A 72,089-nucleotide genomic window follows, 5' to 3' on the forward strand; every position below is an offset into this window, starting at 1 on the left:
CATTAGTCTAACTAATTTAACTGACATAGAACAACATTTAACAATATATCTCATTTCCCAGAAATCTCAGGGTTTGTCTACTTAACATTTTTTTGTTTTCAATTGTAAAACAAAAAAATAAATAAATAAGATTAAGGGTTTGGATCAACATTAACTTAGATTAGGATGAGTTTTATGCAAAATCTTTACAAAATGCTTGCTATTTTGTGATCAAAAGCCGACTAAGCCTTTCTTTTTTGAGGTTAAATGCAAGGGTAATCTTGATATTATGCTAGACTTTGTGGTATAAATATTTAGTGAATAAAATGTGCAGTGAATTTGCATATGCAAGGTGTTTTGGTGTTAAAATTTTCAATTTCCCTTACTTGAATTCCTTCAAACTCCCTTCTTCCCAACATCTACTTCACTTTCCTTAGCTTTATCCCCATTCCCTTAACTAACTTAATTGATTGCACCCTTATCTGCACACTTCCTCCTTTTCAAAAATGCCATCACAATTATTTTCCTCAAATTCCTTCTCTTTAACTCCAATTTCCGTTTCACCATGAGGGTTGCAATCTCATGAATTGTATCTTTAGTGTGATCACCAATGAATCCTCCAAGGTTAATATGATAAATTTATAAGTGAAATATTTAAGGATAATATGGTAATTTACTTGGTTTTTACTAGGTCAAGATTCTAATTTGTTAGTAAAATTGAGTTTTGGGTGAGAGTTTGTAGTTTTTTAATTTAAAGGGTTGGTGAGGACGTATTTCCCCAAACTTTCGGTGGGAAATTACCATTGGTTTTCCGAGAAAAAGATATGAAAGAGATGCAAAGCAAAGGCTTAGAGATAATGAAGGGAGACACACAAAACGGTCCCCTTGCTATGACCTACGTACATATATTCCCAATAGAATGTGATACTAACATTTAGGTCCTTATCAAGTGCCAGCTTTCTGTGATTTATTTGAATATCTAAATGGCGTTAATCTGTTAATTTTTTATTTTCTAATTGTTAATGGAGCAGTTCAAATATTAACCAGAATTCTTAATTAGCAGCTGCCTATTCTTTTTTTTTTTTTTAAATAATTCTATCAATTTTTAATTTTTTTACATAAGAAAATATTAATGGTCTTTAAGGCTTTTAGAAAAAATTTAAAACAAGGACCTGGACCAAAGTGTTACTATGAGATTCTATTGGACCTTTTGAAAATCTAAACCTCACCGATCAAAAGGACTTAAAACTTAACAATGGAATAAATATCATGTACTCTGTTATTTATTTGATGTGTTGTTGAGCCCTTTATGTCTGGCTAATGTGAAATAACTCAAATCACTAGTTTTTTAATGGCTTCCTCTTCCTCTGCCTCTTCTTCTTCTTCTTCTTCCACTACTCCTAAAGCAAAATACAAAGTCTTTATTAGTTTCCGAGGTGAGGACACCCGGAGCAGCTTTACCAGTCATCTGTATGAAGAATTGTGCAAGGAAAATATTGCTACTTTTATTGATGATAAACTTATCAAAGGAGATCGAATTCCTTCATCTCTTTCATATGCAATCAAACAATCGAAGATCGCTGTTGTCATTTTCTCTGAGCAGTATGCTTCTTCCAGATGGTGTCTCCAAGAACTCGAAAGGATTCTCGAATGCAATGAAAAGTATGGTCAGATTCTAATCCCGGTGTTCTATAGAATAGATCCAACGGATGTAAGGAATCAAACGGGCTCTTTTGGAGAAGGATTTTCTGAGCTTGAAGAGCGATTTAAGGATGATCATGGGAAGTTGCAGAGATGGAGGACTGCGTTGACGGCTGCAGCCAACACATCTGGCTTTGATTCAAATATCTATAGGTAACTTTTAATGTCTTTTACATAGTAATTTTACTTTCAGCTGTTTGTTAAATTTTTTATTTTTATTTATTCAATTTTACTGCAGATAAATATTTACAACATAATAATTAAATCGAAGTATTTCTTTTTTTATAAACTATTTACTAAATGATTTTGTGAAATTAGTTTACGTTTCTATAATAAGACATGGGCAATATTATATATATAAATAATATATATAATTTTATACATAAATAAAGTATGACATGTCATTATATGATTAGATAATTTTAAATTAGAGATAAAATAATATTCAATTACATAATAATATATCATTGTTTGTACATAAAATTATATATGCTATTTATATACATAGTTTTATGGATAAGATATTAATATTAATTATAAAAATAGAAATAATCTGATTTTTTATTCTGTTTCTCACTGCAACTACTGCCTTCATACTGTTCTCCTTTGGCTAATTGATAAATTCTTCCAAGTCTCAAACATATTTTTTTTTCTCTTCTTTTTACCTTACTCCATATTAACGTCAATTTTTTTGCTTTGTTTTTGTACAACATCTTTGCTTGCGGTTAACTTTAATAATACACTTTTGAAAAAGTGCAGATTGAAATAATAATAATCATGTAGCTCTCTTGAAAAATAATTTCTCAAGTTAAACAACTGAATAACTTAGGTTGGCAAAAACGCTTATTATTTTTAGTCCCTGTAACTCAAATAAGTGGTGGGAGGGACTGAAAATCAGGAGAAGGGGGTGGGCAAATTAAAAAATATATATATATATATATATATATATATATATATATATATATATATATATATATATATATATATATATATATATATATATATTATTAAATTTTGTATAATGATAATAAATATTAAAACTTTAATGTTAATCTATATTATTTCTTATCGGTACAATTATGACTTCCCGAACAAAATTATAAAACAAATAAAAGGTAACATACTAACATGAGAATATTGAAATAGTTGGCTGCCGCTTCGTTTACAAGGCACAATATTAATAGCATCCCATTCTTTGGTGAGCAAGTGGGGCTGTGATAATATTTTGAGCCCGTAAGTAATCTGAGTTTAACCCATAAAGTGTTATTTTAGAATTTATCTTAAAAATAAAAATTTTAGTAAAATTTTGCCTTAAAAGTATAAAGAGCAATGCTATGTGTACCTAGTTTTGGTACACAATTTATATACATAATGATATATCATCATGTAATTAGATGATTTTAAAATATGTGTCATTATGTGATAAAGAAATATCCAATCACATAAGAATATCTCATATATGTACATAAATTATGTACCAAAAATAAGTACACATAATTTTATTGAAAATAGAAATCCTAATTAGATTTTTTTTGAAAAATAAAAGTTTTAATATATAAATATATTATTTTATTATGTCATTGGTATAACAAGTTTTTAATAAATATACTCATTATAATGAAAGATCAAAGGATATTGACGTAATATTGATTTGGTTAAATGTAACTTTATTATAATTAAACTGGGATAAATCTTGTGTCCTTTCACCTTGCAATTTATGATAATTTAAGTGTATTTATTTACTTGATTGATTTCACACACTCTAATTCCTAAAGAGAATACCTATAAATGTGAGAATATGGTTTATTAAATAATAAAAAATTTGTCATACATTCAATTTTTTTTTTTTTTAGTTTGTATAAAATGTGTTTTATTTATTTGGAATCTAAATTTTTTTTTTCCGCTTTATTATTTGATTGGATTATTAAAATTTTGCATATAATGTGCCATATTTATGATCTAAAATATCATTTTTTCAGGCTTGAGTATTAAGTTGGGTGAATCAATCCATTTAGCATTGTTTTTTCATATAACAATTTGAGGGGGTAATTAAATCGTATATACAGGGCTATGAGGCCCAACATAGAGAACTCCAATGGTGGTTTTTTTTTTTTTTTGGGCCAAAGTACTTTGTCCTCTCAAGGTTTAGTGAAATATTAAGGCCGAACAAGTATTTTCCATCCAAACTATACTGGATTTTCAAAGTTCCCCCATTAACTATGAAAATACCATTTACCAACCTATGACCGGTTAAATTTAACGAAACCCTAACTTCTGAAAATTTAATCTCATTTCCTCTCCTAAAAGTTTAAAAACTAACTTTTCTCCCTTAAGTCAAGTTTGAAAAGATCACATTTTTCCCCCTAGGGTTTAGTTTCCAAACCCCTTCACTTTCTCCGATGCCATCGCCAGCCGTCTCTCCCTCCTGATAGTTTCTCTTCCATCGATGACCCTCCTCAACTCCACCCCAACCTATCCGACGCCATCTCGTCTTCGTATGGGAAGAGAAATCATCTTCCCAGATGACGAAGACGAAATCGATTGATCTCGTATTCGTCATCTAGGAAGACGATTGTCTTCCCAGATGAAGACGACTCATCTTCCCAAAGGACAATGAGTCATCTTGTCTTCATCTGGGAAGACAATTTCTCTTTCCAGATGAAGATGAGACGATGTTGGATGAGTTAGAGTGGAGTTATGGAAGGTTGTTGGTGAAAGAGAAATCCTCGGAGGGAGAGACGTCCGGCGATGGCGCCGAAGAAAGTGAAGGGGTTTCGAAACTAAACCTAGGGGAAAGATGTGATCTTTTCAAACTTGGCTTAGGGGGAAAAGTTACTTTTTTAAATTTGGGGAGGGGGGGAATGAAATCATATTTAAGTTTATTTTTAATATTAAATATAAAATGATAATTTTACCCTTACTACCGTTAATTTTAACTACTTATGGGTGGTAAACGGTATTTCCATAGTTAATGGAGGAAACTTTGAGAATTCAACATAGTTTAAGTGGGAAATAATCATTTGGCCAAACATTAATTTTCACCTTTTAAGTTTTAAAAACTCAAATATCTATGATAAACTTTTAAAGTTAATAAGATCTGTTAGTTCTAAGAGTAAAATTATCATTTAACTATTGATATTAAGAAAATTAAATTTTATCTTATTTTTTCTCCTAAACCTTAAAAATTAACAATTTCTTTCAAAATTAAACTTTAAAAAGTCTTCGTTATAGACAAAGACTCCGACGAAGATCATTGATAGCATCAGGAGAATATGGCCAGGAGGGAGAGACATGCGAAAGAGCAAGAGTTATCGTCTAGAGATCGTCGAAAAACTGAAAACCTAATAGAGGTGAAGGTGTAACTTTTTAAAATTTAATCACGTGGAAAATTGTTAGTTTTTAGGGTTTAGAAAGAAAAATAAGATAAAGTTTTAACTTTTTAATATTACTGATTAAATAATAATTTTACCCTTAGAGCTAATAAATTTTGTTAACTTTAATAGTTTATGAGTAAGTATTTGAGTTTTTTAGGGGTAGAAATTTGAGTTTTTACTAAACCTTGTGAGTGGATAAAAGTTTGGGATTTCACTAAAACTTGGTGGGAAAATGTCCTTGGGCCTTTTTTTTTTTAAATATCTCAGGGATGGCCCAGGCCCTCCCTAGCCTTAATTGATTTTGCCATGGTCAGATAACATTAAAAAAGGTAATTTCTAATATAAAAAATATTTCCTAGTAACACAAAAGAAAAACAAAAATAGAAAACTCTTAAGATATCCCTTTTAATAAATGATAAAACAAATAAGGATTTGAAATTAGAATGAGTTGAAAACATACAATGGAATTTGATAACTTCTTTGGATTCTGGGATCATTAGTACTTCAAAATATTGTCAAGTTTTTCATCTTTTCATCTCAAGAACACTATAAAAATTTTAAATGTAAATTAATAATTTTTATTTATATATAGTTTTATAATTTTTTTAATATAATACCCTTTTCGAATCTTAGCACATTAATACTTTCTATATATATATATATATATAACAAAGTACATAACTATATAAAATCCATCAATAAATGTATCACAAATGAATTACACTTTAATTAAAAAAAACCAATTCCTGAGAAAATACAAAAAATACAACATAACACCTAAAATAAATTACAAAAATAATGAAAAAAAAGTTGATGAATGTCACTGAATGAGTTGGAATAGTGAAATTTGGGAGAAAAGTGGAAAACGGTAATTTTTTTTAACTGAATTATAGGAGTAAGAACTATGTTTCCACAGGTGAAAGAAAATGGTGACTGTTAAGACTTAAGGCAAACTAATAGTAGAGTTAGCTATAGTAAAAAATTTGTCAAAAAATAAATAAATATACAAAAGCATTGAAATGGGTTTGGTAATCAGCCTAATATCCTCTCTTAGATACAACTGCTCTCTTTTCCAGAGTTGTTAACTTCTGCCTAAAATCCACCCTGTAACAAAACTTCTCTAATTTTGGAAAGGCTAAACATTTTAGCATCTCCAGTTACTGTTGTAGCCATTCTTCAGTTAACCCACTGGATTTATCAATCCTTAATTCTTCAGTGACTCTTTCATTGACAAAATCTCAGTGACTTCTTCATTGGTAACATTTCAGCTATTCTTCAGTTAACTTACCATCATTACCAACTCCAATACTTAAGCAACATAGATATTTCAAGCAACATAGCTATGCCAAATTAATTTTTTACACTACCAACTCTAGTAATTCAGCAACATAGCTTACTCTTCATGAACAACCTGCATTCTGATGTTAACTACTTAAATTACCAACACCAGCACTTCAACAAATTGCAACTGATGTTAGCTAGTGCTTACCAACCTTAGCTCATACTCAAACATGCCAGCTTACGCTTAACTATCTACTATATCAGCAAATGATATGAAAGTTTGTAACTGTAGCTGAATTGAAGACCTCTGTTATGACTGCAACTAAAAAGGATGGCAGCTGTAAGTAATATTTTTTTTTTAGAGAAAACACAAAGTTTGTCTCATAACTGAGCAAAATGTACAATAGTTAAAGCTTTTGTAAGGATATCATCTTTTTTATGTTTAGAGGGAACATAGTGAATGGTGAGATATTTCCATGTAACCTGCTCTCTTACATAGTGAACATCTATCTCAATATATTTGGTACAAGTGTGATAAACAAGATTTGAAGCTAGGTATGCGTCACTTTGATTGTCACACCAAATTTAAGGCAATAGAGTGGTACTCTGTTCAATAAAATTCTCATATCCTAGGACAGAAAAAGTGTGCTCTATTCTTTGATCAATTCTTGGAAATAAAATTATGTTATCTTTCTAATTTCTTCTTCATTTATCTAATTTTATTTATATATCTTTTACTTTGTAGGCTTGAATCATCACTTGTAAAAGCTATTGTCAAAAATATTTTGGAGAGATTGAATGATGAGTACTTAGAAATTGACAACAGGGACTTAGTTGGACTTGATTCAAGAATTGAACATATTGAAAATTTATTTCTTAAAGATGGTGTTCGCAAACTAGGAATTTGGGGCATTGGAGGTATCGGCAAGACAACTCTTGCAGGTGCTGTATTCAGAAAAATCTGCAAACAGTTTGAAACAAAATGCTTCATTCGAAATATCAGAGAAGAATCAGAGAAAAGTGGGGGATTAAATGACTTGCGCCATAGAGTTAGTTCTAAAGTTTTCGGAGAAAAACATTCCAATATTGGATTCACCTTGGAAAGAAAAAGGCTTGGCCGCGCTCTTATTGTGTTTGATGATGTTACAAAATTAGAACAAATGGAATGTTTAATGGAACATTTCGACTACTTGGATTCTGAAAGTCTTATAATCATAACTGCAAGGGATGAACAAGTACTGAAAAAATGTGGGGTGGATCCTGCAAACATATTCAAGATGGATGGATTGTCTGGTGATGAAGCTTCTGAACTTTTTAACCAGTATGCATTTGGAGATGACAGTCCAACAGAAGATTTTATTCAGCTATCATCCTGGGTAGTTGCATATGCCAAAGGTCTTCCCCTAGCTCTCAAAATTTTGGGTTCCTTTTTGTTTAAGAGGACAAAACAAGATTGGGAAAGTGCTTTAGAAAATCTGAAAAAATGCCCCCACATGGATATATGTAATGTATTAAAAGTAAGTTATGAGGGGTTAGATCATACACAAAAGCAAGTGTTTTTAGATATTGCATGTTTCTTTAAAGGATGTGAAAGAGATCTTATAGAACAACTCTTCGATGCCTGTGGCTTCACTTCACATAATTGTATAAATGTTCTCATTGAAAGGTCCCTCATAACTCTCTCAGCCAACATCATAACCATGCATGATTTACTTCAAGAAATGGGTAAACAGATTGTGCGTGAAGAATCAGGAAATAATTTTGGCGAACGTAGCAGATTATGGGATCCTGAGGAAATCTACTCAGTATTGAAAAATAATACGGTGAGAACCTTTTTATATTATACAAATTATGTAATTATGAATTTCAAACTAATTTATCATCAATCTGGTCTTGATTTTCAGGGGAAAGGAACAGTTCGAAGCATAAGCTTGGATATGTCTAGAGTAAAAGAGATTCATTTGCAATCTAAAGCTTTCAACAAGATGCATGAGCTAAGGTTCTTCGAAGCCTATGGCTTCACGCGTCATAGCAAGGTGTCTGGGTTTGAAGAACTTAAAGCTGATTTCTCTGAGCTAAGGTACTTTTGTTGGTATAGTTATTCTGACGAGTCATTGCCACAAGATTTTAATCCAGAGAACCTGGTTGGTCTCTACCTCACTCGGAGCAATCTTAAACGACTTTGGCGTGGTGTCAAGGTATTGGTATAAATTAATTACTATTTTGTGCTTTAAATTGTAATTATTTATCAGTTTTTTATTTTGTTACAGAAGCTGAAGAATTTGAAACATATTGACCTCACCAGCTCTGAGAATCTGCAACAAATGCCAAATCTCTCCTTCTGTCCAAATCTGGAGAGCTTGATTCTACAAGGTTGTAAAAATTTGTATGACGATTTCTCATGGATTCGTCATCTCTATAAGCTTGTCCTCTTGAATCTACAAGAATGTAAAGGCTTTGAAAGCCTTCCAATCAACCCTCGTTGGAAAGTTCTTCGGAAACTTGTTCTCTCCCGGTGTTCAACTCTCAAGATAGTTCCATATATCCCTGATACAGTGGAAGAGTTATATTTAGATGGAACTGCAATCGAAGAATTGCCGTCGTTGAAGCATCTTTCCAGCTTAAAAATATTAAATCTTGAAAAATGTTCAAAGCTAGAGCATTTCCCAGACAGCATTGGTGAGTTAGAATTTCTTCGAATACTTATTCTCTCCAACTGTTCAAAGATCAAAAGAGTTCCATGCATTCCCAATAGAGTAGAAGAGTTATATTTAGATGGAACTGAAATTGAAGAATTGCCGCCATTGGAGCATCTATCTGCACTGGTAAAATTGAGTCTAAAAAAATGTTTAAGCCTGAAAAGTCTCCCAGAGAGTATTTGTGAGGTTAAATCTCTTCGATGTCTTTATCTTTCGGGTTCTTCAAAACTTGACATACTGCCTACCGGACTGCAGAATTTAAAAGCATTGGAGGAACTTGAATTTGAGGGAATTGGTATCACAGATCTACCATTATTGACTTTAAAATGTTTGAACAACCTCAAGAAATTATCTTTCACAAGATTTGGGATTCAGGAGCCACCAAGTTTCCTACTGGAACAATTACCTGACTGCCACAGACTGGAGGAGTTAAATTTGGAAGACTGTAGTATAGAAGTGCTACCCAACAACCTTGGCGAATTACGCTATCTGAGAGTTTTATATCTTGGCCGAAACAATATTGAAAGTCTACCAGAGAGTATCAAAGACCTCTCTAACTTGTATGAGCTTAATTTAAGCAATTGCAAAAGGCTCAAATCCTTGCCAAAACTTCCAGATAAGTTACTAATTACAGAAGCCAAGGGCTGCACATCAGTGGAAGCATTGTCCGGTTTACCAAATCATTGCCTAAGTATGGTGGCCGACAAAGAGGAAATTAACTTCATCAATTGTTGCAATCTGAGATTAGATTTGACAGATGTTCTGCCCAATATTGAGAGAAATGCAGACGTATGGTTTCGCTCTCAAGTAAGTCTATATATCTCTCTCTTTTTCATATTTATTTTTATAAATATAATGTTATAGGAAGAAAGTTAGAAGTTGATGATTTTTTTGGCATAGGTGAACACAACATGGCTGTCAAGGGATGACCAGCCAATGGCTTCTATATGTTATCCTGGAAGTGAAATTCCAGATTGGTTTACCCTTAAAAGTGAGAATGGTTACATAGAGCTTCCATCAGATTGGCTCAATGATGACTTAATTGGTTTCGCTTTTTGTGCTGTTGCATCATTTCAAGACTATGAAGACCCTGAAGCTTTGCAAATTCGCTGTTTTCTGGTTGTTGATGAGCAAATTGTTTCCACTGGCTGTTTGTTTAATGATTATGGGCAAGAGGTTATAGATACAGATGATGTTACTGAATTAGATCATGTATTCTTAGGATATGATTATAATATCATGGCCTTGGAATTGCCTACTATCAGTTCGGATAACAAGGGCTACGTGGAGTTCTTTGTTGAGCATGGAAGTAAGAAAAACGAAAAAAAGACAAAGTTGAAGAAGTGTGGAGTCAGATTGTTATATGCCAAAGATAAAACGGCTGCAAGAGTTGACAGAGACCAAAGATTTCCAATTAAAAATGATTGTTTCAGGTGCTATCTCCATTGCTGCGTAAAACATGATAGAATGGATGAAAAACTACCATATGAAATTTTAGATAGCTGGTCGCCATATTCAGAAATATACAAGCCACCAATAAGAAGGGATTAGTAAGTTGTATAAAATTCACCAAAACTAAATCTTTTATTAAAATTCAGAATTAACATATGGCTATGATATTATTATGATTTTTATTGATACAAATATTCATTGTGGTTTACAGTGCAATCTATATAGGGTGCAAAGTGATTGCACACCTTATGATTGGGAAGCGCACGGAGCTAGACCTAACTGAATTTTGGAGGTTAAAATCTTCTTACAGAAAAGGTGATGTAACTCCAAACCCATAAGCTTATTATATAAGGTTCTTGGAACATGTTAAACTACAATCAATTGTTTTGTGTCTCAAAATTTCTCATTTAAAAAGAAAAAAAATCATATTAAAAGTTGAAAATCATGATATATAATGATGCACACCCAATCTATCATTGATGTCTCAAATTATTTGACAATTTAAAAGTTTATATTTTGATGCATTGTTTAAGAGGTTCATACATAAATAACAATATTATATGAAAGGCTATAACATACAAAAGCTAAATAGAACTTTTAATGTAATTCTACATTGAATTTCTACTCTAGTATAATTTGGAGTTTGTGCTTGTTTGGTTTAATAAGTTGTTTAATACTAAATCTTCTTTGATTGTATTTTATACTCTGTAATTTTCTTTGTATCACTGATCATAACTATAATACATTTGATAGCAGAATGTCTTACCATTAGAGCAAGATAACTCATACAAATATAAATTCATGTTTTAGAGCATGTAAAATAGTATGTATTTTTTTTTTATCTACAGAATAATATTGTTATTAGAACTTTCCCTCCGGTATTATGTATGGTTGTGGAGGTTTTCTGCATTATAGTTCAATGATTTCTGGAAAAAGCTTACTTTATGTTGCCTTCAGCTATCTATATTTCTGCTCTATGTTCGGCCATTCTCTATTGATCTAGTCTCTTGAAGACTTGTTGAAGTAGATTTCTTTCTCTTATGTTGTTTGCAGTGTTTGCGGAGTTGTTGGAAATCGTGCGAACACGGTAATGTTCCAGCTGGCAGCCTGGACCATGGACACATACTTTCCAATGAGTGTCATCTCAGGGTTTTCAGGATTTTCTTCCCTGGCATTGGATTATTTTGCTGGACTACTTTTTAATTAAATGTGTTAGATGAACTTTACTGCTATTTTAGTGTTGCTGCTGTTTGGTTTTCTGGACGATGAAATGAAGTTGATTGCACTTTAATAATTATTCAGCTGTCCTGTTTTGTTTGAAAACCCAGTTCAAAGTTTATTGTGAAGATATTTTCAATGTTTTTGCCTTCTGAGGCTGCTTTTATTATATTTTATCTAGTGCATTTTGCATGATCAGGTTTGTTCTCGAATAGTTGGACTTATCAAAATTGCATTTAACATTGCTGCAATATTTTTGGAATGATATATGATTGATGGTCTTTTTGTACATTTTAAAACTTAAGAAGCCTTGACAGGCGGCAAGAAAGTTTTCATTTTGTCTGATGATATGACAGATTTCAAGTAAAAGCAAAAATTGTGGAGTGGATCACATACATGAGATGGAAGGATTATTTCGTGATACAGCTTCTAAAGAGAAATCTCCAAATATCTTTAGGGGTAGTAGCATGTGCATATGGTATTACACTTTCTCTTAAAACTTTTTTGTTCTTCGGTATTTGATATGCCAAAAGGAATGGATCATCATAGGACTTCATATAAAATTTTAGAAAGCTAGTTGGGTTATGTGTTAGATGAAGGTAGGGCTGGATTTAATCCAAGCTCGTTCAAACTCAAGTTTAAACTATACTCAAATAAGTCTAAAACAATCAAAGCTCAAATGCGCTCAAACTTGAAAATTCAACATTTTCGAACTCAAGCTCAAGCTTTGGGTTGTTTAACTCATTTAACTCACCAACCAAAAATTTTAATACAAAAATAACATTGTTTTGATTTATATATATTAAAACGACGTCATTTTAATAACGAACTAGTTAAAAACTCAAATTCATGCAAATCAAATCAAACTCAAGCTCAAACAAACTTAAACTTGGCACGGCTCGAATTCAACCCTAGGTAAAGGCAACAGCTGGATGGCTTCAATATAGTTAATATCTAATTTTGCTGACGTTTGGTTTTCTGAGATGTTAACCGATGTTTAAAACTCTTTTCACCGTTCTGAACTGTTATTACTGGTTTATTCTGGTCTTCTCCAGATGGTTTTGCTTTCTGAGGCTGCTTTTGTTTCTTTTGGAGGTGTTTGGTTAATTGTTGCTTCTTTTGTTATAAACTGCTAAACTTATGTATCCCCATTAAAACTCAAAATAGTTTAGATTTTGATTCAAGATCATCACAATCATTCTCTGATTGATGTATACAAAGATTGTAAACCGTCAAGCTTTGATGCTGACGTACGTGTGCCCAAAGTCTGAAATTATATACCTTGCTAAACCCACTTTAAGATGTTGTGATGTATTATACATTTCATCATTTAATAGTGGAGCTGAAACTTTTGGTTGGGAACTTGCTTGATATTATTATTGAGAATAAGCTCTTTGAAGAGTTTGATGTCCAGAGGATTTATAAGAGTTACGTAATTTCCCACAATCTTAACAGATAGATACTTACAATTTTGACATTGCATATTCCATAGCATCAACAAGAAAATCTGCATTTCCAAACAAAACAGTGTGAAACAAAATTATCAGGAATCAAATTTACAATAAAAGTTTCAAGCACACTTGGTAAAATCCGTTTGATGAAAGGAGGCTATGAAAAGTTACCTGCATCATCTTTGGTAAAACACATCGGCGGCTTGATTCTGAAAACATTTCCATGCAGCCCACCTTTACCAATGAGAACACCGAGCTCTGCAATCGTGAGAAGTAAAAGAAAATTAAGTTGTGATGCCAGGTATGAGGATTTGGAACCCAAAAAAAGAAAAAAAATTGAGAGATAAGGAGTTCTTTCTTCTAAAAGGAGAGTTATTTGTACCTCTGAGTTTCTCAAACAAGACTGCAGTTTCAGCCTTGGCAGGTGTCTTCTTGTTCCTGTCAGTCACTAGTTCTACCCCCACCATGAGGCCTCTCCCTCTCACATCTCCAATGACTGAAACAAGATTTTATCAAGGTGAGAAAAACTGCAAAATAAAATTGCCATTCCAATGTGTAAAGCATTTAATCTGCATATACTCAAACAAATATTCAATCAAACAAGAAAACTTTAATAAGATTTATGTTAAGAGACTCAGGTTAGGTAGAATTTGTGCATCAGCAGCACAAAACTTAATATTTCAATATGATCATGTAATGTCAATTGGTCCACTTCTACTAAACATCTCCAAATGATGTTATAAGCAGAATGATTTATTTTCAATGCCGCATGAAAACCTTTACAATAAAAATAGATCCGCAAATGGGTTTTCCACTTGATACATTTTCACGAGGAGCTTAGTTCATATAATTTTGGAGGGGAGTAGAAGCATACATGAGCACATTGGCACATACACACAAATTCAAAATTCTAATATGACTATAGTGAGCTTACTCAGAAAATTTTGTTTAGGAGATTTGTTTACATGATATAAAAATATGGTTAAATAGCCAGATCTCACCAAATTTGCAGTTCTTTTTAATCTAAAGTCGAAACACAGCCAATTGAGCAAAAAAGGTTAAAAAAGACTCTGAGAAGTTATTAGTTCAAGAGAAATTACTATCATGTCTCTCTTGCAGAGCTCTCAAGCGGCCAATCAGGTGAGAACCAACATCTGCACAATGCGCTTGACGCTTCTCCTTATCAATAACCCTGAGCACTGCAAGCCCACCAACAGAACATACTGGGTTTCCACCAAAAGTGTTGAACTGAATCTTCTGAGCCATTACACTAGCTATTTCTGGTGTTGTCACTACAGCTCCCAATGGCAAACCATTGCCAATTCCCTGAAAATCAGATTATAGCAAAGGAATTATTTGCACAGGAACCATGGAAAAGAAAAAACTAACTAAAGCATGATAATATTAAAAAAAGTTAATCATGAATGTATAGGGCATGATGAGAACTGCAAGGGAATATCATAAAAAACCTTTGCCATGGTAACTATGTCAGGAATGACACCTTGTGTCTCAAAGCCCCAGTAGTGGCTTCCAGTGCGACCAAATCCAGTTTGCACTTCATCAGCAATGCAGACACCACCAGCGTTACGCACAATGTCATAAACATGTTTTAAGTATCCAGGGGCCAATTCTACTGCTCCACCAACTCCCTAAATTGTCAAAATTTATAAAAGAAAGGAGGAGCAATTTTTAGAGACCAATTCAGGGTTGTGAAAGCACCAAATTTATATATATCTTTAGAGACAACAATCAATCAAAACCTGAATGGTTTCAGCAATAAAACCAGCAACTTTTCCTGAACTTCCAAAATCAATGTGATCTTGTACATCTTTGGCATAAAGCGCACCATTCGAGCCAAAGACTCCACGGTATGGATCTGGATTTACAACATGATGGATTTCACCCTACAATGTAGCATGTCAGATCATGAACACAGATTGAATTTCACTCTTAAATACATATTTTATTTCTTCTTTTCATTAAATAAACAAATAAAGAGAATAAACTGAGCACACCTGGTACAAATCAATCTACTCTTAAATAAAATTTTCAGAAAGCTTGCTACAGCTGTTAGTGTATGTCGGAAGACAAGATTGAAGAAAGATGCATGCCATGCCCAATATTAGTAACATAATCTCTAATTCATATCCTATTTAAACATTGTTGGACATTTACTAAACCCTTAACCTTAGGAAAAGTGTATGATGGAAGAAAGTAAAGCTCTTAATTGCTAATGTTCCTGAGATAATAAGCTTCAAACTATGTTGTCAGTGTATACAATTTCAGATATCAAAAGTTTGTCAAACAATAAACCATGTTAAACTATGAATCCTAACATTTACAAACCTGTGGTATGGGGTACTTCCACGTATTTAGGGCAGTCAGTCCAATTGTATTGGAGCTTCCACCATGATAAGCATTTCTTAGGGCAATCATGCCAAGATTACCACTGTAAAGTCTTGCCATCAACATTGCTAGTTCATTTGCTTCTGTCCCAGAATTGACAAAATACACAATCTGCATTTCAAATTTCAAAGTGAACTAAAGAAGTTAAATCTGACATCATAATGTTGTTATTAAGTGGCCATCTTGATGTGTGATGTTATAACAATTACAATCTGTATCCAAATAATATCACAATGTAACAAAGAATGACATCAAGTGCTAGAATTGAGAAAAAAAACCTTTAGGTTTCCAGGCATTTTTGATGCCAATGCCTCAGCAAAGTCAGCTATAGCGTGGTGTAAGTATATAGTTGTTGCATGCTGAAGAAGATTGTTTTGCTCTGTAATAGCATTCAAGATATCAGGGTGGCAATGCCCACAAGACACAGTAACTATTCCAGCAAAAGCATCCAGGTACCGCTTTCCACTCTCGTCAAACAAATATTGCATTTTACCTTCAACAATATTGAGCTGTAGACCAAAACAACACAATAACATGGGCTTCTCATGAAAAAAAAGACAATAACCAATTATGCACTAAGTTAGACTTCGTATTGCACACAATTTTGCTTCACAAACAAAAAATCAGCCCACTCTTGTCAAACATATATATTTCTTTCACTTCAACAATAATAGCAATAACTCAAAAACAAGAAACAAAAAATTGGCTTCTTTGATAACAAGTGATAATCAAAAGAGAGATCAAGCAACTATGCAATTATCTTGACAAAATATTGACCATGCTTATAAAATTAAGTAAACATTTCCCAACTAATATTAACACAAAAGCCCAAAACCAGATCATAGTGCATCAATATTCTTCCTTAATAGAATCAATTAAGCTTCAAAACAACAAACAACAAAGAATTATAACACACAAAAGGACAAAGATCTCTCCTTAAAAGCTAAAGAATAAATTTATAATTCATACACAGCATAACAATCCATGAACAAAAAATGCGTTTGACAAAACCAATAAAAAATGACTTTTTAGAAACAAACCCGTTTCCCAAAACACAAAACTTACAGGCTTTTGATAGTAATAAAACAGAGAGGGACCCAAAAAGCGCTTTCTTTTCTCAAGAACTTGATCAGCAGAAGGACCCAAGTAAGGCTTAGGCTGATAATCAAAGGGCGGCAACTGGGGCGGCAAGGAAGAAGAATTATCATCACTAGGAACAGCAGAGAGCGAACTGCAGAGACTCCTTCTACAGTTCCCATAAAGCCCCAATTTCCTCTTCAAAATTTGTCTCTGCAAAAACGCCATTAAAACCCCACTCTCCTAAAGCACAGCCAAAAGGGTCCAAGGAATATAAATAAATTTGGTGGATTGAAGCCAGTCAAGTGATAAGGTTGAGTTGTGCGTGTTGTGTTCAGGGAAGAATGAGCAGATACTGAAAACTCGGTGAGTTGATTCTTGGTAGACTGATTCAACTAAATTAATTAAAAAGCATGGGATTTCGTTTTTATATATTGAAAAAACACTAATACTTTGATGTTAATTGGTGATGATGTTTACAAGGGAAAGTTGAAATAATCAAATATTATTTGTTTGTTCTCAAAGATTCCCAGAAAAGATGTAACTTATGAATAGACGTTGCATCCGGAGTATAGCTGTCAATCATTAAAATAGATATTGAGCATAGTCACGTCATCCTACCACCTTCCTCACGTCGATACATCGCGCAAGGTTAAGCGTATATGTGTTTATATATATATATATATATATATATATATATATATATATTTATTTATTTATTTATTTATATATATTTATAATTATTTTATTGTAAATGATCTTTTATTGGGTTGATTCTCTGCAGGGGAAAGGACTATTTCTCACCCATTTTTTAGCCCAATCTCAAAAGTATATCCACGTCAGATGAAAAATCCAAACACCCATCCATCTCTAAATTACCATTAAATTCTTCATTAATTAGAGGGGTAAAACCATCATTTTAATGTTTACATTCAAGTGATATAATTTTATCACATTTCCGTCTCTGATTTTAAAAGTTTAACTTTACCCCCATCCCTAAACTTTAAAAAGTGACTTTCACCCCCTCAAATCCCTAACTTTTTTTTTATTTTCCCTCTGGCCACCGACGACGACATGGCTGAAGGGAGAGTGACGAGCGCTCGTCTATTCTCTGGATGACGCTCGTCCCTTCTCTAGACAACGGAGCGTCGTCCATTCTCTGGACAACGCTTGTCGTCTAGAATGGACGACGAAACTTCTCGTCATCCAGATCTGGACGACGGTCGTCCTTCTTGGACAACGGTCGTCGTCCAGAGATGGTCGACCTCTGGACGAAAACTTCTCCGTCGTCGTCGGAAAAAGTGGCTGTATTTTAGAAGGGAAAAGTGAATTTTTTAAAACTTAATTTAGGGGATAAATGTTAGTTTTTCAAATTAACGAGAGAAAAAAGAGATAAAATTTTAATTATTTAATATTATTGATGAAATGATGAATTTACCTCTTTATCTAACAGAAAATATATGGGTGGATGTAAACAGATTAAACTTTGAGTGGGTGTTTGAGTTTTTCATCTGACGTGGGTATGCTTTTGAGATGGGGCTAAAAAACGGGTGAGAAATAGTCCTTTTCCCTTCTCTGCATGTGGGCAAACAAACAAACAAGCAGCGAAATTTCAATTCTGACCCTTTCACATTACTTGATTGATTATTATAGAAAATAAAGATCATCACTTGTTTATTATATGCTATCTTAGAGTAAACACTTATTATTTTTATCAAAAATAATAACAAAATTAATCCTTACGCAAAAAATTATGATCTTTCATGCAAGTTTATTTATTTATTTATTTTGTAATCAGAAAATCAAAATTTTGGACTTTTCCATCTATAGGTCGCCACCAACTTCTTCACGTGAAATTTCACATATAAACACATACATGTGATTTTTTTTAATTATCAGAAACAAACAAGATTTTTTTTGTTGAAAAAAATAATTAAAATAACTAAAATTAAGAAAATTTATACAAAATTGACTAACTTTACAGGATTTATAGGGATATGATAAACACATTAGAAATTGTTATACAAACAAGCTTTAAATTCATTTTCCATAATTGAAAACACGCATAATAAACCAATAAACTTAAAACAAAGCACACATGCAGAATTCTGATGAGATATATGGGGAGTTTAGTCATTTTTCAACAATTAAAATAGGAAAAAAGTTAGTATCATGTTTTATTACTTAAAATGTTGAAATTTAGCAACTTTACATAGGTGTATAAGTTTTGATTAACAGTTTCTTCAGTTGAGTTTTTATGTTAAATAGCTTGAATCGTGTGAAATTTTCATGAAATTTCCCAATGATTTTGGGTTAGAATTGGTTTATAATCAATTGTTGGTGAAATCAAATTTGAAAATAATAGATTTTAGGTGATTTTGTCACCATGCATGATTCATAATACTATGCAGGTCACACATGGTGAAATTAGATAAAGATACGGGTGCTTGGATATTTTCCAAGCATGTGTGATTCACATGGTTGTTATTTTTTCTAATATTTTCCAATATGCAGGGGAGAGTAGTTGGTTATACTTTGCCATGCGTGTACATGATGGGTTTTTTTTTTATATTTTTTATTATGTATGTTTTATTTGTTATGTGTGACACCTATTTTGGGCATGTATAAGAGAAATCACAAGACACCATTCAAGGATGAGAGATTTCTAGCAACATGTCACTTTTAAGATGCAAGTGACGATGAGAGGCCATTGTGATGTAATGGTGAAATTAAGAGCGACATTAACATATATGAGCAGAAAATTTTTTTAAAATTACATGTTTTAGAAAGTTTTTAGATTAAGAGGAGTTCAAATTTCACAGAGTATTAGCATACTCCATTTTATTAAGGGAGATTGTAAAAGCAAACTCCATTGACATCTAGTTCAGTCTATTCAAGTTTACCATAATCATTAGATTGCGATTTATTTGTCAAATCAAGATTCAACATTATCTTCCCATCATAGGCAGACAAAGGGTTTGAGCGACATATTTTGAGGGTGAGGCTTCAATTAGCTATGAAAATGTAATAAGGGAATCTGAGGTGAGGTTGTGGGGGGAAGACGGCATCGATGTCATTAAGAATGTGTTTTTATATTATCTATACATCGAATTGTTAGATGTGGAAAAAAAAATGTGATAAGCAAGCAGGTCCTCCAACAAGTCAATCACTTGAATGGATTTAACTCATACCCATGGGGTGTACAAGAATGAAAGATGATGTATAAATCCATTATTAATTGTATTAGTCGACAATATGAGGAGTCTCATCCGATCTGAAGAAAAACTCTCCATGTACTCAAGATAAGTGTATCATCTATTCGTGTTAATGTAGATTTGTGTAATAATAAACTAATAATCTACAATTAAAGGTTGTAACTTTGTCATTATAGATTTGGATGTATGAGACATTTGAGATATTAGAAGATTGGGCAAAATTGAGATCACATATGGTGGGTTTTTTTTATTTTATATTTTTTGTTATGCATGTTTTATTTGGTATGTGTGATGGGTATGATTAATTTTTTTAATATTTCCATATTGGGGGTTATCATATTTTCCATTTTGGTAGGGTAATTGATATTCTCTATTTTAGGGGTTTTAACATATACTTTTTAAAATTTTGGTCAATTTTTGTTAATAAAATGTGAAATTGAAAATATTATAAAATTTAACCAATTTATTTTTTTCGTTTAGAATTTTACTTATAAGCGTAAAAAAAACATGAAGCATCATTCGAAGATGGGAGATTTGTAGCAATGTACCACTTTAAGGAGCAAGCAACAATGGGATGTTATCATGACACGGCAGTGAAAATAAGGGCAATATTAACAAATGTGTAAAAAAAAACGAAATTTTTTCAAATTTCATGTTTTGGAAAGTTTTAGCTTAGGAGGAGCCCAAATTTAGTAGAGCATTAACACACCAATTTATTGAGGGAGATTATTGAGGCAAACTTCAAACAAGAGTTCTAGTTTAGATTGAATATGATTGATGTCTAATTAATTAGAGTTAAATACAAATCGAATTAATCCTGAACTCATTTTAACTCGAGTTTTTCTTAAATAAAAATAATTTAGTTTGAGTTCAATTCAAATTGGTCGAGCCAAAATTTAGAGTAACTCAAGTTTAATTCGAATAAAAAATAATTTAATTTATGTTCGATTCTAATTTATAACGCAAATCAGTTTTAATTTATAAATCAAATCCCCCAACCCTAGTATGCACACAAGTATAACACATAATTATGACAATTATCTTTAGGGTTTTATAAAAGGAGGTGAGGCATTTTTGTAATTAACATTTAGTTTTGGTTATATCTATGTAACCCTCAAAGAGTTAGTCAATTTTATATACATCCTCCTTCCTTAGTTAAGCTATTTTAATTAATTTCCAGTTTTTTTTAATGAATAGTCCGAGAAGAAATGCTAATTTAATAGCCCTTTTTGTGGAAATTATGCCTGATGAACTTTCAACACCATCACCCTCCGCGCTCTTTCCTCTTGAGTTGAAATGTATTATTATCTTCATTGGATATTTCACTAGATTTGTGAAACGGGAAAATATTTATGTGAATATGATACCTGCAGAAGTGCACGACAATAAGCTGGAAAAAATATTTATGTTAGATAAGATGGCATTAATAACATAATCAAGATTTTAAAAATTAACATACATTTTACGACTCTCTAATAGAAGATGTATAGATGCTATAATACGCCCAATTAAGACAAGAATTTCTGTCATATGAATTGTGAAGATAAGGATAAAGAAATTATGGAAAGTTGGGTCAATTAAGTTAGGCATGACAAGCAATGACAATGATTTCAAATCCGTTGTTATGCTGACTATTAGATTTGCTTTAGAAGTTACCTTGTCAATGGCGGCTACAAAGACATATCTTCCTCTTTTCTCGGGTGCCATCAACCTTCTCCACCCTAATCTTATGATAAAATACTGCTAGCAAAAGAGAAAATTCAGTTTGGCATCTGATAGGTAAATTTTCATAATTAATTCCAAGTACATAATTTTGAACTTTACATAAAATAGACTATGGTGATTAAACATAGGTAAACAACTCTAATATTTACTATGTCAATTATTAAATACAATTAAAAATATAAGAGAGAATAATGAAAATAAGAGAGATTTTTAGTATAATTCAACTCACTACTCAGAAGTCTATGTCTTTGGTTACATTATATATATCTAAGAAGAGTGTTTTAGTAGAGTATTATTTAGTGATTGCAAAGAAGAATATCACGTGTCTAATATGTCTAGTTGGGGCTTAGAGCTTACTCAAAATGCTAGTTTCTCTCTTAGATATTTTTTTAGATGTCATCCATTATATTCATTAAATAAAAAGGTTTAGTTACTTGTACATATTCTCATTCTAATTGTACAAAACCAAGATAATTATATTGATAATCTAATCTTGAGTTGATAGGAGACGATTACTTTCTCTTGTAGACATGGAATGAAATAAGAAATGAATCTCATAAATGCCAAGAAGATATATTACTGTATAGAGTTCTTCTCATTGTGACTGAGTAATGATACCTTTAACTGCATTTTTGGACAATTGTCGGATAGGTGGCATATTCGATCATTGTTCATATAACTTGTAATTGATTAGTCATTTTTCTAAGTGTTGTACTTGTGAGTTCAATCAAGGAGAAGTTTTATCAAATAGCAATTGCCTCTCAATTTTAATAGTCAAAGTAGGACTACAAAAACTCTTTGTTATCATGCACAAATATGCAACATGTGAAGACTTAAGGTAATTTAAGATATATCATAATGACAACATTCATACATTGTATTACATGTGTCAAATGCTCGCACCTTATGCCAATCATAGTGATTCACGTCATCAAGGAGTCTTGATGAGAAATCTTGAAAGTGTCATTGGATTGAAAACATGTTTGTAGGGTTACTTCAAATGGTGGAGATTGTTTTTGTCTAGTCTAGATTTGCTTCTAAAAACTCGATGATGATTGTTTTTTCAACTTAGGTCTTTTCTTCCTAAAACTCTTAGTGCGATTGGCTTGTTGGAGTGATATTTTAGAACACATTATTGAAGAGTTATTTGCATCAATCAATACAAAGTTGTTTAACTTCGATAATTTTCATTTCCATGGATATATGAATTATTTGGTTTGTGGTGTGGAAACATGTCATTAGAGTTTCTTGACATTATTCCAGTTGGGATTTATGCTTGAAAATCTTATATATTGATTTTTGTATTTATTATCTATTATAGATATAAGCTCACCAATGAAACATCTTATGCAAGTGATTGGGGGTGAGAATTTTAGGAGGTCTCACTCAAGATCCTTGTCCAAGGAGTCAAGTTCCTCAAAATGCACTCTAGTTAGTCCATCAATGTCAAGTAAGAAACAAGTGGATGAGAAATGTCCATTAGAACTTAACAAGGGAAAGAGGCTAATGAGACCTCCTAAAAAGAGATTATAAACCACTAAGTATCTTTTTGTCATTATTGAGAGCAACATCATAAAGGTTACCTATGTTGAGGATATGATTCGTTCTCTTTTTGTTTAATGCTTTCTTCTTGGTCTCTAGGTACTAAAGATAATGCAAAACTGCTTCTCGACTTCGCCCCTATGACTTCCATGATAAGAATGTCCATCTTAGAGGATAAATACACAAACTTTCAAAGGATGGAGTAGCATGTGAAGCTCAAGACTTTTGTTAATGACAACATTAAGGTAACATGTTTTATATTAATTATTTCATTTCCATTTGGTTTTAGTTTGGATGCTAACATGTTTGACATTTTTTGCCTTGTTTGCAAGACTTAATAATCTTTTTTTCTCTTTCCAACAAGGCATATCTTGCTCTCATGAGAAGAGATGCTCACATGTAGAAAAACCTCTCACTCAAGAATGAAATAGTGTCTATGAAGAGAAAGCTTACAACCTCAAAGGAAAAGTTAGAGGTTACGAAGCAACACCTTAAGGCTACAATCAAGGATTTGGATATTAAGCTTACCGTTTTCCAATAGTACATGTTAAAAGGGAAAGATGAGTTGAATTAGATGCACCCTAAACTGCTTGACCTATGTAAACAACTCAAACTGAGAAGGATTAGGCTAATAAGCTGGATATAAGAGTGAACGGACTAGGACCACACTCTTAATGTTAAGTTAGATATAAGAGTGAATCGACTAAGACCATGCTCTTGACGGTGGTTAGGAAGATGGAGAGTTGACAATTAAACTGTTCAGAACTAAGATTAAGGTTAATGATAGGGCTAGTCATTTAGTCTATTATGTCTTTTACACCATCTATCTTTGATTCCTTGACTACTACTTCGCCTTCATAGGTATAAGTTATATGGAGGAGGCTAAATTAAGGATACATATTCAAGTCATTGAAAAGACCAACCACACTTAGTGGGAAGGAGCAGGAATTGTGAGCTTGAACCAATTGGATGAGTCTATAAGGGAGTTCTTTGGAACTTGCTCCTCATGAGGCCTTAGGGATAAACTACAATCCTTCACCAACCCCCAAGATAGTTGACACTTACTCAAAATCAATTCCTTTAACCTTCTCTATTTTTTGTTGTTGCTTTTACTATATTGATGTATATGAATGATTACACTGGTAATGGAAATTAATTAAAATAGACACAAAATTTTTTGCCTAAACCTTTTTCGACAAACTCTGAGTGATTTTACTTTTTTAAGCAAATTTAATTTTTATTCCAATAATATCCTTTACCTTATTATTTCATATTTGAAATAGTTTTTATTGGACAACCTTTTTTTTCTTGTTTCAACGTATTGAATATACAGATTAATTTTAGATTAATTTTTGTATAATTGTTAATATTTACAAATCAAAAACAGATTAATTTTTTATGTAAAGGTTGATATTTACAAATTGTAATGAAATGATGAAGATAACTACACAGAGTGCATGTGGGTGCGAAATGATGCACACGGTTATATATATAAAATATTATATATATGTGTGTGTGTGTGTATAACGTATTGTGCAACTGTATATATCACGTGAACTCGTATGCATCTTTACGCACTCTAATGTATTTGCACGCACATGCATGCATCCGCTCATACTCACTTGCACCCTTTCACATCCGCATGTGCTCACATATACTCTGTATAGTTATATTCATCATTTTGTTACGATTTATAAATATCAATATTTTCATCATAAATTAATCTGTTTTTGATATGTAAATATCAACAATTGCACACAAATTAATATAAAATTAATTTGTATACTCTATACAATGATACAAAAGAAAAAGAAGATTGTCCAGTAAAAACTATTTCGAATATGAAGTAATAAGTTAAAAGGTATTATTGAAATAAAAATTAAATTTGCTTAAAAAAGTAAAATCATTTAAAGTTTGCCGAAAAAGGTTTAGGCGAAAATTTTCGGGTCTATTTTAATTAATTTCATGGTATTTACATACGGGCTGATGAATTTAATAAGAAAGTATAAGTATATTTTACGTCATTCTATTTTAACATTGTTGCATTGACTTGGGAATTTTGAATTGACGCACTTAAGTGAACAATGAATTAGGATAATAATGAATACAAATTTGATACATTATGCACAAAGCTTTGAGTGTACAAGTACTCAAATTAAAATTTTGAACAAGAGACTTAAAAAAACCCAAGTAAGAGATACATGTTTTACAAAATGGTGAATAGTAAACAAAGGAGGACCCAGATGCCTCTTAAACTTAAAAAATTTGAACAAGGTCTCATTGTTGAGATGCAAGAATTTGGTCACCACTACATTAACTTGTGCAAAGAAGGTGTCACTGTGTAATAGTCTTTCCATTATTTAATGTTGTGGGTTAGCTATTATAATTTTGTCTGTGAACTCACCTAGATATCCTCTTTTAATGAGATCTTTGATTACATCTTGAAAATCATGACGTTGGTTCGTATTGTGACCAATATCGCTATGACAGTGACAAACTTTTCTAAGATCTCATTTAGTGTGGTTTCATCTCATTGCTCTTAGGTGTAGGAATATCTTCACATTTTTTAAGTTACATATGCTTGGCTAATTGGGGCAATCACTTATAAGAGGCTTTTGAAAATTTATAGTTTACCTTAGTTTTACCTTATCAGCATAAAACTTTGGGTGAAAGCTGAGGTATTTGAAACTACCTTTTGAAAATTTATAGATTTTATTGTCCTGATATGACAGATTCTAAAAAAGTTGAGGTGTTTGAAACTACTTATAGTTTGTTAAATCTGCATTTATCTGATAATGTATTAAGGCAAGAGTTTAAGTGTATTTTTTGAAAAGTAAAGATCAAGCATTTGATTTCTTTAAAAAATGGAAAACTCTTGTTGAAAATCAAACAAGTAAAAATATTAAAGTGTTGAGAATAGATAATGGCTTTGAATTTTGTAATAGGCAATTTACAAATTTTTGTAAGTTATTTAGAATACTAAGACACAGATCCTACACTGACACACCACGACAAAATGGATTAGCTGAAAAGATGAATAGGGCCATACTAGAAAAAGTGAGAAGTATGTTGGCTAATTCTGGTTTAGTAAAAGGTTTTGGGCTAAGGCTATTTCAATAGCCTGTTATTTGATAAATAGATTTTCATCTTCTGCTATTAAATTTAAAACATCTATGGAAATGTGGTCTGGTAAACCACCTAGACTGAATCACTTGAAACCATTTGCCTGCCTTGCTTATATACATATAAACCAAGGAAAACTTAACCCTAGAGCTTTAAGAGTTATTTTCTTAGGTTATCCTATAGGTACAAAAGGCTGCAAAGTTTGGTTGATTGATGATTTTAAAGGCATTGTTAGTAGAGATGTTGTGTTCAATGAATCTTTGTTTTATAAAGATCTCTTTGATTCTAGTCATAAATTATCTAAACAGGTCCACATTGAGGTGGAGCATTCTGACTTGCATGAAAACAGTGTTGAAAGGTCAAGTGATAAACCTAGTTTGGGCTCAGATCAAATTCATTCTCCAAAGTATGAAGATAAGGGTTTGAACAAACAATCATCACAGAGTCAAGGTTATCTAGATTTAGATGTTGATAAAACTGAATTAATTGAATATCAATTGGCTAGAGATAGAGTAAGAAGGTATATTAGGTTGTCTTCTAGGTATGCACAGGCTGATTTAATTGTATATATACTTCATATAAGAGATGCAATAGAATTAAATAAACATTTTAATTATAAACAAGCCTATAAGAGTACGAACAAAGTTGAATGGATTAATGTCATGCAAAATGAAATGAACTCTTTACAAAAGAATGAAACCTGGACTATGGTGAAAAGGCCTATTAATCAAAAAATTATAGGATATAATTAAGTTTATAAAATTAAGCCAATTGTACCTGGTGGTGAACCAGCTAGGTTTAAGGCAAGGGTTTTGGCTAAGGGGTTTTCCCAAGTAGAAAGAATAGACTATCATGAAGTATTTTGACTAGTTGTAAAGCATGTTTCTATTAGATTAATGCTCTCTGTTGTAGTTCTATTTGATCTTGAACTGGAGCAGCTTGATGTGACTATTGCATTTCTCCATGGCAATTTGGAAGAAACAATATATATAGAGCAGCCTAAGGGGTTTATTAAGCCAGGTAATGAAGACATGGTATGTTTACTGAAAAAATCTCTTTATAGCTTAAAACAATCTCTTAGACAATGGTATAACAAATTTGATGATTATATATTATCTCTAGGCTTCACAAGATGTAGTTTTGATCACTGTGTGTACTTTATGAAATCTGATACTGGAAATTATGTGTATCCATTAATCTATGTGGATGACATACTTATTATTTCAAAAGAAAAATGATTTAATTAACTTGAAACAACTACTAAAAATTGAGTTTGAAATGAAAGAATTAGGGACTGCAAAAGAATTCTAGGAATGGATATAAAAAGAGATAGAGATAAGAGTAACTTGTCTTTATCACAATCTGGTTACATAAAAAAGGTCCTAGATTAAGATGGTATGCTAAATGCTAAGCCTGTTAATACACCTATGGGTGCACATTTCAAATTAAAGTTTGCCTCACATGATATATCTAATGTTGAAATTGAATATATACAAAATATTCATTGTGTTAATGTTGTGGGCAGTTTAATGTATACAAGATAGGATCCAGGCCTGATATTGCCTATGCAATTAGTTTGGTAAGCAAATTTATAGGAAAACCAACAAAGGATCATTGAAATGCTACAAAATGGTTACTTAGATATTTAAAAGGTCATGTAATCTTGGTTTAAATTTTTATACTAATTGTTTTGATAATTTTCTTGTGAAATGTTATTGTGACTCAAATTATACAACAGATCTAGACAAAAACAAATCATTGACAAGATATATTTTCACATTTGGAGGTAATGTAGTAAGCTGGAAAAGTTGCTTACAACATATTATAACACTTTCTACAACAAAGACAGAATATGTGGCACTTACTAAGGTTGTGAAGGAAGCATTATGGCTCAAAGGAATAACAAAGAACTTGGGTTATGTGATAATGTTCCAATGGTATTCTGTGACTCTCAAAGTGTAATACATTTGTCAAAGAATAGTGCTTTCATGAGAGGACAAAGCACATAGATGTAAGGCTTTATTTTATCAAGGATATACTGAGTAAAGGTGAAGTGATCTTGGAGAAGATTGCAACTGGAGAAAATCTAGTTGATGTCTTGACTAAGCCTGTATCTGTCAACAAGTTTGAGCAAGCCTTGAATTTGTTAAATGTCAGTTGTGTCTAGATGTAGGAAGCAGAAGTGTTTCAAGCTACTTTAATTCACTGGTCAGTTTTCAACAAGGTGGAGTTTGTTATTGTGTGTCTCAAACTGACAAGGGCATTTTGGTAATTAATTATGTAAGGGTTGTGATGTCTTTAGTTTAGAATATAGAGGCATTTAAGTAAAACCATGGGTTAGATATTATAACCCAGCCTTATAAGAGAGATTTAGAGGAGAATTAGAAACAAATTACATCTTCCTTTAGTTTTAGATGCATCACATTCTCTCTAGAGGCTTCCTAAGGTTTTTCAATTTGCTTCAATTGTGTTGATTTTGAGTTTCTCGGTCGGATGAGAAGGTTGTGTCTTCCTTTGCTCTTCTCTGTTTCAATTATTGTTGTAATTTTGCATTGTTAATCTTGGGAACTCTTGTTGTATTGTTGAAATTGAATCATTATTAGTGGATCAGTCTAGAGGAAATACCTTTACCTTGGATACAAGATTTCGTTTATGAAATCTAAACCAAGTATTTGATTGTGTGGCTTACTTGTTCTTTTTGCTTCTGTTAATACTTAATAATCAACAAATCTTGGGCAAATTTTTATAACAATACTTGTTATTATATTTGGGATTCAATAATTTGTGCAAGTTCAATTCTAAATAATGATATATAATCAAGTCATTAACCTATTATTTGATCCTTATAACCCCTAAAAATTGGATATTTTAATTAATAACCCAAAATTCTATTTTGAAACCCATAAACTTTTTTGCACTTTTAAATTGAGAAAAGAAAAGAAAAATATTAATAAACTCTGGATTGAAATTAAATTGAGAAAAGAAAAGAAAAAAAATGGAATAATATTTATAAGAAACACTCAAATATATAGTTTGTTTTTCCAAGATTTCGGGATCTTGAATGTTAAACAATGTTTGAAACAAAATAAATCATATGAAATTATAATTAAATCGTCTTCAGAATTAAAATAATAAAGACAAAACCATGGGGACAAAGAAACATTCAAATATGGTAAAGGGGAAAAAAAATATAAAGAAGGATCATTAGTTTCTCATTACACTTACAAAAAAACATGTCTATTGAGCAAAAATAGTAACAATATTTAAAATTGAAAGATTGCATAATACAAAATAGATAATAATATTATTAATTGATGTAAAGAAGAGAACCTTTGAAGAAGAGAGGGAGACCAAATCTACGTTTTGTGTGTGGAAGGTGAGAGAGTTTTTGACTTGGTAGAGTTTGAATTTAGACTAAATTTTGTGCATGTAAAATGATCTAGCGAATATAAAACATCAATATTTCCTAAATTATTTAAATATGATTAGACTGAATGATTGATTTTGTTCAAATACCCACAGCACAACTCGACCTAGGATCGTGGACCATGTTGGATGTGTCTTAATATGTTTTTACCTAATTGGTTTAATTAATGTCTGATATATCATGATTATCTAAGTTATTGTCACAATAAATAATTGTTATAATGACAAGTTTACAATTATCATAATTTAATTGGTCATAATAACTATACAATAAATTTTATCACATTATCAAAATTTTTTTGGCATCAAAATTTCCCACCAAAATTGTAGACAAAATCATTGTAATTAACAATTTTTGTGACAAATGTAATTATAAATATTGGTTACAACTTATCACAATACAAATAATCAAACTGTTTAATAAATGTAGTAACAAACATTTAATATTTATCATAATAACCTATTTTATAATGATAAAATATATTTTGTCAAAAACTTTTCTCACAATAAGCAAATATTCTGTAATAAAATCTTCTAATAAACCTTAACGATATGTTTTGTCACATTATATATCTTATTTTGACACCAAAATTTCCCTCATTTGTATATACATGTCTTATCATAATTATTTTAACTATATTTTCACGATTAGTATGACAAATTATTTTGTCACAACATGTTTCAACTTAAACGGTTTAGTCTTTGTCTAACATACTATGACCATCCAAGTTTTTATTTTGTAAGACTACCCAAATTATTGTCATAATAAATATTATTATAGTAACAGGTTTTTAATTGTCATTAATTAATTTATCACAATAATGTTATAATGACCAAAAAATTTGTCACATCACTTTTTTTTTTTGGCTAAAATTTCTCTCCTTTAAAGATAAAGATGTCTTATTGTAATAATATTGATTTTATCACTTTAATTGTATTGTCATGTTTTAACATGACGAATCATCTTATTACAACATGTTTCCACCTAAATTGTTCATATATTATTTAATAGGCCAAAAAACTTGTTCCCACCCAAGGTATAGTGAAATTCCAAACTCCAGTCCTTCAACTTTCAAAAATCCAAATACTCAACCATAAATAATTTTTTATTAAAAATTTCAGTTATAATTAAGGGTAAAACTGTTATTTACTAAAAATTTTAAAAAATTAAAGTTTTATCACATTTTTCTCCTCAAGTTTAAAAATCTCATAATTTTCCCCCAACCCAAAGTTTGAAAAGTGACAAATACCCCATAGAGTTTGTTCCTCTCCTATCTAGCATTGATTGGCAATCTCTAGTCGTTAGTCATCTACCATCCTCCTCCCACCTTATCTCTCCATCTAGTCTCTCTCTCTTGCCTCTTCAGTCATATTTGGCCAAGACGAAGGCGAAATTGTCTTTGTCTAAGAGACTAATTCATATGAAGATCGTTCATCTTCGTCTAAGACAAGACGATTTGGTCTTTGCCTTGATCGAATATGGTCGAAGAGATAAAGGAGAGAGACTAAAGGGAGAGATAAGGTGAGAGGGAGGACGATCGATGACCAGAGATCGTCAATCGACACTAGAGAGAAGAGAAACAAACCCCATGGGGTATTTGTTGCTTTTCAAACTTTTGGTTAGGGGGAAATTATGAGATTTTTAAACCTGAGAAAAAAAATAAAATAAAATTTAAATTTTTTTATTAAATAACGATTTTACTTCTAACCATAATTGAAAATTTTAATAGAAATTTATTTATGGGCGGGCGTTTGGATTTTTAAAAATTAGAATGTGAGAGTCTGTGATTTCACTATACCTTGGGTGGGAATAAGTCTTTTGGGCTATTTAATATATTGTGACCCACTTAAGCTATAGTCACAATAAATATTATTATAATGACGAGTTTACAATTGTCATCAATATACTTGTCAAAATAATTGTATGTTGACCATAAATTTTGTCACATTACTAGTTTTACTTTGACGCCAAATTTTCCTCACTTTTCATAAAATCATGTCATATTATGATAACATCAATTTCATTATTTTAACTATATTGTTATGACTTAATATGACAAATTATCTTGTTATACTATGTTTCAACTAAACGGTTTAGTCAAAATCTAACATATTGTGACTACCTAAGTTGCTATCACAATAAATATTATTGTGGTGACAAATTTACAATTGCCATTAATTAATTAGTCACAATGACATTATTGTGACAAAATTTTTATCACATTATCAAAAATTTTTTAGCACCAAAATTCCCCACTAAAAAATTATTGACCAAATTATTGTAACAAATAATTTTTGTTACTTGTAATACCCTCAGGTATGTTTCAGGGGTATTTATGTCTTTTCACTCTATTTAGAGATATTTCTCATTTTAAGTACATATATTTGTTTTACATGTATATGTGTGTTTATATATATATACCTAAAGAAAAAGAAAAAAAAAAAAGGAAAAAGACAAAGAGAAAAAGAGAAAGAGATAAGGCTTTAGATATAAAGAGAAAGAGAAGATTTTCCATCATTTTCGTCCATATTCCAGCAGCCACTTCATGCCTTTTCTTTGCTTTCTTGAAGCCAAAGGAAGAAATTGAAGAGATATTGGAAGATAAAATAAAAAGAAAAAAGAAGAATAAGCACCTTGGAAGCTTTGGCAACCAAAGATCTCCTTCCTTTCCCTTTCATCTATGTTTATATGCATGTTATGTGAATATGTTGGTGTGTTTTGGTATTGATTTAAAGTTATCATGGTGATAAAGGAAGCAAAACAAAGAGGAGGAAGCCAACTTGCAAAGATTTGGCTTGAAACAAGGTAAGGGATATCATCCTTGATATGTGGCATGTTTTAGGCTTTTGGTTCCTTGGATCTATGTTATAAATGATGATTTTGATGTTGAGGAATATTGTTTTGCCATTTGGGATGTCTATGTATGTGATTTTGTTTATGGCAGAAAGTTACATAATATTTACAGTTTTTACCACTAAGTTCGTCCCATGTTTTGGCTGCCTTATTTGATGAATTATGAGTGCTATTATATCTTGTTGGAAAGCTCTTTGAATCCTCTTTCCAATGATATATAGCTTGTATGAATTAGAGATCATTTAGACTGTTAAAGATTTGTATGAACCGAAAGGACTGGTTTACTAAATAAACAGAGGAGACAGTTTTGTCACTGAGTTTATCTCACGTTTTGACTGCTTATCTATGAAATTATGAGTGCTATTATATCTTTTTGGAAAGCTCTTTGAATCCTCTTTCCAATGATATATAGTTTGTATGAATTAGAGATCATTTGGACTGTTAAAAATTTGTATGAACCGAAAGGACTGGTTTACTAAATAAACAGAGGAGGCAGTTTTGTCACTGGGTTTATCTCACGTTTTGACTGTCTTATGTATGGAATTATGAGTGCTATTATATCTTGTTGGAAAACTCTTTGAATTATCTTTTCAGTGATACATAGTTTGTATGAATTGGGAATCATTTGGATTGTTAAATATTGCATGAACCACAAGGACTGCTTTATCAAATAAACAGAGGAGGCAGTTTTTGCCACTGAATTTATCTGCTGTTTTGACTGCCTGATTGAATGAATTATGAGTGCTATTATAGCTTGTTAGAAAGCTCTTTGAATCCTTTTTTCAACGATATATAGCTTGCATGAATTAGAAACTGTTTGGACTGTGAAATTGTATGAAAAAGAAGGCTGCCCTGTCAAATGAACAGGGTGTGAACAGTATTTCACAGTTTGGAAAGGAAAAGAAAGAAAAGAAAGGAAAGGAAAGGAAAGGGAAAGAAAAGAAAGGAAAAGAAATGAAAGGAAAGGAAAAAAAAAAAGAAGAGAAAAAGAAAAGAAAGAAAAGCAAGAAAAGGTTGGGACTCAAGATTCAAGGGTCGTCCCAAGAGTAATGTCTGGTGAATTATGAATAAATTTAGATGGAAGCAAAATTAGTAAGATATAAGACTCGCATGCATGCTATAAACTATAAGGGGGCACTTTACACTACACCGCCCACAGTAGGGCACGTCCGCAGTAGAACACGTCCGTAGTAGGACATAGACCCCCAGTAGGGTCTGCTTGCAATAGAGCTCAATTCAGATTCAGAAATAGTATAGTGAAAGAAAAAGAGCTTGAGCTTAGAAAAGTGTTAAATCCCTATAGTTAGCTTCTAGAAAGTATTAAATAGACACCAGATAGGACAAAGTATAACCCAAATAGTAAAGAGTGAACTAAATTACCCCCCTTAATCTCTTATAGAGGTTAGGATGTGAGGTTGAGTCCTAAAAGTGAGTTAGAACCGGAAAAAGAAAAAAGATAGTTTACTTGATTCTTCCCCCTTACTGAGTGTTCTTATCACTCACTCCCTTTTCTTTCCTGATTGCAGGTACAGGTGATCGAGGTAGCTGCAAGGCAGGGTCAGGTCAGCGTAGGTAGATCCGACTGGAACAAGTTATCTCTGGTTTATATTACATGCATACAGTAGCATGTTCTTATCGACTTTTGACTTTTTGAGATTATGATACAGTTGCATATGATTACTCCCTGTTTTCAGATACTTTTAAATGAGTCTTCATATGAGTATATACATCTATTGTTCGCTTCTAGATTTGTCAGTTTTCTTGGAATACTTCCTAAACACATTTAATGAGGCGTTTATTTTAAAGTATTTTTAAAAAAAGAAAAAAAATAGACGCTCCGAATATTAATTCGTAACATTTTTCCTTCGATGGGTAATACTTCTAGGGAGGGATGTTACATTACTATTATACTATTATGACAACATGTAGGAACAAAAATACGTCACAACTTATTATAATCTAAATAATCACATTTTCCGATAAATGTAGTGACAAACATTCAATTATTGTTATTAAAAAACCCATCTTCTAATGATAAGTTTACCATTGTCAATATTTAATTAGTCATAATAACTTTCTGGTGATGAAAATGTTATCATATTATAAAAAGAAAAAGATTGGCGCTAAATTTTCCGACAAAAAAGCCATGGACAAAAACTTTGTGACAAACAAGTTTTGTTACTATTATATTATTACGACAAATGTAAGTACAAACATTCATTATAACTTATTACAATCAAAATAATCATATTACTTTTTATATATAGTGACAAACATTTGATCATTGTTACAATAACCTATCTTATAATGACAAAATATATTGTCAAAATTTTTTTGGTCACAATAAAAAAAATTTCTTGTATCTTTCTAACTAAAAATAGCTTTTCCATGTCTAAAGATGGTATTTGCAAGTCCCTACTTTGGTCTACATGTTTGGCAACTAGGCTTACCCAATCAGCCAATTTGGGCATCCATGTATGATAGTGTTAAACAAACACTATCTTTTAGACAATAGGAAAGGTTTCTATTTAGTACCTTTTTCATCCTCAAGCATACGGTCGAAGTCACTTTACCTTTGAAAGCCAATTAAGGCATCAACACATGGTAGCGTTGTGGAGACAATATCCTTGCACAGTAGGTAGCTTATGTATGTTGAGGGATGCATGTCCAAGCATTAATGCAAGATGGCATTGAACAGACAATATTACCTTGATGAAAGGTGTTTCCCATTCACTTTGTTATGGTATCCGTTTGGTTGCGTTCAACCATTTTCTTTGAGATGACATGGTTGACATTCAAGTAGGTGTTAAGTGGATAATATCCTCTAAGGGGGAGACTTATTTCCCATGTTGAAAGGTAGCATCCATTAATTTTTGTTCTAGTCTTCAGGCTCAATGACTCAATTTACCTCACCTATTGTAATAAATTACAGAGTCAACACTTGGTGGCAATGGACAAATAACATCCACTTGACGAGAGTCTCGCTTCACGTGTTAAGAGATGCTATCTACTGGAGAGGCCCAACAAGTATTTAGGTGGTGGCATACGGTTGGTCTCAAAATTAGGTAGTTAGGGTTGCTTTTCCTTTCATCAGCTTGTCTTAAACTATGATATGCTTTGCTGACACATTGCAATGTAATTGCAAGCCTAAAGTGTGTTACTCATCTGAAAGGTATTTGGTCTTATGCTTAAAAGCACATTGTTGTCATCTCTACTAGGGGAACTCTTAATGCAAGGTTATAGTTTTGACGCATGATAAATGCTAAGGGGATTTGAGATCCCCTGCCTGAAGGTACCTTATCGTTGTCATCATCAAGAAGAATGGGTGGTAGTCGTGTAGGAAACTAGCATTCCTTATGCAATTGGCTCTTCTCGAGAGGTTAAGGTCCTTGACGATGAAGGTGTTATAGCGTTAGAGTTACATATTTGTTGGACAACATTGACAAAGTTGCCAATGGCCATATTAGGTTATGCAACCACATTAGATGATGGTTACTAGTACTACATCTCAACTGTCAGAGCTAATTGATTTTTTATTGTAAGATTGGATGGTACTAGGCTAGAGTTAGATTTTTCAAAGGTCTATTAATCGAGGGCTCTTCTATTCCATCTTTTACAGGTCATTTGGGAAGAATGGTATACTAGAGTGTTGACAGTGAATCAATATATGCAATGGAGATTCAAACGGAGGCCTTTTTTCTAGCATCAAATTGTTTATACAATTTTTTTTCATCAACTAAAAGTATGTAATTTTGAGCCTTATAAAATAAATTACGATAATGACAGTTACAATTAAGTAAATAACTTCGATAATCTATTACATCAATGATTAAATACAATTCAAAGTATGAGAACGAATAGTGAAAACAAGAGAGATTTTTAAAAATATTTTGTTTACTGCTGGCGAGTCTGCATCCACAATTTTGTTATTAATCTCTAAGTGTTTCAACAAAGTATTATATAGTGATCACAAAAAATAATATCCTATGTGTAATATCTCTAGTGGAAGCTCAACTCCAACTCAAAATTCTAGCTTCTCTTTTGGGTCTTTTCTTAGAACCTCCTACCTTTGTGTTAATCCTCTATATTTATAGGACGAAGAGATAAAGTTACATGTAGATACTCTATCTATGTATTCTTAATTTAAATATGAATACATAGATTTATTTATATTCAAATTATACAAAAACAGAATAATTACATTAACTGTTTGATTTCAATTTGATAGAAGACGATTGATTTTCCATGTAGACATGAAATGAAATAGGAAATGAATATTGTAGAAACTGAGGAGATACACTCTTGTAAGGAGTTCTTCTCAGTGTGTCTGCGAGATAATACCTCCACCCGCATTCATAAACAATTCGTGAATGAGTGATGTATTTGGTTGTTGTTCCTATAGCTTATCGTCGATTAGTCGCTTTTCAAGTATTGTGCCTGTGAGTTCAATCAATGAGAAGATTTACCATATAACATCATTCGGTAGATAGTAGATGAAACAAACACAAGATCAAGCAATTGTTTTATTGGTCAAGTTTGAAGGAAGAAAGCAAGCAAATAATGTTGGTCATATAATGAACAAGGAATAAACATTTACCATTAAGATGGTTTTCGAAGAGCAGAACGGTTAAGCCGCAACTTGAAGAGAATGAGTCCTGCAAGAGTAACATAAGGATTGAGAAAACTGTTGTCCAAGATTTTGATGTCTCTCTAGAGATGACTAAAAAATTGTGGAGAAAGTTCATGATTCTGTAACTAGAAACAAGTAAAACTGTAATGTACATAGGTCGAGGTCAAACTGGTGAAGCTAATTGAAAAGGCATTCAGAGAATGTGTTCATACCAAAGCATTAAAGATGCACAGATACGGTAGGACAGTAGAAACCATTACACAGCTTTGGTTAAGACTTAAGAAACCTTTAGCTTTGGTTAAGATTTTGAAGAACTTGTTTTTTGCTTGACAATTGGAATTTCTTCAAATCCAGCATCCCAACCTTTAGCCTACCAATAGTCCCTACAAGAACAGAACCCATCTTTGAAATGGTGAAAACGAGTAGAATCTCTAACAATGATTTCTCTGCCTACAAGCTTGGAGATAAATTTAATGGCAGAGTGGCAGTCTTTGCAAACTCTGAGGTTCTTCATGATCCTCAATGTAGTCTTCTCTGGAGTACTTATCAGCCCAAACGCAATAGCAAGTTTCTCACTGTGATGTCTAAGGATCTGTTCCTTCAGCTCTTCCTCAAGGTCATGCAATACAGATTCAGTATCAGGAACAAAACCCATCTTTTTTATCTCCTCCCAGATTTTTGCCATCATATTGTAGATTGCATCTTTCTGCGGGTGAAATCCATCTTCAACCCCAAAGACATGGACCTTGTTCTGGATCTGAACCCAACTGAATCCTTGGCTTTTCTTTACTCCTCCATCCTTCATTGATTTTCTAATTCTGGCAGCATCTTCCCATTTTTTACAAGCTGAATATAAATTATAAAGGGCTGCATATGCTCCACTGTTGTCAGGCTCAATATGGAGCAAATTTTCTGCTGCAATTTTTCCAAGCTCCAAATTCTTATAGACCCTTGAAGCAGATAACAGTGAACCCCATGCTACTATGTCGGGTTCAATAGGCATATTTTTTATAAAATTGTATGCTTCTTGTAGCAGTCCAGCACGCCCAAACAGGTCAACCATGCATGCATAGTGGCTTGGGGTGGGTTCAATTTTGTGCACAGTTTTCATTAAATTGTAATAGTTCTGACCCTGTTCCACCAATCCTACATGTGTACAGGCAGAGAGGACACCAACATAAGTTATATGGTCAGGCTTAATACCAAGTGCCAGCATCTTCTCAAACAGTTGTATCGCCTCCTCCCCAAGACCATGTTGAGCCAAAGCTATGATCATGGATGTCCAAGAGACAGTCTCTTGTTGCCAATGAATCAAATGAAATACTTGCCTTGCCCAATCTATGCTTCCAGCTTTGGCATACATTGTAATTAGAGCATTGCTAACAGAAACTGAAGATGCTTCACCAGATCTTAGGGAACTTGCATGAATTTGTTTGCCATGGTCCAAAGAAGCCAAGCTTGAAATGACACTCAACATGGCTGCTAGAGTGTAGTTATTTGGCCTGGGGCCTTCTGTAATCATTTTTCTGAAAAGCTCCACTGCCTCATTATTCAAGCCATTCTGCTCATAGCCAACAATCATGGCTGTCCATGCAACCACATCGCGGTCTCGCAATGAGTCAAAGATCCTTCTGGCTGGGCCTACATCCCCAAGTTTGATGTATCCATCTAGTAGTGCAGTGAATGCTATAACATTAAGATATGAGATTCCACTCTGCTCTACAATCTTTTGAGCAATTTCAACCCCACCAGACTTTGCATAACATGAAATCAAAGCATTTCCCACAGCCCCAGAGACATCAAACTCAGTTCTTATAATATATGCATGAATCTCTTTCCCAGTTTCCAACTTCTCAAGATTGGCACATGCTGCTAAAACACTAGCTAAGGAGAATTTATCAGGTTCTAAAGAGGAATCCCTCAGCATCTTTGCAAAAATATCCAATGCTTCAACATCATATCCATGCTGATTATACCCTGCAATCATTGAATTCCAGGTAACAATATCCCGCTCAATCATTTGCTCAAACTGAGCTCGAGCAAGGTCAAGCCTACCAGACTGAATATGCAATGATATCACAACATTCCAACTCGATACATTCCTGACTCTCATCCCATCAAAAACAACCTTCGCTGTCACTTCATCCCCCATCTTAACATACATATTTAACAAGGAATTCTCAACATTGACACACCCGCTAAGCCCAAACTTAACCACAAAAGAATGAACCCCTTTCCCCACTCCCAAATCCCCAACAGATGCACACGAAGCAAGTACACTGGTAAGTGTAAACTGGGTCGGCATGACTCCCTCTTTAACCATCTCTGCGAACATTCTTATAGCATTCTTAAAACGACCCATCTCTTTACAACTCACAATCATTGTAGTCCATGCAACAGAATCGCGATAAGGCATGGAATTAAAAACCCCACATGTCAAATCCACTTTCCTTTGTTTTGCATAGCACGAGAGAAGTGTATTCCACGAATAAGCAGTTCTAATAGGCATTTCGTCGAACACCTTTTTGGCGTGAAAAACTGACCCCGTTTTTGCATAAAAATTCATTAAGTTATTCTTCAAAAATACACTAAACTCAAGCCCGGACTTCACTATTAGGGCGTGGATCGATTTTCCAACAAATGGGGTCTTGGATTTGAGGCTTATTTGAAGAAGATGAGCATACAACTCTAATGGGGAAGTGAAAGAAGCAGGGTTTGGAAGCTCCATTAGAAGCCAGCTTGAATGCTTCGATTAAGACTTTATTATTATTTGAGATTGAATTTAAGGGATTTTGTTTGATTAAATGTATTGAGAGAGATTTTTCAAAGACTGAATCTGGCGGGAAAATGGGCAGCTTCAGCCGTTTAGAAATAATGAGTGATTGACTCATTTTATTATATATGTTTTTTAAATAAAAACTCATTTATATGTTTTTAAAAATAATTATTATTTAAAGTAAATTATAGTAGAAAATTTAATCACGTACCGTTGCAATATCTCCAAGTTAACGAAAATTAAAAAATTTCTTAAAAAACTTATAATATAAAGTTAATATAATTAATGCGTAGTTATATATTATAATAATTTCAATTTATTTGGCACCATAACTTTATTAACATGGTGTGACTGTTTATTTAACGGGTAATCGAGACATTACTAATCGTGATAATATATGGTGGGAAATATAATTTTCCTTCATAATATACTTTTCCATATCATATAATAATTCGGATCAATAATATATGAATATATTTTTTAACATGTAATTTTTTATTTTAATTCAAAATAAATAAATCATTTTATAACATTATTTATATACCTAATTATACATTAGTTAAAAAATCTATACTCATAATTTTATTTATCAATTTCTGATATTTGAAAATAAAAAAGAAAAAATAGGATGGATAAGCACTAATTTTTATTGCATTCAATAAAACAACCCTCAATGTCAATCAATACCCAGCTGGAAATCCACCTTTTCTGGGATCACTAATACCCATTAGCTTTCCAGATTCTAGTTCTTGTACTACAAATTGGCAAATGGTTCCACCTGCAAGGCTTTGTAGAACATGGCCCTTTTTTTTAAGAGATGCCCTGATCTTACCTGCAATTTCAAAGTGATCGCCCGTCACTGTCGTCCAATTCTCGTAATGTACCTCGTTCGGTATCAACTACATGCAGGCGAAAAAAAAAAGTGTTTAGTTTGGGCGAAGTTATGATGAGATGGTGAGTTGCAGCCCTCTAAAACCAAATGGAAAGAATAGGTAATTCAATGGGCTCGGATATAAACCTGATGGTAGACTCTTGGTGCCATAACGGATGAAAAAGGATCCATTTCACGGAAAAAATGATTCAAGAAAACCTCTGCAGTTCCAGCAATAATCATGGCTCCGCCACTGGCACCTATAACAGCTTTCAGTTTCTCATCCTGCATAACCACAAACAAGGAACTCAGGAAGGTCTAATCCGATGAGTTGGAAATGGAAAGAATCACCACTAGAGGAGGAAAACAATGGAGCAATATACCTTCAGTACAATGGTAGGCGTCATGGATGATAAAGGTCTTTTCCCTGGCCTGATGAAATTAGGTGGAGCTGGTGGTGGGGAATCTTTACCGCCCTTTGAAGGGATGGAGAAATCACCCATTTCATTGTTGAGGACTATTCCTGTACTTGGAGATAATACTTTTGCTCCAAAGTATGAATTGACTGTGCTAGTCATGGAGACAGCATTTCGATCACAATCTACAATTGACACATGAGTGGTGCCATGGTCATGGAGTTGGTTCCACCTGTTTGAGAGAAAGGATTTGATATGAAGTAACATACAATGAAGGATTGAAGCTTTAACCACGGAAATTAAACAATTTGGTTTCTTGTGTAGGATTGTACTATGAGTTTACCTGCCACCATAGTGGCCGGGACCAAATGTCATATTGTCATATATAGTTTTCTTTAATGACTCTGCAAATTTGGGCGAGAGCATATCCGATAAAACATTAGATATATTAACAAAATCTGGATCGCCAAGATTCATCCTCACAGCAAAACCATGTTTCAGAGCTTCAATTTGGCGATGGATACCAAGGGGGCCAGAAACACCCGAAGGAACTCCATATTGAGCAAGAATGTTTAACGTCTGTGGCAATTAAAATATGAAACTTATGTTATTGTTCATTTTATCGTTAACCATTTTTAGAAAAATAAAGAAAACAAAAATATACTTACAAGTATCATTGTAGCAGCCCCAGAAGAAGGGGGTGGCATTCCAATTACTTTAAGGCCTTGAATGTTGGCAGAGATCGGATTTCTCATTTTAACTGCATAGTTTTGCAAGTCCTTTATTGTTAGTATTCCTCCAGCCATTTGAACATCTTTCACCAATTGAAACCCAATTGATCCGTTATAGAATGCTTTCAAGCCATATTTTGAAATTGCTTCCAGTGATTTGGCTAGTTTTTTGTTGCGGCAAACATCGCCTGCCTGCAAAAGCTTTCCATTTGATGTGAATATACCCCGGAGTCCTTTATCTGCTAAGATCTCTGACTTTGAATCCTCCATCTGTATACGAAGGTATGGAGAAATCTTGAATCCCCTACGAGCAAGAACTTCTGCCGGCTTCACAAGCCTTTTCCATGGAAGCTTCCCATGTTGCTCCCAAGCTTTGTGAAGGCCTGCAAGTTCACCTGGAACTGCTACAGAGAGGATTCCGCTAATCTTTAGAGAAGCATTGCCAACATACATGTTCTGAAAAGAAGCATCGAAAGCATAAAATCGGCATTCAACAAAGCAAATATATGTACATAATTTAATGTGCAGAGTGATAGGTTGTTAATGTTTCCAAGCTTAACAAAATGCAAATTCTAAATGGTCTTTTTCAGATTTTTTGTTAGTTTAAGTACCTCGGAAGCTTTCATTGGAGCAGTTTCTCTCATGTCAAATGCTTGTGTTTTCCCACTGGCTAGCCTGATCAACATAAATGCTCCTCCTCCAAGGCCACTTGAAGCTGGGCTGACAACTCCTAAGCAAAGAGCAGCAGCAACCGAAGCATCAACAGCATGGCCTCCTGCACGAAGAACATTCATACCTATTTTGGAACAACGCCCATCATCAGTCGCAACAACACCATGGCGCTTTACAATAACCTCACGTCTATGTTTTGGGTGACCATGCAAACTGTCAAGGCTTGAAGTTGGAGCCAACAAAAAAAGCAAGATAAACAGAACAGATGGCCACAGGAAAGGCAAAACTGCAACCAACAACATCAACAATATCAATTTGACTATTAGATCACACAACATAAGATTGTTAACAATATAAACTTCAGATTGTTTATATTTCCACATCATTTTTTCAGCCAAAGGTTTTCTTTAAATACAGAGAAAACCGACTCCAGCACAGGAAGGACCTAATTATAAAAACCCGAATCTTACATAGGCAAATATTTAACAATCTTTCTCTTCTTTATTATTAGGTAAAAAGTGTATTTCACCAACTTAACAAGCTAATTAAGACATTAATCAAAGCACATTGGTTACTTTATAAAGATCATCGTTTTCTTCCCAACATTGAAACAATACCAAATGAAAAAGTCGAAATCAGATTTTAAACATTCAGCATCTCAAAGCTAATTAATTTCATATCCTTATATGAATAGAACCAAACTCCAATGCATTAAATTCAAACTAAAATTGAAAAAAATAGAGTGAAGAAAAATGAATTACAATGATAATCAACACTGATAGTTCTAGGCATTCCCACCTTCAAAGTTCAAATGATACAGAAAAATAATCACAGATTCAAAACTAAAAGAAGTTCCACATTGAGAATGAGATTGACTCACTTGACATAGCATTTAATTTGCATCAACAAAATAAACGAAAGCCTTGTCCACTTTCCTCCTCTTTTTCTTCCGTGGGCATAAAAGGGTTTAGCTTTTCCTCCTCTTTTTCTTCCGTGGGCATGAAAGGGTTTAGCTTTTGGCAAGGGTTCATTGGGTAGGCGTGCATAAAAGAGAGTGACTGGTAGGGTTGTTGAACTTTTTGTGGTGCTGGAAAGTCGTAACTGAATTTGAACTCAGCTTTTCCCTATTATTTTTTATTTTTTAATGTTTGACATTCTTCAAAGAATTAAATACAATCCCATCGATGAAGTAATCATTGAAGATCTCAAAAGTCTCATATCATTGGCAAAAATAAAATAAAATGGCATTTATTTGATGTAATTAACCACAAAATAAAGAATCATTCCTTTTAGAAATAATTATTAGTTTCTAGCACTTTATCTCTTTGAATAGAGGGTACTTCCATATGCAGCAGGTAGACCAAAACAAAAAATGATTTTTGAGCAGGGTTAACATAATGTGTAATTTTAACTTATTTCATTTCAATTGTAATAAAATTTAGGAATATTAACATTTAAGACATTTCATTATAAATTATTTTATTTTATTTTCCAAACTTCAATTTTCATATTTGAAAGATTTATTACTATAGGAGTGATTTCTGCATAAATCATGAGATTGAATAACTTAATTTACTCCTTGTGCTTAACACTAATCTAGCACTAATTTACCACAGATCAAGGGCCGAATAGCTTAGTTTACTCTTTGTATATACCAATGATTTAGCATTAGTTTAAAACAAATTATTTATATTCCTTTCGTATTGGACTCTCCTAGCTGTATATAAACACTAGTAATGAAATGATGATCCAGTACACCTTATTGCATTTTTGTTAGAATATATTTTTAATATATGATTTTCTATGTTAAAATATATTTTAAATAGATGGTTTTTTGAGTTAATGTATATTCTAAATATATATCTTTTTATTATATATATCGGGTCTAGGTCTACCTATGACAAGTCGCCGTGACTTGGTTTGCTTAATTGTCAAAGGACAATCATTGGAAGTAGTTCAATGATAGTTGAATTGTTATTTAAATGTTTGAAAACTATCATCCCAATGATGATGAAAGTAAAAAGTAAAAATAGAAGAACTTCTTGTTCTTGTTCTTCTCCCATAAACCAATACACACAAACTGTCTCCCAAAAAATGTAGTACATGAGCAAATGGGATCGTAGAAATAACTCACATCAACACCTCACGTTGTATTTAGATGGGCTTCGTTGTAAACTCGAAGCCAGGTTTGTCAATTTACGTTTACAGTATTTACAAAATTGAATTTGGCATGAATTTAAATGTTTCCAACACTGGTATCAAAGTCTAGGTTGTGTTTTTACCATGTATTCTATGAATTAAATTCTGTATTCTATAATTTATATAATCTGAAATTTTGATTTGTGATTGAAATTTTGTTTAAATTCAAATTTTGGGTATGAATTAAATTCGGTCAAAATTGCATGAAATTGATGTTAAAAACATGTTAGGATGAAGCCTAGATATCATTTACATGCATTGAATTAGAAATCAAATCGAAGTAACATTGAAATCGATGGATTTAAAGCCAAAAACCGTGACCTATGATGTGGCTTTCAAACCATTATTTCGCTGGATTCCAATGACATTGGAGGTTGCCATTGGTCCGAGAAGAATGGTCAACTAGGGACCTTTAAAAGCCTTATGGTATTGTTGTCGTAGGGGTGACCAGAAATGGTGAAATTTTTTGGGTTCTTTGCACACAATCGGGTTGCAATAGGGTTGGAAAAACTCAATTGTCAACAGGTCAACCCATTGTCAATTGGGCTGACCCAACTATTCAATGTCCATTTAAGTCAATTGATTGGTCAACGGTCAAAGTTTAATCGGTCAATGATGAAAGTTTGACTCAAACTGTTCAATGTCCATGTGTGCACGTGGAGGCACGTGAGAGACCTCTCCCGACTCGTGGTGGCATGTATGGCTCACTTCTAGCATGCAAACACGTGTGCATGCATTGTTTCAATGTGTGGAAGCGTGTGCAACATCATCTCGACATGTGAAAGAGCACAAGACTATATTTTGGCATGTGAGCAACTTTTTCTGGTGTGTTTGTTCGCATGAAACCCTTTTTTGACATGTGGCAACTATGTGATGCTTAGATTTGCACGTGGAACGTGTTCCATGGGTCCTACAACATGTAAAGACATGTAATACTTTATTCCAACTCCCAAAAACACATATTTGTAATTCATGCAAGATTGTTGGCTAGAGACCATCATATTAAGTATATGATATGATTATCTAATGGTCTAATGGTGCATGTTAAGACTATATATATAATCAGACGTACTCTCTTAATTAGAAAAGAGATAGTACTTAGTCTAATAATATCCATACATGACTATTAGCCTCGTAATTAATGATATTGTTCAAAACAAGAATTCAAAAACTTTTAGGACTAAGTGGATACATTACAACTTACTAAAGAGCGATGCATAGTAATGTATGTAAAAAAATCCATCGTTTTAACGTTATTCTCAAATTAACGAAATGCAAGGTATTTGACCTATCACAAATAATAAAAGACTTTATCATGGTTAAAGTGACTCTAAGAATGATACAGGTTGATGAAATGGTCCAACTCATAATATGTGATGTATTTGTTGTATCGTGTATTTAATATATGTTAAATATGAGAATTTTGAGATTAGAAGAATTTAGTGAAATTCTCATTCATAATTAATATTGACGCAATTAGACTGAATTTTAAAATATTGAACATTTGAGTCATAAAAGATAATTGAGAACATACTGAATATTCAATTATGTGTCTTATGTGAGATATTTTAAATTGTAATGTGTAATTATGGCAATTGATGTGTATTTGATTGTGTTGATTGAGTTGTGTTAGATATATGTCTCTATGATTTAGTTAACCATAACATCCTAGGACATGATGACAAATTTGAATGAGAATTATATTGAATAAGGATGGTTACAATGTGTGACATTTAATAATGCGCAATATCCTAGATAAGTAAAAGGCTTTCGAAGCTGTAAATCAAGTTAAGATAGAGTTGCAATTGACTAAGAGATAGGAACCCGAATGGTGCCTTACGCAAATGTTATGTGGATGCACATTATGCATGTAAGAAGCAACACTTATCTTGACTAGTTCTATAAATAACAATCTAGTATATGACTACAAGTATAAACTAGAACGATTTCTTCTCAAAAGTAGGAGCGTATAAAGATGCATATGACTTACAATAAGAATATAAGGACCTTAATTAATAATTCTCCTCACATACAATTAGAGGAAAAACATCCTTGAGGTAGCTAGACCTAGTACTCATGCATACATTGTATAGTCGAGTTCCAAAAGTTTCAAAAGTAAGTGACCTAAGTCTGAGTAGAGGAAAAAGACTGTATAATGCTTAAAGAACAAAAACAAGGAATTGAAATGGGAAAGTGGCAAACATACTAGAAAAATAGACAAAAACAAGATGATTTTGTTGCAATTGAAGCAACAAGAGTCATTTTGCCTATAAATGCATGGAGCTGAAATGATATTATCTCATTTTACATAAAATGATGAAACTTTAGTTTATAGCATTGTGATATTGACTGAGTATTATCCTATGTAGATTATGAACTCAAAAGCCATCGACCAAATAATTCATGACAAAGAAACTTTAGTAAATTTCAGTCGAATCTCAAAGGAGGTGAGTTGGATTTATGTATGCAATGAAGTAAGAGGGATAAATACGAGCAAATAAGTTTTGCAAGGTGGTCGAATCCTATATCTACATAAAATTCAATATACTTTAAATATTCGATGAATCTTGGTTGAAGTATTTGTTCATCTTAAACTAGAATATAATTTGAATTTCTCTAGATGTTTTATCAAAATATAATAGAATTGATTTCTAAGGATTTGGTTTGTTAGTTGAATGGTTATATGGTGTTTGTTACCCTTCACTATGATAATGATAGTTTTTCATTATTTGTTTCTCCTATATGTATGAATATGAATATAAATATATGACGTGTTAAATTAGGATAGATTGGCTAAAATGGACTGAATAAAGTGGCTCATGAAAGTTTATTAAAAACTTTCACATAAATAGAACTGTTTGTATATAAGTATTGTCCAACTGTAAAAACTACTAAGAAAAATCATTTGACTAAGTTATAAGAGATTGACTTCTTTTACAATTTATATACTTAGATATATGTGGTTCCTATGAATGTAAAGTTTGAGAAAGTATCTCATATTTCATTATTTGTGTTGATGACTATACTCAATTTGGGATCCACCCATAATAGGTCGATCTAATCCAATTTATTTAACTGTCAAAGGACAATTATTGAAAATAGTTAGATGACAATTGGATTGTTATTTAAATATTCAAAAATTGTCGTTCCAATGATGATGAATGTAAAAAGTAAAAACAAAATAACTTCTCCCAGAAACCAATACACACAAACTATCTCCCAAGAAATATAATACTCTGGCAAATGAGGTCGTGAAAATGACTCACATCAACACCTTGTATCGTATTGAGATGGGATTTGTTGCAAACTTGAAGTCGAGAACACCAATTTATGTTTATAGTAGTTACAAAATTGAATTTGGCATGAATTTAAATGTTTCCAACAATATATTATTGTATAATGATTATATTTATTTGTATTTCCTTATATACGATCTATGATAGATATAAATTTATATATTATTCAAACAATTTAATATACTACAAATATAATCTATTCATATTTTTTCAATTTTTAACATGGTATTAGAGTTATAGGCTCTTTTTCTTTGACCCCTATAATTTTTTTTAAGAGAAATTATATTAAATACTCATTTTATCCTTTTATTAAGCAAAAATGTTCATTTCTCCTATTCCTAAATAAAAATGCCTATTTTTCCTATTCGTAAGCGAAAATGCCCTAATTTTTTTTAAATACCAAAATTACCCTTCACCACATCTATATAAACCTTCGCACTCTCACTTTCATTACATGCACTCTTTATATCACTTAAATACTTACTCTCACTCTCATTTTCACTTAATATTGATTACTAGTTCGGAAGGAAGAAGTTCGTATTTCTGAATTTGAATTGAAAAAAATCAATTTGTAAAAAAAAAACATTTATATGAATCTTAACTTAAAACTTAATTTTATTTGTTAAATCTAGTTTGTATGTTATATAAAAAGGGCATTTGGATATTTGATAATAATTTAAGGGTAAATGAAATATTAGAAAAATATGGGGGTATTTTGATATTACACAATATATAAAAGATTTAAATAACATATTAAGAATAAATAGATATATTGAAATACCCTAGAATATCAACAATAAAAAAATCACTCAAAATCTGGAAAAACAGATCTAAATTTTGAAAACTACATGTTTTTAGGCATGAGAAAACCGAAAAATCGATCTGAAATTTCATATTCACATTGAAAAAAGTTCTAAAAAAGCATAAAACTAAAGAGACAGATGTCAAATTTAAAAACTACATATCAAAAAAGTCTAGCCCAGTCACAAACAAGCTCAAAATCATAAAAGTCGAAAATTCTAAATTTGGTAAAACAAAAAACCTGTATAAGACACACTGAAACAGTTTTATTTGGGCCTCCAAATTGGGCACAACCAACAAAGTTGGTTGTTGTTATAGAGCTCGAAACAAGCTTCGCATTGATATATTACAACTCTGTAACTCTTCTTGGATCAAAAGCTATGGTCATTCAAAGTTTGTCTCCTACAGGTTTTATAGTTTAAAAAAAGTCAATTTTCACCCAACCCACAGTTTTCACGGTTCAGTGTAAAATTTCCCACGAACCCCCTTGGATCTCCCCCTCTTCCCCCTCCCCCTAAAATTTCGAAAACACTAAATTTCCCCCCACCCCATAGGCGCCCATGGGAGATTACCGTAACGCCGACAGATTTAACCCATTTTCTGGTCAAAAATCATCATTTCAGCCTTTAATTTCAACACAAATCAAATCTACACATCCAATAACACAAAACGCCTCAAGAAATTTAAGCAAAACAATCAAGAATCAAAACATTTTTGTATTGTTCAAAATCGGAACCTTAAACATTCAAATCTCAAAATCTCCCTCAAATCTCAATACTCCTAATAATAAATAGATTTAAACAAGAAGTTGGATGATGTATTATCCTTATTTGTCATTTTTGGTTGTCGAAAAACATGAAAAGTTGACGAAAAAGACCAAAATCTGTTGTGCTTGTGGAAGACCCGTGGAAGATCCAAAATTTTCTCTGAATTTAAACGGTAAATCCATGGAAAATGTGGGGTTTATATATAAGGGCAGTTTAGTCATTTCCCAAATTAAGTGCATTTTTACTTAATTCTTAGAGTTTTGGACAATTTCCCAAATCTAGTTTATTATAATTTCCCTTTATTTAACCATGTCTACAACAAGCTCTCAAGCCTCTCTGATAATCCTAATGCCTTTTCGGTCTGTCAACCACTGAATGGAGACAACTCAACTTGGAGTAGTACTGTTCATATGGCAGTGGAAGCAAAGAACAAACTTGGCTTTATTGATTCGGATTTTCCATTCTTATCTATGTCAAAATCATTATATATAAACATGATAATTATTGTCAAAAAAATAAATAAAATATGTTCTTTCTTAATTAACAATATAATAATCAAAATTGAATATAAAAACTTTATCACTATTGATTTATATTTAAAATTTTACCATTACATACATTTGATGAACATTTTATATTGCTTATTTATAATTAACAATACATTTAATTATATAAATAATAATATATATCCGTAATTTTTAATTGCATTAATTTTGAAATAGTATTAATAATAAAGATAATTAAAATTCAAAAAATGAATAAACTATTAAAAATATGATTGATAACATTTTCTCCATTGATAATAATCTAGTTTATTTTATAAGCTAAAATCATCAACCAAATTGAATCAAATTATATTTTTTTCATTCAATTTGATTTAATTTGAAGCACATAATGATTTGATATTGTTTGAGATCCTCCAAATCCATTTTTAAGTTTGACTTGAATCTTTTTGTGAACTATATGCATCATTACCTTATTTGGAATTGGATGTCAGGATGCATGGGTTTTAGGTCAATTTAGGTACATATATGATATGTTATCATATAATTAAGTGATTTTAAATTAAAAATATTTACATGTAACATTATTCTATTATTTACATGTAACATTGCTCAATTACATAACTACAGTACATAAATTATGTACTAAAAATATTTACATGTAACATTGTTCTATTATTTTAAGGTACTAATTCATTGATTTGCAAGGGATTTGTATTCAAAACACCCCTTTAACTACATGGTTTTTTTTTTTTTTTTGATAAGTTAAAAAATATATTAAACCTAAAAAGGAAAAAGAGCCTTCAAAAGAAGAGCTGAAAACAATCTAAACTCACCATTTCCGAAGGTAAGGGCAGCAAACCAAAAACAAAATTTTGCAAGAAACTCACACAACAACTACAAAAGAATCTACTCCCCTTGAGGGTCTATCAAAGTTCAAACAAAGATAGGGCTTAAGAGGAGGGCAAGACAACATCCTAGCAACTACGAAAACAAAGGAGAGAAATTGTCAGTCCCCACTGTACAAAACCATACGATAATTACAATCCAAAGCCAAACCAATAGGCAGAGAAATCTGGGCAGTATAGGACCATAACAGATTTCTGTAGCAGCAAAGGAACTGGGCAGCAGTAGTAAAATCTGGGCAGAAGCTGCTGCAGTAAAATTGAGCAGAAGCTACTGTAATAAAACTGGGCAAAGGCAAAAGCTGGTTGCAGCAGTTGATGCTTAATCTACAGCAGCAGGAAACAAAGCCTGTGCAGCAAGCACTGCATAAGCTAGAATGAGGTTTTGGCCAGAAGACTTGGGAATTGAAGCAGCAAAAATATGGAGACGCTTTCTGCAAACAGAATCTGGATGCTTTGGGAGACAAGGCAGCAGAGAGAAAATCTTGACAATTTGCAATTTTCTGGAAACTACAGCAACCAAGAGAGAGCTGGAGCATTGGAACACTGGAGAACTGGAGCAGTATGAAGAGACAACAACCAGGAGAACACTGGAGCAGAGCAAGAGAGCTTGCTGCAGACTGGATAATATTCACTCTGGAAATTTCTGAAGCATCTTGTATAACGGGGAAAAAGCAAGGCCTGTCTACTGCATTTACCACTGAAGCAAGCATGGAAGGTAGCAGTAGCCATCATCAAAGCCCTAAGGCAGCTCCAACAGGTTTTTGGAGAAGGGGACTTCACCTGCAAAAGAACACATATGTTAAGGGTAAAAACACTGCATCCCATCACCATCATCTGGGATAATGAGCTTGCTGATTTTGTTTGAAGATGCACAATGGTAATCTCCATCTCTTGGCTATTAATGCATTGCTTTTGGTTAGGCGAACCTTAGTAAGCTCCGAACCCTTATCTTGCACAGTTCTCTTTATATTGGTCATTATTCTTTCTTTAGTAAATGTTAAGTAATCACTTGACTTGTAATTTCTTAAAATTGATAAGTTTAAGCATTATGAGACTAAGCTAAGGTACCATGTTGTCAAGATATGGCTAATTTGAATTTAAAATCTCAACTTGATATAGAAGAACATTTCTTAACTAGAAGGACGATTAAATAAAAAAAGAAAGTTATCTAATTAAATGCTTTTCATTTCAACATGTGTCTATATGATGGGAATTCTTGGAATTTTCTTGTTTTTTTAGACTTCGATTGAATATGGATTATGTCTTGATTTATCAGATTTTGTAGTTGTAACTTCTTGTCATTATGCTAGGTTTTTTTTAAAAAAAAAAATTCTCTTAACTGAGTTTTGGTTCTCTACTAGGAGTTTCACAATTTTCACCATTATGTTTCAGTTAAACGAGAAAGTGCCGCAGCCAGGCCGATTTGTGATGTTGAGATTGAACATACACTCACTGGTTTGCGTTTACTCAATCATGTTTCGATCAGGAACAGCTGAAAACCCGTGCTTCAATTCTTCAAAGAAAATCTTCCATACCTTTCAATGGCAAGAAATGAAGAAAATGGGCAATTAGAAGTGCAATGGAATGATATTGATGGCAATTCATGCATGTACAATGCTGATGGAAGAGATATAAAGACTTCTCTTCTACATCGGATGCCCATTGCTTATCCTTTCTGCTCTGCTGCTCCCTCTTTTGATGGCTATGAGTTATCAAGCAAATCAGGTAATGGTGAATATCAACCGAACTTAACGATATTTATGACTGGAATATGGATTGCTTTTACTTTGTTTGTGGTTGACATGAACTTATGTTATTGGTGGCAGTTAAAACAATGGTTCTAGGCACTGATATCCAGCAGATCAGAGACTTCGTATGTTCTTTCTGTATCCTTCTCGCCACTCGGAAGGATTTTCATGGCTCTAACCTCTTCCATTTAAATGGGTTTCCTTGACTATTTACTGATTTTTATTATTTTATTATATGTTCAGACATGCAATCAAAATCACATTTTATAGCATCATCATCGTCCATATGCCCCTTCGCACTCACGACTTGAGATTTAATTAACTTTTTCTGTTGTAATATTCTAAATTAGACATATCTGTTTTTTCAGTTTCTGGAGGAGCCGTGTGATTTTCAGATGCTTGGAGTGCATGATGCCTTTCAAACTCCCAGGGTTTGTAGCTTTTTTATGGTTTTTTTTTTTTTGTCTTGCAACTACTTCTGTTAATCAAATATGACCACTTATTTCTTTCCTTGCACTCTTAAGTTGAGAGATAAGTCCATATTTTATTTTTCAAAACAAATTAAGGGGCTAAACAATGAAAGAGCCACCCTAAGTTCCGAAATTTCAAATTATAAATTGCTATTCTGGGCCTTGCAAAACTGTTTGGACTGCATGTAACAAGTCCTAACTATCTGAATATTCCAGATGATCAGCTGAAAAGAAACAAATAACGAGGATAGGCAACAACCTTGGTTTATTTATACAAATGAAGTTAAACTAGCGATTAACATTTGATGGTTACTAAAATAGAATGATTTGAGATGATTAGCTGGTTACTCAGTTCTCATATTCGGTGGAGTGTTTCTTTCAGACGATTTATGAGTTGTTGCAACAGTATGGCTTTATATAATGAGCTTGACTATGGAGGATTCTAAAAATTTTTGGGAGAATCTAGTTATTTATCTGGAGAACAGTTCATTCGTAAAGTGACAATAATGGTTGTTATGGTTGCAGGCTACCTGCCAAAGGCTATCTATTGGAATGACCTCAAAAACTTTAAGGTTGCCTAAGCCTGGTGAGACGCTTCTTTCTGTTCATGGCTCACCTCTCGGCGTCTATAAAGAGGAGAGCATGGAAGCATTACAAGGTATGCATTTACATACAAGACTTTTTGTCTTTCTGGTCATTGATACCAGTACTAGGGAGGCACATGATTTCGTTCTGGAAATGGAACTAATTCATAAATTTTTTTAACACAGGTAACATTAGCTTCGCTTACTCAACAGAATGACAGGTACTTTTTTGTTTCATTTACAATTGGTGGCACAATATCTTAACTCTACAGTTTAATGTATCCTTGAAACTTTTACTGTATTTTAGTTTTGTGCTGATGCTGTGAATTCTTGATCGCAGAGTCAGATGAGGATTGACTGGCTTCAACTTATTGTATTCTTAGTCAGTTTATGAACATGCAATGGCTGCCTTTTCACGGCTGGTCTGCATGTAGTTGCATTTTTGCACATGAAACTGTATCTGTTATGAAGTTCCTGTTATCTTCACACTGTTCTTGAACTAAAACTACTGTATCATATTAACGATCTGTTTAAGGCTTTTTTCTTGATTTAATAAATACAGAAGAATTATATTAGGATTTAATTATAATAATAATAATAACATTATAATAATAACAATTATTATTATTATTAATTAATTAAGATAATATTATATTAAGATAAAATATATGATTAGCGCAAGATAGTTAAGATTAAGATATTATATATAAGATTAGGATAATATTTGAGAAGTTATATATAAAGTCTGTCGGTATTTTAAAAGGAATGAAGTTTTGATATTTGGATAATTTGGACAACATTTGGTTGATTACACCTCTATTTGTCTTTGAGAAAGAATTGACACAAGAATTAATATGGAAATTAAGTGACTTTGGCACTAGACAATCCCAAAATTGATACTATTAAGTGGAGTGAATTCAATAATAGACGTTTGTTGGCATTCTATCCTTTCTTCTTCTTTCAGGACCTATCCAAAAGAGAATTTGGTACTTCTTCTTCTTAGTCGTGAATATCTGAATAGGGCAAATTACCTGTGAATATCTTTCCTTCAGAATAAACGAGTTCAAGTTAGACTCGATCAATTGGAATGTGTATTATCCATATAAGGGATCTTCCAATTGAAAAGATCCATCATATGGAAATAAACATTATTGGCAACAAGAGATATCAACTCCTTCCAACTGCAAATAAATGTATCTTTTCCTCTCCCAATCAACAAGGGCTACCCAAATTACGCAAATATCTTTCCCTCTTTTATAATGTTCACTCTCTTTTATATATAACTCTTCAAATATTATCCTAATAATAACCTAATCAAATATTGTCCTAATCTTACATATAATATTTTAATTTTATCATAATCTTAAATATCTTAATCTAATTATACATTTAATCTTAATATAATATTATTTTAATTAATTAATATTATTCCTAGGACTTAGTAATAATAATAATTAATTAAAATAATATTATATTAGGTTAAAATATTAGATTTGGATAAAATATATTATTATGATAAGACATTTAAGATTAACATAATATTTATATGATAATATTTGATTATGATATTATTAGTATAATATTTAAGCAATATGTATAAAGGGAAGTGGGTATTGTAAAAGAAAAAAGAATTTGATATTTTGATATTTTGGGCCACCTTTGGCTGATTGGAGGAGAGACACCTTTATTTGTTTTCAAGAGGAGTTGACATCTCTTTTGCCAACACTATTTTTTTCAGTATTAATAGAAATTGAGTTAAGTTCCCATCAAAGTATTATAATTAAATCCTAACATTACTCGCCTCTCAAAAACTACCTTATCCTCAAGGTGGGGATCATTTAATGATTTTTTATATATATTTCTTCCTACCCAGTTTGAAAAAATTCCTCCCATTTTAACATTAGTCCAGTTATTGTTAGTGGTCAGGAATGTCAAATCGATGTTGTTTGCCATTGCTGAAAACACTACCTTGGCATCATTCATCCTTAGCACCAACGCATGTCTTACCAAGTTCAACATCATTCACCACCGAGAATATACCAAGCACTCTAAATCCAATCTCGATCTCATCATCTTCCTTGTCAATTATTGCTCTTTTTATGACTTCCTCCTTAAACAACAGTGATGGGAACTGAGCTTTGATTTTGTTGTCTTCCTCCTTAATATCCTGATTTTCCATGTATTCTTTTGTAGATAGATGATAGTAGCAACTCCTTCAATTCCTTCACACACCCTTTAATGTTCAGTTTATTCAAATAAACAACTATGATGTTCAACTTATTTATCACCTTTTCTATAATTGCAGATCAAGACCCTTCTTTTTTCATACTCTTCTTAGTCATGACAAATCTAACATGTTCTGATATCATTTTGATAGGAACTCAACTCAAATATTATTAATATATAAATAAATATTGTTGACAACAAGAGATGTCAACTACTCTCAAAGGCAAATACAGATGCATTTCCCCTTCCAATTAGTCAAAGGGTACCCAAATTACCCAAATATCAAATTTCCCTTCCTTTTACAATGCTCACTCCCTTTTATATATAACTCATTAAATATTATCCTAATAATAATCTAATCAAATATTATCATAATTTTATATGTAATATCTTAATCTTTTTAATCTTAAATATCTTATTATAATCATATATTTTATCATAATATAATATTATCTTAATTAATTAATAATAATAATAATAATAATAATAATATTATTATTATTATTATTATTATTATTATAACTAAGTGCTAACATTACCCGCCCCTTAAAACTCATTTTGTTCTCAATGTAGGGATTATTTGATGATTAAGGTGAAAGATAACAAGATTAAAGCTTAGCCCCCATTACCGTTGTTTAAAGAGGAAATCGTAAAAAGAGTGGTAATTTATAAGGAAGATGATGAGATTGAGACTAGATTTGGTGTGTTTGGTATATTCATAGTGATGAATGATGTTGAACTTAGTGAGACATATGCGTCTGTGCTTAGGACGAATGATGCCAAGATAGTATTTTCAATAATGATGGACAATATGGATTTAACACTCTTGACCACTAACAACAACTAGACTAATGACAAAATGGAAGAAAATTTTTCAAATTGGGTAGTAAGAAATGTTCAAAAAAAAAAATCATCAATGATCCCCACTTTAAAGACAAGGTACTTTTTGAGGCGTGGGTAATGTTATGACTTAATTATAATAATAAATAATAATAATAACAATAATAATATTATTATTATTATTATTTTAATTAATTAAAATAATAATATTATTATTAATTAAAATAATAATGTTACAATAATAATATATTTTTCCAAAATACCTCTCTTAACATAACCCATGTAGAAATTCTCTCTTTTTCTCTACAACTTTAAAAGATATTTTGCGTTAATGAAAACTATTTGAAATAGTGAGATAATAGTATAATATGTAATATGATAATAATTAAAAATTAAAATAATGAGATAGCCATTGATCACTTTTAACATGAGCTGGACGTCAAATATGGCAGAAAATTAATTTAGAAAGGGAAAAAGGAAGGGTTGGCGTGCTTTTTCCATTAATAATTGAAGCCAACCCACTTCCTCTAGATTTAACTTTTAAAAATGTCATGTTTTCAGCAAGTATAATGAATATATATAAATAATGCATCAAGAGGAAATATTATAATGAATATATATGAATAGTCATTGTCTACAATAATTCACTGACAATCAGAGAATATATTTCTTATATTCTTGTTTGCTTCCCTTTTTATCTTTCATGTGGAAGTCTTGCTTGCTTCCATATATGTGTAAGTTTTGGCAAATATTATTTGCAAAAGTATTTGCTTGCTTACTTTTATATTTTCTCTAAAAGTATTTGCTTCCACATAGATCATCAGATTGTTTTCTCGTTCACAAAGAAAATTCAGCGAACAACTTCATCGATCATCGATATTGTTGACGTAATAGCAGAAAAAGAAGTTAGATTTCGTTATATCAAATGGAAGTAGAATTATGTCATATCAAATTCAATTTGATCCAAATTCAATGTAAATTGAATTTTAATTTGGTCTGAATTTAAATTAATTTGATTTGATTGGATTAATTTGAAATTGAAATTAAAATTAATATGAAATTGATCAAATTAATTTGGAAATTGAAATTCAAATTAATTTGAAATTGCAATGGGTGAGTGGCGTACCATGGCCAAGTGTTGGCATTTCCGCCAAGCTTTCCCATGCTTCTTCTATTTCACTCATCTATTTCTTTTTAATCTATTTTCTTTACTGCTCACCTATCCATGCTTGTAGTTCAGTAGATTTTATTTTAGTATATTGGTGATTCAAATCTAAAATGTAGCTTAAATAACATTTAAAACTAAAAAATGATAATCTTACATCAAATATTATGAACACTCAAATTTAACTGTTTTTATGAAAAATGACATCATACATATTAATTTACTGATAATCCAATTTTTTTTATTCTAATGTTATATTAGCTGATGCCAATTATGTTAATTTAATAATGATAATCCAGTTTGTTTGATTAATCTTTGATTAAAATGATTGTCTTTCATTAATATTTTATTAATGTAATTTAACGAATTAATATATATTTTTAGACATTTGCAATCAACTACCAAGAGGGGGAGTACAAATTCCATGATGCATACAGATTCCGAGTGTGTATGTTACTTTGGACAAAGATGGATACTGTGATTATAATTAGGAATAAATTAACATTTACTCAGAGAACCATTTTTCGGACAACTTGTTTTGGACACTTATTAGATTTGGTGGAGCCACGATTCAGTGTCGTATTTATTCAAGCGATATTATTTCATATGATCAATCGCAAAAACCCAAAGAAAGAAATGTGGCTCAGAATAAATGGTGTTGAGTTTCAATTCAACCCTGTGGAGTTTGCATTAGTCGCTAGCCTGATTTTCGGGAAGGACATGGACGTGTCTAACTACATTGATTGCATAGGGACACCTCGATTGAGAGAGGAATACTTCTTGAACATTCACAGGTTGTTATCCCATGGGGAAATCAAGCAAGCATTCGACAATGAAATTTGGGGAGATAATGATGACGATGCAGTGAAGTTCACAGTCTTGTATTATGCGTTTACAGGATTATTAGGGGTGGACAATAAAACCAAAATACCTGATCGTTTTTTGCATTTAGTAGACAATTTAGATGCATTTAGTCATTAACCATGAGGGACAGTGACATGAAATAAAAGAGTTGAATCGATGCAGAAAGGTATCCATAACAAATATCAGTATTGTGTTGAACATTATTCGTCGTACACAAGTCCGCTCCCACTTCTTAGTTATAATATTTTAGAATACCGGATTGCTTTTCAAGTAAGTATCGCATAATAGGTAAAGTTTACATTCATATTGACAATTGTAAATACTAACCATAAATATTATACATTGTGTAGTATTGGATTTATGAGACGATTCAAAATCTATCGTCTTATATCTGTCTGAAAGCAAATGATCAAATCCCCCGTATCCTAAAATAAAAGACAATTGTATTACCGACATGGGATGACATATCGATACTTTAGGACGCTCTTCCGGTAAGTTGCTCATTGGTAGATTTATATTTTATTATTCCATTTTGTATTTCATTAATTTTTATAAACTTCCTTTATGTTCCAGGAGGGGATTACAACTGCGTTACATCCGACCGAGACTAAGCGTAACTCTAAGTGGTATATTCGGCTCTAGAGTTTGTGGGAGAAAAGGGACCATGAACATCATCAGATGATGAGTCTACAGATTCAGACGATGATAATGACATCCAGTCGAATTGTCCTATTGTCTTTCAGACAGCCCTCAAAGGGTCTTCACAGTCTTCCATGCTTTTGTACGAATATCTTTATCATGAGGTGCCCAACTTGTTGTTTCTGGGACGTCTTGTATTAGACAGACATCCTAGGAATAAGTGTCATCCTCTCGCACTACACAGCCCCGAAAGTCATATAGGACCTCTGATACTGTACGTATATCCCTTTCACGGATGTCTACATCTTATGCCTTATATCCTCAAGAGCCCCAGAGGGACGAGCCTGCAAAACACTTAATTCATGGGATGTCGTACAGTGGTATATCATATGACCGTCTTCAATAGATCTTAATGGAACATGGAAGAGTCTTTAACTCTCAGATAATTTCCTTAGGTCGATAAATGCGATCAACCACAAACATTGACTTAAGTATGTTCCCTAACGATTCTGCACTAGCTTATCTATGATGCAACAATATTTGATCCTACAGACAAGTGTGTGTCTCGTCCATACGTCATAAGATCCAATAGTCACCATCTTGCTCTCATGTTGCTCGTGCCCTCCATTTACATTATGTGTGTACATATTTAGCTCATATCGTATATTATTAGAGTGACTAACCTTCCATGGAATTCCCATCTCTAAGGTATATGTTCGAAATAATGCTTTCAATTCTACCTTTGAATTATAAAAACCCATCACTTGCAAATGGTTGCCTCTTTGTGTTACCCGATTACTAATATCTCCATTGTCAACATCAACAGCAAGCTCAAGAACCCATTGAAATGGATTTGGATTATGGATGTGACTTGGATATACACCAATATTCATAAAGTCATGACGTCTTGTGCTACATTCAGCTCCCTCATTACAAGCATGACTTTGACTTCTGCCAACATCTTGGCTTGAAACATCGTACATGTTCTCATCAAACCCTGAGAATTCTTTATCGTTATCATTATCATCCTTATTACTTTTTACTTCATAATCCTCATCCATGTTTCAATTAGTAGATATACTTTAATCAAAAAACATAATTTGTTAGTTAATATTTCTCGACGATCTTTAATGTAATTATTGAAGAAGTTAATGTTTAAATTTGAATTTCAAATTGTAGCTTATAACAATATAACACTTTTCTTGAATCTTACAAATTTGAAGGGGAGAAAAAACAGAATTGAAAGATAAAAATTAATGCTAATGAGTTAAAAGTCCAGTATAGTAATGTCAAGTTTATGGGATAATAAGCACCACCGATATTATCAGATGACGAGTCTATATATTCAGACGATAATGATGACATCCAGTCGAATTGTCCTATTGTTTTTCAGACAGCCCCCAAAGGGTCTTCACAATTCTCCACTGCTTCTGTATGAATATCTTTATCACGAGGTGTCCAACCTATTATTTCTGGGATGTCTCGTATTAGACAAACATCCTAGGAATGAGTGTCATCCTATCACACTGCACACCCCTGAAAGTCATATAAAGCCTCTGATAATATACGTCTATCCCCTCCACAGATGTCTACGTCCTGTGCCTCCTATCCTCGAGAGCACCAGAAGAACGAGCCTATAAGACACTCAATTCACAGGACATCGTATAGTGGTGTATTATATGATCGTCTTCTACAAATCTTAATGGAACATGGAAGAGGCATCAGCTCTCAGATAATTTCTTTTGGTCGATAAATGCGATCAACCACAAATATTGACTTAAATATGTTCATCAACGATTCTGCACCAGCTTGTTTATGATGCGACAATATTTGATCCCGCAGACAAGTGTGTGTCTCGTCCATATGTCGTAAGACCCAATAGTCTCTATCTTGCTCTCTCGTTACTCATGCCCGCCATTTACATTGTGGATATACGTATTTAGCTCATACCATATATTATTAAAGTGACCAACCTTCAATTGAATTCCTGTCTTTGAGGTATATGTTCAAAATAATGCTTTCAATTCTGTCTTGGAATTATAAAAACCCATCACTTGTAAATAATTACCCTTTTGTATTGCCCGATTACTAATATCTGCATTGTCAACATCAACAACAAGCTCAGGAACCCATTGAAATGGATTTGGATTATGGAAATGACTTGGATATGCACCAATATTCATAAAGCCATGACGTCATATGCTACATTCAGCCCTTTCATTACAAGCATGACTTTGACTACTACCAACATCTTGGCTTGAAACATTGTACATGTTCTCATCAAACTCGAGAATTCTTCATCATTATCATCATCATCCTCATTACCTTCTACTTCATAATCCTCATCCATATCATCATCATTATCATCATCAATACCATAATTCCTACCAAACTCTTGAAAACTTTATGGATGTGCCCACTCATCTGTCGGATGATTTTCCCTTTCTTTCTCGTGAACATCTTCAGCTTGTTGATTGTCTCTTCCGTCAATTGGACTCTCGGTAACATAAAGTTGTGTATATCCTTGTGAACTTCTTGCTACAATCATAAAAAACTTCATGTCATCATCGTCTATAATCTCTATTGGACCCACATCACCTAGGGTAAATATGTGCACATTTGATTGACTTTGATCGAGTTTTATACGATAGCTAATTCTTGCAATAAATCCTTCAAAATCAACACTTGCGTCGATACACATTTCTCTCTCATTTCCACCAACATATTTTATCATATTATCATCAGCTTCAATATATTGACCTCTATAGCGAATTTTAAATGCAGTTTTTTCCATCCTAACTAAAAATAAACCTAAAAACATAAAACTCCAAATTGCACTATTTTACAATTTTTTTCAAATTAAGCCCCAAATGCAATACCAATGCAACCAAACTTCATACATATGTATTTATAACACATTAAACTATCATATCATCAAGTGATGTACAAATATTGATCAAGGCAAGACAATAAAAAATGGAAGAAAATGACAATGACAATTCTGTAATTTTTTATGCAACTCTCTGCTAAGACAAGGAAAACGATACACAAAATAGCACCAAATTGGAATAAACAAGTATAAAAAAATAAAGGAATTGAGTGCAATGGAAAAAAACAAAAAATAAATAAATTCAGTGGGGTCCGGGGGGTTGGCATTATTGCCAACCTGTTCTTCTTCTGAAAATTTTCTAAGCCCGAATTTTCATATTTTTATAACCATCAATACAACATTAAACAATATTATAACAATTTTAAACAATAAAAATAACATGAAATAATAGCATTAAATAATCTAACAATATGAAATTACAACAAAATTAAATTTTAAATGAAGTTATGAATATGAATCTACCATACTTATTTCATTTTCAATTGTTCATAAATAAAGCACATAACATATGGATTTGAGTCAAGGCTGACCTGAATGTGGATGATTTTGCTGTAAAATCTTTGCAATAGATGTTAATTCTCTTAATAAATTTAGTAATTTTCGTCTCTCCCTCCTTTGTATCCAAGTTGAATCTTTTATAATGGTTTTCTCATAAGTTTTATTGTTCAATCACGTGTCTTCTTTGATAAAAAAATTTATTTTTTTTATGCTGTAGAGATTTTCTTCCTCACTTGAACGTTAAAGAAGAAAAGAGAAAAAGTTGCAGAGAAAAATAGAGAATCTCTGTCTAGGTTGCATCAACAGGGGTATTTTGGAGAAATATATTACTGTTGTGATATATTTATTTAAATTTTGAGATGAGTGACATATATATATACACAGATTAAAATAAGGGTAAAAATTTCAATTTCCCCAAAAAAAAATCTTTGACTTCAACCTAATTGTTGGCAAGAGTCAGTGAATTGCTCCCATCAGTTTTAGCAGTACCAAATTCTCGCCTAGCCATTTTAGACCTGAAAATTTCGAGCTTGAGCAAAAGCTGTCAAAAGAATATTGTATGTCACATTGCTGGGTTGACAAAATTCCATTCCCTTCATCTTCTCCAAGTAACTTAGCGCTTTGGCATTTGACTTTCCTTTTTCTCGAGTGTGAAGGTGGGCTATTATTATAGCATTACAAACTCAAGTGTCAGGACGGCACCCACTATTACGCATCTCAGAAAAGAGCCACATGGCCATCCTACTTTGGCCTTTCATTCCTATAACTGTTATCAACTTTGAATAAATGCCATTATCAGCAATATACCGGCGTTGCTTCTGCATCCATCTGAACACAGGAATGTCTAATATTTACAAAACACAAACAGTTGACTACATAAGTTTACCAATGGAAATGCCAGGTTCATAATCTAAATATCATTGCCTTCTCCTAAGTAATTTATTTTTCCAAACAGATTCAGAGAATAACTCGAAATATAGATTAACATTCAGGGGATCACCGATATTACTCCGGCAAAGTTGCTGAACCAGTTCTACTACACAATCAATGTCACATATGAGATTTTATGTTACTAACATGACATTATGAACTAATAAACCACGATCCCAATACAGGCACAGCGATATAATTCCTGGGGCTGTGGTACTTCCATCCTATGATTTAGTGTCACTGCGATTATCTTACTCTCAAAATGTTACACAATCATAAGTAAATCCTAGTACCATTACCAGAAAAAACAGTAATGTTACATATCCCAACCAATCTCTAGTCTCGACCCGAATAATGTGTTATCCTGTGAGAGACATTTGCATCTCACTACTTCGAAAATAATAATTCAATCATGTTGCACAACAACCGAAATTTTCTTACACCTACGCAAACAGAGAAATCCGAAGACATTATTTTGGAAAAAAAAGGGTTTGAACCCGACGTGAATCGAACACGCAACCTTCTGATCTGGAGTCAGACGCGCTACCATTGCGCCACGGATCCACTTTGTAAGGTGTAGTCAACAGTCAATAATTATTAATTTAACATTAATACTAAAATATCCGCTGTTTAGCCATTTCCAATATTAATACTAAAATTTAGTTGCTTATTACATCCCAGCGAGACCTTTCTAAACCTGACAATTTATATTATCAAGTTGCATTCATATTATCTTAGTTTAAATTTTAAATTAGAACCCTTTTAACTCTAATTTAATTTGAATATATCAAAAAATTTTAATTCTAATTTAGCTATTTAATGTCTAGTTTGCCTGACATACCCTAAATTAATTTGAAATTATCTATTATTTTTATTTTTCTGAGCATTTTTAGCATTTTAATTTTTTTTTATAAATTATTCCAATTTATTATTAATAAATAATAAAACACACGTTATAATATTTTATCTTATTCATAAATAGTCTAAAATATTACATATCAAGACATTTAAAACATGTCAATAATCTTACTAAGCAAATCATATTCTCACTATTGAATAATAAAATAAAATATTAAAATAAAAATAAATAATAAAATTAGTAATTACAATTGTATAAAAATATAATTATATACAATTTATAATGATTTTAATTATCATTGATACTTATCATTCAATGTTTTTTAATTTATCACTAACTAATTCTACTAAATTGTGTCAATTCAAATTATTTTTATACCAATTATAATACTATCCACTTTAGTTTCAAATCATATCAAACTGACCTAAAATAAATTTTGTGTTAAAAATTTTACCCCTACCTTGTGTTTTTGGTGTCAGGTTAACCAGGGTGTTGAAACAACTCTAGACCTTTCTACCATGAAATCATATTAATAAACTATTTAACAAAAATAAATAAATAACTTATACCAGATGTTTTGTACTGAATCTTTTATTGTTGTGATATGTAATAACTTATACATTAATAATCATCACATGCCATATTGTTGTGTAGTAGTCTCACTAACCATAGAGACACTCTTTGATAAGAGACCAACAACTGAAAGGATAATTTGTGTTTCGACTAATAGATATACTTCAATCAAAAAACATAATTTGTTAGTTAATATTCCTCGACAATCTTTAATGTAATTATTTAAGAAGTTAATGTTTAAATTTGAATTTCAAATTGTAGCTTATAACAATATAACACTTTCCCTGAATCTTATAAATTTGATGGGGAGAAAAATCGGAATTGAAAGATAAAAATTAATGCTAATGAGTTAAAAGTCCAGTCTAGCAATGTTGGTGAGAAGGAAAATTAGCACTTTAAGGCTACATTTTAGCACACGTATACGTTTATGTAGAAGAAATTTTATTCTTTTACATAAACATCATAGTTGTTTCCTATTTAAAGTAGAACTCTTGCCAAATATAAATAAATGAATTATAAGAATCTTGGAGACTAGTTGGCCAGGTGAATTCAACATGAGTTTTGGAGGAGGAGGTCAAGGCTTGGCATGAAGAATTATTGAAGACTTTTTATTCTTTTCCTTTTTAACTTATGAAATTTTATATTTGATATTTAGTTATTTTAATTTCAGTATAAACTAAATTTATTTACGAGTTATTTTGATGTTGTTTGTTACTTTGAATAACCATATAGTTTAATAAATCAATCAAGGTTTATTATTGATATTGGAAAATAAAAACAATAAGTCTTGATTAATATATTTGATATGACTTGAAAAAGAATACTAATAAAATTAGGGTTATTCAACCATAATATAAATAATTAAAGTGAGATTGTGAATAAATTAATTTAAATATGACTGGTGCAAGTAATATCAAAATACCCTAGATGTTATATATATATATATATTAGTCTATTTTTAGCTATTTAATCTTCTGAGATAATTTTAAATTAGTGTTCATTCGCTTAGATTTAATTTTACTTCTAACTTATTTAGTTTCAATAAAAAAATTTCGGATTCTTTGTTAATTTAAATAATAATAGAGTTAAGACAATTTTGGCATTTTATAAACAATCTTCGTAAGAACATTATTTAACTCACTACTGTATTATTTGAGTGATTCTATGCATTTGTGAATTTTACCCATCAGTTGTTTTAACGTCGTTGTCTGCTAATATCAATACCAAGTAGCTTATTGTTCATTTAAACATTATTTTGTGTTGTTGTTTTCTTTTCTTTTTTTTTTTTATATCACCTTTTTGTTATTTTTTTTAATTTTTGAATTTGTTTGGTTGTTCTTAATTTGTGTTATGTGGGTGTTTTATGCTATTTGGCATTTTTCAATTTTTATAATATTTTTGTAATTCGAATTGAAAATTATATATATATATATATATATATATATATATATATATATATATATATATATATATATATATATATATATATATATATATATACACATAAAAAAATAAGGGTTATTGAATTTTTTTACCCTAAATTGAGTCCACTTATATATTTATACCATAGTTTTCACACTCTAAACATTTTTATCACTTTATATGTTAACATACCTAAATTGTCCTTGTCTTCAACCTTACGAAACCAAACAAGACAACATTATTCTTTATTATGCATTGCATAAAGAGAACATATGTAGATATTTTGTATCAATATTTGAAATAAGATTTTTATATATGTTACATATGATCAAATATAAAATATGCAAAGAAGCAATGTCGATCAATTAACTATACATATTTTTATATAAAAGAAGCAAACAATATATTTTTTGCATAGAATATTGTAGAAAATATATTCTTAAGAATATTTCTGCATGCTTGTTTTTTTCCATGTGTTTTGTACATGCTTGTTTGCTTTTATGTGTTTATTCATGTGAATGTACATATGCATGCTTTTGCAAATATTTTCTACAAAAGCATACATATTTGTTTGTTTTCCCGTGAAGATCATATAATATATAACATAAGAGTGTATAGCATAAGAGTATTAGACATGTTTTATAACATCCCTCCCTAAAAGTACTACCCACCGAAGGAGAAATGTTACGAATTAATATTCGGAGCGTTTATTTTTTTTTCTTTTTAAAAATACTTTAAAATAAACGCATCATTAAAAGTGGTTAGGAAGTATTCCAAGAAAACTAAAAATCTGGAAGCGAACAAAAGATGTATATGCTCATATGAAGACTCATCTGAAAGTATCTAAAAACAGGGAGTAATCATATGTAACTGTACCATAATCTCAAAAAGTCAAAAGTCGATAAAAACATGCCACTGTATGCATGTAATATAAACCAGAGATAACCTGCTCCAATCGGATCTACCTACGCTGACCTGACCCTGCCTCGCAGCTACCTCGATCACCTGTACCTGCAATCAGGAAAGAAAAAGGAGTGAGTGATAAGAACACTCAGTAAGGGGAAAGAATCAAGTAAACTATCTCTTTTTTTTTCCTGTTCTAACTCACTTTTGGGACTCAACCTCACATCCTAACCTCTATGAGAGATTGAGGGGGTAATTTAGTTCACTCTTTACTATTTGGGTCATACTTTGTCCCGTCTGGTGTCTATTTAATACTTTCTGGAAGCTAACCATAGGGATTTGGCACTTTTCTAAGCTCAAACTCTTTTTCTTTCACTACACTATTTCTAAATCTGAATTGAGCTCTGCTGCGAGCATGCTCTACTACGAGCGGACCCTACTGGGGGTCTATGTCCTACTACGGACGTGTTCTACTGCGGGCGGTGTAGTGTAAAGTGCCCCCTCATAGTTTATAGCATGCATACGGCTCTTATATCTTACTAATTTTGCTTCCATTTAAATTTATTCATAACGCACCAGACATTACTCTTGGGACGACCCCTAAATCTTGAGCCCCAAATTCTTTTTCTTGTTTTTCTTTCTTTTTCTTTTCTTCTTTCCTTTCCTTTCCTTTCCTTTCCTTTCCCTTCCTTTCTTTCCTTTCTTCTTCCTTTTCTTTCTTTCTTTCTTTCTTTCCTTCTTTCTTTCTTGCCCAGAATTATGAAACACTGTTCACAGACAGTCATTTAACAGGGCAGCCTTCTTTTTCATACAATTTAACATCCCAAATGGTTTCTACTTCATACAAGTTATATATCGTTGAAAAGAGGATTCAAAGATCTTTCCAACGAGCTATAATAACACTCATAATTCAATAGATAAGGCAGTCAAAACGTGAGCTAAACTCAGTGATAAAATTACGAAATAGTGTTCACAGAACAGACATTTAGCAGGGCAGCATTCTTTTCATACAATTTAACAGCCCAAATGGTTTCTAATTCATACAAACTATATATCGTTGAAAAGAGGATTCAAAGATCTTTCCAACAAGCTATAATAGCACTCATAATTCATTCAATCAGGCAGTCAAAACAGCAGATAAAGTCAGTGGCAAAAACTGTCTCCTCTGTTTATTTGATAAAGCAGTCCTTTCGGTTTATACAATCTTTAACAGTCCAAATGATCTCTAATTCATACAAGCTATATATAATTGGAAAGAGTATTCAAATAGCTTTCCAACAAGATATAATAACACTCATAATTCATCAAATAAGGCAGCCAAAACATGGGACGAACTCAGTGGCAAAAACTGTAAATATTCTGCAACTTTCTGCCATGAACAAAATCACATACATAGACATCCCAAATGGCAAAACAACATTCCTCAACATCAAAATCAACATTTATAACATAGATCTAAGGAACCAAAAGCCTAAAACGTGTCACATATCAAGAAGGATACCCCATACCTTGTTTCAAGCCAAATCTTTGTAAGTTGGCTTCCTCCTCTTTGTTTTGCTTCCTTTATCATCAAGATCACTTTAAATCAATATCAAAACACACTAATATATTCACATAACATGCATATAAACATAGATAAAAGGAGAAGGAAGGAGATCTTTGGTTACCAAAGCTTCCAAGTGCTTCCTTTTCTTTTCTTTTCTTTTCTTATCTTCCAACTCCCTCAAATCCTTCCTTTTTCTTCAAGAAAGCAAAGGAAAAACATGAAGAATGGTGGCTGCTGGAGGCTACTGGAATATGGACGAAAATGATGAAAAAGTCTTCTCTATAAAGCCTTATCTCTTTCTCTTTTTCTCTTTGTCTTTTTCCTTTTCTTTTCTTTTTTTTTTTTTTTCTTTTTCTTTAGGTATATATATATATATATATATATATATATATAAACACACATATACATGTAAAACAAATATATGTACTTAAAATAAAAAATATCTCTAAATAGAGTCAAAAGACATAAATACCCCTGGAACATACCTGAGGGTATTACATGTTTGCTTACTTTCCCGTGAAGATTATTAGGGGTGTGCATAATTTGGTTCAAGCTGTAAAACCGAACCAAACCACTTAAAAATTATGGTTTGGTTTGGTTTAGTTTTCAAAATGGTTTGGTTTGGGTTGAAATTTTCCAAACTGTTTTTCAGTTCGGATTGTAGTTTAGATGATTTTCAAACCGAACCAAACCGTAAACCGTATTTATCTTAAATACATATATATAACTATGTTTGACAAAAATTTTCAATAAGAAATTATGTATACAACTTGTTTTTGCATGTTTGTTTTGTTAATTTTTTTAACATGTATATTATATATATTTTTTATATTTATTTTGCACGTGTATATTATATTTTAGAAAACTACAATTCAGTTGATTTTATTAAAGTTTATATATTATATATATATTTTATATATATAAATGAATGATTTTAAAAAATTCACATTAGGGTAGTTGAATCGTTTGTCGTATTGTATATTAAAAGCCTAATTTATCATATCTTGTATCATATTATATAATACGCATTTTAAAAATTAAAAAAATAAAATATCAATAAAATAATAAAATATTATAATTGACACGTCATTATTTTGAAAAAATCACAAACGCCATTAATATTTTAAAATTTTTTATATACAATAAACTATCATTTTCTCCAAAAAAAGTGTATCAATAGTATGTATCGTATCATAAGATATGAATTGTTTTGTATGATACGCTTAGTGTATTGTATTAATTCGATAATACATATTGTTTTCTATCTATATCAGATAAGATACGTATTGTATCATAGGATATTGATAACTATGGTTCAAACTGTAATTCAAACCGAATTAAACCGTATGTTTTTCAGTTTGGTTTGAAAAATTTTTCAACCGTACCTAACCGAACTGTACACACCCCTAAAGATCATATAATATATAACATAAGAGTATTAGACATATATAACATAAGAGATCATCGGATTGTTTTTCCATGCACAAAGAAACTTTTTGGATTGGCAGTGGCGACAGATGAGGTTTCCCCTTATAAAATGGAAGCATATTATCAATTATGTAATTTAATGTAAATTTCGATTTGAATTGGATCGAATTATTGTTTTAATTTGAATTCAAGCTAAATTCAGATCGAAAGGGGGGTTAAAGTGGAAGAACAAGTTAGTGGCGATGCCAACCCTTTCTTCTACCACCAACCCTTTGCCACCAATGTTTATCATTTTTTTTTACATCTCATATATATCCATTTTTTATAAAAATGTTACTTAAGCTGGTTAATTGAGTAAAATTTATTTTATGTATATTGGTGATTGAAAATCAAGTATAGCTAATTGAGTTTTAAATTTTTTAAAATTATCGAGTATAGAATTATTCAATCTCTCATCCATCCTTGAGTTGAGAGATTAAAATTATCGAATATACTGGTGATTGAGTTTAAATTTTTTATATTAGCACATTTAAACTTAAGTATGCTAATTTAAAACTAGGGTTGTAATTAGTTTATCTAAAAATATTAGAAACACTAATTAGAAAGATAAATGAGGTAAATAAAGGAAAAAAGTAATCTCACATCAAATTTAACAATTTTCATGTAGGGCTGGACTCGAATCGAGCCAGCTCAAGCTTGGCTCAGACGGGCTCGAGCTCGAGCTATTCGTCAGATTTTCTAATTAAAAATTATGATATAAAATGACGTCATTTTGATCAATATGTATTAAAACGAGAGCTTGACTTTCACGAGCTTGAGCTCGAACTCGAGCTCAACTATATGTCAAAAAGGGATCGACGTATTGATTCTCTCCTTATGCCCAATACTGAAGACAAGCGAGTAAATTTGATTATTACTATCCTTCACAACAGAAATGAAAAGAGACCTAAATTAATTTTCCTTTAAGTGTGAAACATCAATGCATATCATTAGGTGACAAAATTGTTAGAGCCCTTTTGTTGAACAACCCATACACGTAAAGAAAAACTTAAACCTATTTTTCGGATCGATATCAATATGTGTCACAGTTTCCGGATTTTTAAGCTCTAAATCATGACAGTACTCGTGTAATAGCATGAAAGACTCTTTAGGAGATCTTAATAATGCATTTAGTGCATATATTTTGGCACGTCATGCTTGCATGTAGGAAATGTCAATTTGTACATGCCTGTTATGTCTGAAATAATTTCTTTCGGTTGATAAATGTGATCAACCATAAGTATTGATTTAAGTATGTTCCCTAACAACTCTGCACTAGCTTGTCTATAGTGTGGCAATATTTGATCTCGTGGACAAATGTGTGTCTTGTCCATACGTTATAACACCCAATAATCTTCATCTTCCTCTCTCA

At 32.0% G+C, this 72,089-nt stretch overlaps 5 protein-coding genes and 1 non-coding gene across 6 annotated transcripts; 2 read left to right on the forward strand and 4 right to left on the reverse strand.

Annotated features, from left to right (window-relative positions):
• Positions 1-1,277: 1,277 nt before the first annotated feature.
• On the forward strand, positions 1,278-11,873 carry LOC123213488 (disease resistance protein RPV1-like). The gene is made up of 7 exons (XM_044632930.1): positions 1,278-1,833; positions 7,081-8,158; positions 8,240-8,533; positions 8,606-9,841; positions 9,935-10,584; positions 10,698-10,801; positions 11,540-11,873. The coding sequence occupies exons 1-7, from the start codon at positions 1,331-1,333 to the stop codon at positions 11,575-11,577; spliced, it is 3,903 nt and encodes a 1,300-aa protein (XP_044488865.1). The 5' UTR covers positions 1,278-1,330; the 3' UTR covers positions 11,578-11,873.
• Positions 11,874-13,053: 1,180 nt separating this feature from the next.
• LOC123222782 (alanine--glyoxylate aminotransferase 2 homolog 1, mitochondrial-like) lies at positions 13,054-17,136 on the reverse strand. The gene is made up of 9 exons (XM_044645742.1): positions 16,627-17,136; positions 15,840-16,070; positions 15,502-15,672; positions 14,916-15,059; positions 14,625-14,804; positions 14,256-14,481; positions 13,538-13,651; positions 13,327-13,413; positions 13,054-13,211 (listed from the first exon to the last, which is right to left on the reverse strand). Exons 1-9 carry the CDS (start codon positions 16,864-16,866, stop codon positions 13,168-13,170), a joined length of 1,437 nt encoding a protein of 478 aa, XP_044501677.1. The 5' UTR covers positions 16,867-17,136; the 3' UTR covers positions 13,054-13,167.
• Positions 17,137-36,482: 19,346 nt separating this feature from the next.
• LOC123222773 (pentatricopeptide repeat-containing protein At2g22070-like) lies at positions 36,483-40,008 on the reverse strand. The gene is made up of 3 exons (XM_044645729.1): positions 37,366-40,008; positions 37,121-37,178; positions 36,483-36,960 (listed from the first exon to the last, which is right to left on the reverse strand). The coding sequence occupies exon 1, from the start codon at positions 39,879-39,881 to the stop codon at positions 37,524-37,526; it is 2,358 nt and encodes a 785-aa protein (XP_044501664.1). The 5' UTR covers positions 39,882-40,008; the 3' UTR covers positions 36,483-36,960; positions 37,121-37,178; positions 37,366-37,523.
• Positions 40,009-40,558: 550 nt separating this feature from the next.
• On the reverse strand, positions 40,559-43,756 carry LOC123222787 (glutathione hydrolase 1-like). The gene is made up of 7 exons (XM_044645755.1): positions 43,500-43,756; positions 42,559-42,905; positions 41,885-42,403; positions 41,560-41,795; positions 41,184-41,448; positions 40,948-41,085; positions 40,559-40,828 (listed from the first exon to the last, which is right to left on the reverse strand). Exons 1-7 carry the CDS (start codon positions 43,504-43,506, stop codon positions 40,610-40,612), a joined length of 1,731 nt encoding a protein of 576 aa, XP_044501690.1. The 5' UTR covers positions 43,507-43,756; the 3' UTR covers positions 40,559-40,609.
• An 8,878-nt stretch (positions 43,757-52,634) lies between these two features.
• Positions 52,635-54,252, forward strand: LOC123214066. The gene is made up of 5 exons (XM_044633812.1): positions 52,635-52,818; positions 52,920-52,966; positions 53,210-53,272; positions 53,837-53,969; positions 54,236-54,252. Exons 1-5 carry the CDS (start codon positions 52,635-52,637, stop codon positions 54,250-54,252), a joined length of 444 nt encoding a protein of 147 aa, XP_044489747.1.
• Positions 54,253-64,439: 10,187 nt separating this feature from the next.
• TRNAW-CCA lies at positions 64,440-64,511 on the reverse strand. The gene has a single exon. It is a non-coding gene; the product is annotated as a tRNA-Trp (tRNA).
• Positions 64,512-72,089: the final 7,578 nt, after the last annotated feature.

This window comes from Mangifera indica, chromosome 1 (genome assembly GCF_011075055.1).
Source record: "Mangifera indica cultivar Alphonso chromosome 1, CATAS_Mindica_2.1, whole genome shotgun sequence".
NCBI classification, from domain to species: domain Eukaryota; kingdom Viridiplantae; phylum Streptophyta; class Magnoliopsida; order Sapindales; family Anacardiaceae; genus Mangifera; species Mangifera indica.

Bases quoted from the DNA above. Each gene is read 5' to 3' on its own strand.
- LOC123213488 (XM_044632930.1), top strand. From the start codon at position 1,331: ATGGCTTCCTCTTCCTCTGCCTCTTCTTCTTCTTCTTCTTCCACTACT. The intron at 1,834-7,080 runs GTAACTTTTAAT...TTTACTTTGTAG, and splicing joins TTTGATTCAAATATCTATAG to GCTTGAATCATCACTTGTAA. The intron at 9,842-9,934 runs GTAAGTCTATAT...TTTTTGGCATAG, and splicing joins ACGTATGGTTTCGCTCTCAA to GTGAACACAACATGGCTGTC.
- LOC123222782 (XM_044645742.1), bottom strand. From the start codon at position 16,866: ATGGCGTTTTTGCAGAGACAAATTTTGAAGAGGAAATTGGGGCTTTAT. The intron at 16,071-16,626 runs GTAAGTTTTGTG...TTTGGTCTACAG, and splicing joins TTTATTACTATCAAAAGCCT to CTCAATATTGTTGAAGGTAA. The intron at 14,805-14,915 runs GTTTTGATTGAT...TTGACAATTTAG, and splicing joins TTATTGCTGAAACCATTCAG to GGAGTTGGTGGAGCAGTAGA.
- LOC123222773 (XM_044645729.1), bottom strand. From the start codon at position 39,881: ATGGAGCTTCCAAACCCTGCTTCTTTCACTTCCCCATTAGAGTTGTAT.
- LOC123222787 (XM_044645755.1), bottom strand. The intron at 41,449-41,559 runs GTAAACTCATAG...TCTCTCAAACAG, and splicing joins CCCGGCCACTATGGTGGCAG to GTGGAACCAACTCCATGACC. The intron at 41,086-41,183 runs GTATATTGCTCC...GTGGTTATGCAG, and splicing joins CGCCTACCATTGTACTGAAG to GATGAGAAACTGAAAGCTGT.
- LOC123214066 (XM_044633812.1), top strand. From the start codon at position 52,635: ATGGCAAGAAATGAAGAAAATGGGCAATTAGAAGTGCAATGGAATGAT. The intron at 52,967-53,209 runs GTATGTTCTTTC...CTGTTTTTTCAG, and splicing joins TCCAGCAGATCAGAGACTTC to TTTCTGGAGGAGCCGTGTGA. The intron at 53,273-53,836 runs GTTTGTAGCTTT...TTATGGTTGCAG, and splicing joins ATGCCTTTCAAACTCCCAGG to GCTACCTGCCAAAGGCTATC.